Genomic DNA, 72,089 nt, shown 5'->3' with positions numbered 1-72,089 from the left:
CTGGCTGAGTTTTCTCCTTCTCCGTTGGTGTCGATAAACGTTGAGTCTCCCTTTCGTCCTATGACGTCTGGCTGAGTTTTCTCCTTCTCCGTTGGTGTCGATAAACGTTGAGTCTCCCTTTCGTCCTATGACGTTTGGTTGAGTTTTCTCCTTCTCCGTTGGTGTCGATAAACGTTGAGTCTCCCTTTCGTCCGTTGGCGTCTGGTTGAGTTTCCTCCTTCTCCGTTGGTGTCGATAAACGTCAAGCTTCTCCCTTTCGTCCTATGACGTCTGGTCGAGTCTTCCCATTCATCCTATGATGTCTGGTTACCTCTCCGTTGGTCTTGGTAAACGTTGAGTCTTTCCCATTTCGTCCGCTGACGTATGGTTGTATCACTATCCTTCCAGTCATTCATTAATGATTGGTTACCTCTCCGTTGGTCTTGGTAAACGTTGAGTTTTTCCCATTACGTCCGCTGACGTATGGTTATATCCTTTCCTGGTTATCCCCAGTAGAGTTGAGTTACCTCTCCGTTGGTTTTGGTAAACGTTGAGTGTTTCCTAGTTGTCCGTTGGCATCTAGTTGAGATGATTTCTGTTCCCATTCATCGTGTGTCGATGTCTGGATGTGCTTGTACCTCTGAAAGAAAAAAACAACAAAAACAAGAAAGACAAATCCCAGCAGTGTGCAAATTTCTACGGTTCTTGGTATTCAATCCCTGTTTACCCTAAAGGTCTGACAGCCGTTGCTCTCATCCATTCGGGTTCCCAGTTGATTGAATAGGGGCAGCTGTAGCACCTCAAATTTGCACCCTACCATTTTGTACATTCATTTCATATTAGGTCATAACATAACAATGTCCACTGCATAACATTGCATTGTCCATTTGCCCAAGTGCAAGCTCAACTGACAAATTAGGTCAAACTGATCAGGAGAATCAGTCAATCAAGCAAGCAAGTGCCATTTTTATTGAGACAAAGCCCTAGGGTTGATTTATCAAGCTCATATGGTCTAAGGATTATTTTGAAGTGATTTGGCCAAAGATTGGATGCTCAGAAGTCATCAGTCATTGTTCAGTCAACCAGAAACCCTATAAAGTCAGTTGTGATCAACTGTGCCTGATTTTATGGATTGGAAGGTGTGAGATGGTTTGAAAGGCCTTATTCATGTCCATATAAGTCTCATTTGGCATACCAAAGACCAAGGTTGAAGATTTGGAGGCCAGACAAAAAGTTTCCAAAAATAGCAGGTGACCTGTAATTTCAGCTGCCCAAAATGGAAAGTTTTTCTCCTCAAAATAACTTCATCATAAGAGCTTCAAATGGAATTTTGTCCAACATGAAAGTTGAAGATCTTGATCTCACCATTCCAAAAAGTCCAAGAACTTGAAATTCCCATGTGTGGTTAGCAAGATATGGTCCAGTCATTTTCCAGAAACACCCGAATTCGAAGTGGCATAACTCTCACATGGAGTGGCCAAATTGGATGGTTTTTCTTTGAGCAAATCACATTTGATGTGTACTTTCATAATCCATCACCACATTTTGCCAAAAGCATTCACACAAAAAGGCCATTTTTCAAGTGCACTAATTAAAATCCAAGGGCAAAATGGTCCAACTTTCAAAATATTTGGAATTTTGGCATGGGACTTTTTGCAACAATTTCTAAATGTCATTTGTGACCTGTTGAAACCAAGTTTGGACAGAAAAATCAGCTGCATTAACCAAGGGCATTTTGGCCACACTTGAAAATTGCACATTAACACTAATCATGTACATTTTGCTAATCTTAATTAATTTGTGATTAAGCATTGGTATAAATAGATAATTGCAACTGTATTCATTAAGCACTAATCATTTTTCAAGATCCAAACAGAAAATCACAAAAAACTCTCTCAATTCTCTCACTTTTTTTACTTTGAACTTTCACTTTTTTTCAAAATTCATCAATAATTCATCAATTTTCTTGCAAATTCGTGGTGTAGTTCTCATTTGCAGGTGTTAATCAAGAGCTGTTTGCATCAATTGGAGCTCAAAACCATCAAAAACTCCAACTGTCCAAGATTGTTCATCAATGGCAAATCAAGAATCCAAACGTTTGGAGTGTTGTTGAGCTACCAAAGCTGTGCCAATCATCTTCCTAATCACCATACTTCATCTGTTTTCGTGAATCGAAGCAAAACGAGCACAAATTCCGCGACTGCCATCGAACAAGGTTGGATTTCGAATCTCACCGTTTGCCAAATTGAGATAGGGCATTTGTAGATCTTTCATTGTAGAGTAGCATAGAGCTTGTATCATGCGTTTTCATCAATTATTGAGAGAGATATCTTGGATTAAAGTTTAGATGCACAAACTTCATTCGATCGATTCGCAGTGTACATGAATTTCTGGACTATTCGTAGTGATATTTGTGATCTACGTGCTTAGACCTTTCCAACGGTATATCATTTGTGTGTTTTCGTTGAGATTTGATCGAAACCGTAGCTGAAGGTGATGAACATGAACCGCGATGAAGAACGACGAGAATCTGGATATTTTTCTCGTTTGATCCATTCCCGTGCATGCCATTTTCAAATCTTGTTTACCACCAAAACCGGCCAACCAGGAGCTGCCACGCAATAAATGCTACAGTACCACGTTTTGGATTAATTACGGAAACGCCATTGTAGCTTAATTAATTCGTATTACACTTAAATAAATATCTCATAATATTACAAATCTTTAAAAAATCATAGAAAATTCAATATTAGTCCAAATTAGGTGGGATTTTTTTTGTTAGTTTCCAAATTTTATCTACTTTTTTTTAGGCATAGTAGTGTAAGTTGTGCCTGGTAAAATTTTGGAATGGTACATTGATCTTTGACATGTGTGACATAATTGTATGTTTTTCCATTTTAATCACCAAATACTCATACATTATCCAAAATTAATGAAATTTCATATGGTGATTCTTGACACATTCCTGGAGATTTTCATGTATCATTTGTGATTTTTGGACCTCTGGATTGGTAGATATGATTTATTCAATTTGAGTGTGACAATATGTGTCACACTATGCCATGCTGAGTTCATGAATTAATTTACCATGCTTCCATTAGGCCTATGGCTCTGATTTTTTGCATGAGATACAATATGTATGTTAACTTTCAACATGATTTTTTGTGGATTTAATTGGTCCATTTTCTAATTGATTTGGATTTTTGATTGCTGTTTAGCATCTTTGGGTTGTTTCTTGTGTAACAAACTTTACATGTGTTGTTGAATGCTCATACTATATCATATGAATGTGAAATTTGATGGAGTGATTCATAACATGTTTAGGTGTAGTTTGGCTTTGGTCCCATAAATTTCTTAGTTGTTTTCACTGTTTGGCATGTGATTGAAGTTAATGCTCATTTTGTTACCATGTGTTGGCTTGCATAATTGTGTCTGGATTTCTTGATTTTCATTGACCTAATTTCCTTTTGTCCAATTGAGATGAAAATTGACATGCTATACATTGAATGTGTCCTGTTCAGGTGTGAATTTTTGTGGAATTAATTGAATGGTTTTGGTATGCTTTTGAGTGAGATAGTTCTGTTTGGTCAATTGAAGTTGTAAATTGCATGATTGATGTTAAATGATGCATAAAATGAATATGGTGAATGATATGAGCATGGGATCAATTGCATTTGCTTTTGAATTGTTTTAATGTGATTTTGGGTGAATATTACTTGCTGTTTAGAATTTTTTATCCCTTTTGGACCCTAGGCTTGGCCTAGTGGTCTAGTTTCTCACATTTGGTTTGGATTTTCAGGTTAAAAGTGCAAAAGGCTTAAGGAGAGAAATGGAAATTGAAAATTGAATTTGTTTGATGTTGTCCATTAACATGTCTTTGTTTTGTAGGGATTGATGCTTGAGCTTGAGCTTATAGCTTGCACTTGTGTGCATTAACTTGTGTTGCTTTGTGCAGATTAACTGATTAACAATTTGCTGTTTACTGTTGGTTTGTCTGAGTACTGATGATACTTGATTGATTTCAGGTACATTTAGTTGCTTACAATTCTTTAAGAACTTGCTTGCTGCTGCTTGGTTTTTAAACCATTTGAGGTAGGACTTCTATTCTTCATGTAGTCTGGAAGACCTGGCCTGTTACTTGGCCAGGCAACTGTCTGAAGTCCTCCTTAAGAGGCGATGTTTGTGGTTGTTTACATTTGTGCCCAAGCAGGTGAAGACCTCTATGAGGCAATTGGCGGAACCCAAGGGATATGCAATCTATCCCCCGCTATTCTGTTGAGTCGTCCCTTTGCTCACACGGCTGTGTGTTGATGCATTGGGACACAAACCCAAGATCTTGTGCTGTTGCACAATCGAGTCAGAGTCTTGAGCGTAGAAGGGTCCCCCCATTCTGGACCCACGCTCCTTTGTCTGAAGCTCTCCCTGGTCAGGGATAAGAGTTGTGAAGTCTAATCTTCACTCACCTTTCATCAGCTTCACCTTAGCCCCTCAATGGCAAGGTTAAGAGCTAACCTTACCCCGATACAGAGGCTTGTTTGTTGAGGTTGATATGACCCCTCGACTAAAGCCTAGCCTTGATGTTTGAGCCCCTTGTTGGTGTGTTTATTTCATGCTGTATATGTTTGTGTGGTGTGATTGTATCCCGTAGGTTTGCTAGACTCCGCGTAGTCTCGTTTGCATGTCAATTAAGGTAGCACGGTTCCTTCGTATAGGACTTCCTTTCTTGCTTGAGCTTTCCTAAAACACGAACAAACATTATCCCCTCTTAAGGATACGACAACTCCTTCTACTACAGGTGAGTAAGTCTCCAAAGGTCGAGCATCAGGTAGATTGCGTAGTGACGTCGTCCACTTAAAAAAACACAAACCAACAAGAATAGTTTAGCCGAACTACGACAACTCTGATTCTCATGTCCAGATGAGATACGTAGGCACGAGATGCGATGTCTTGTCGAGTTTGACTAACAACTAACACTAATTCTTTTCTCTCGCCCTCGTTGCGATTGAGACCTTCCCCTTCTCTTGCCCTAGTTGCAATCGAGACCCTTCTTCTTCCTGTGTTTTGGTTCGGATGCTGATGTAAGTCCAGTGATTGGCATTCAGGCTCCACGTTCGCCTTTCGTGTGTGTTTTGGTTCGGATGCTGATGTAAGGCCAGTGATTGGCATTCAGGCTCCACGTTTGCTTTTGCCTGTGTTTGTTTGTGTGCGTGTTAGCCGAGCTACGAATGCTCTGATTCTCCTTCGTCCAAAGGAGATACGTATGCATAGGATGCGATATCCTAGTGAGCATGTGTCGTTTCCCCAGTCCGAACTACTTAGACTCTGATGTCTATGCCTGATAGACTAAGTAGGCCCAGGACGCGATGTCCTGCCGAGTCAGTCTTGTCTGTAATCCTGTGTCTCTTTCAGCCTGTATAGATGTTTGTTTGAGCAGTGTTTTAGCAACCATTTTCCTCCCTATTGTGCGTGGATCCCGTCGAGTACGACGGATGCGTAGGGGTGCTAATACCTTCCCTTCGCATAACCGACTCCCGATCCCATTCTCTTTGGTCGCGAGACCATGCTTTTTCCAGGTTTACTCTGAGCGTTTCCTTTCCCTCTTTTGGGATAAATAACGCACGGTGGCGGCTCTGTTGTTCTTGTTTTCCCGCCGGTTTTTCGCGTAATGCGACAATAACATTAATACAAAAGGGTGAAACCTAACAAGTTAAAACCAACTAGGTAAGAATATTAAAACTCTTCGATCAGATCGAAGTGATGAGTATTGAATCCTAGAGTTTGATGACCATCTGAAAGAGTGTGGGATCCTATCCCAACTTACTCCTCCTAAAACATCCCAATGGAAGGGTGTATCTGAGAGAAGAAATCGAACCCTGTTGGACATGGTCCGATCCATGATGAGTCACACCAATCTTCCAAACTCCTTTTGAGGACATACACCATTGACATCAGCTTACACACTTAACCGTGTTCCATCCAAAAGGTTGAAAAGACACCATATGAGATATGAAGTGGTAAGAGACCACATATGTCTTACATGAAGATTTGGGGTTGCGAAGTTTATGTGAAACGACAAATTTCAACTAAGCTTAAGCCTAAATCTGACCAATGCTTATTTGTGAGGGTATCCTAAAGAAACAAGAGGATATTACTTCTACAATCCTTCGGAGGGCAAAGTGTTTGTCGCTCGAACTGGAGTTTTCCTAGAAAAGGATTTTAATTCCAAAGGAACCAGTGGGAGGAAAGTAAAGCTTGAAGAAATTCAAGAATCACAAAGCATCGATACACCTATGGAGGAATTAGAGCAGGAAACACAAGTAGTTGTGTAGGAGCAACCTGCTCAAGTAGAACAAGACCAGCGTAGGTCAGGCAGGATACGTCACCTACCTGAGATATATGGATATCTGATCAAGGTGATATATTACTCATGGATCAAGATGAGCCTGTGACCTACTCATGGAATCTTCGTTTTGATGAAACAGTAAAACTGTATGGATTCATCAAGAACGAAGATGAGACTTGTGTCTACAAGAAGGTTAGTGGGAGCATGATCGTATTCCTGGTATTTTATGTAGATGACATATTACTCATTGGAATCGATATCCCTACCCTGCAACAAGTAAAGTCTTGGTATGGGAAATGCTTTTCTATGAAGGACCTAGGTGAAGCAGCCTATATATTAGGAATCAGAATCTATAGAGATAGATCACAAAACTGCTTGGCCTAAATCAGAGTACATACATAGACAAAGTGCTGAGACGCTTTAATATGAATGATTCCAATCTGGTTATGTGTTTTGCTTAAATGGTGGCACTGTGAGCTTGAAACGTTCAACGCAAGATGCAGTTGCTGATTCTATAACTGAGGTCGAGTATATTGCTGCCTTAAGTGCAGCAGAGGAAGCTGTTTGGATCAATAAACATGGCATAGTCCCTAACATTGTGGATCCCATTGATCTCTATTATGATAACAATGGTGTTATCGCACAAGCTAAGGAGGCTAGATCTCACCAACGATCCAAACACATACTTAGACGTTGTGTGAAAATATGTAAAGTACCTACACTTGACAATGTTGCTAGCCCACTGACAAAGCCTCTTGCGCAGCAGAAGCATGATGGCCATACTAGATCAATGGGCATACGGGGTATGCCTGATTGGCTCTAGTGCTAGTGGGAGATTGTTGGTGTAAGCCCTAGAGGCCAATACTTTTGGTACTTGTATCGAATTATTTAAAGGCATTTTCTTTATTATGGTTGATTAATAAAGTCGCTAGAATAGATAGTCCGTTTAATGTATTAAGTGTGACTTAATCATGAGAACACATTAAACATAAGGACACTATTCTTAAAGTATCCGTAGTCGAGCTTTAGTGTGAAGTGGGATAACATTAAAGCATTAAGACTATTATGTTTGTAGAATGATGATCACATCTCATGGATCATGGATAAAGAGTTATCAAGTCTTAAACATAGGTATGAATATTAGGAGTAATATTTATACCGGATTGACCCGCTATGAGAATACTATATAGAAAGTTATGCAAAGTGTCATAAGTTATTCTCATGGTGATAATAGTGTATACCACTCTTCGACCTGAAACCACTATGGATCCTAGATGTAGAGTCGAGTGCTTTGTTGCTGATCTAACGTTGTCCGTAACTTGATAACCATAAAGATAGTTGATGGGTACTCCACGAAGCATGCTGAGGGACATGAGTGTCCTAGATGGAATTTGCCAATCCTGCGTAACAGGATAAATGTCTATGGGCCCAATATTGAACTGGACAAGGGTGACACGGTCTATACCTTGTGTTCAATATAGACATAAGGGCAAAGGGGTAATTATACACATAATTATAATCACAGGAGGTTTTGTCAGATCACATGACATTTTCGTGACCTGGGAAGCAGTGATGTGTTGCTAGATACCGCTCACTGTTTATTATGTTAAATGCGTGATTTAATATAATTGCCAACGCCGCGAAAACCTATAGGGTCACACACAAAGGACGGATTGATGAGAGATAGAATAATTAAGGAACATCGTAAGGTACGGTGTACTTAAGTAGAATACGAAATATGGTAAGGTACCAAATACTTAAGTGATTTTGGCATTTTATGAGATATGGGCCAAAATGCACTTAAGTGGGCTTTTTGGCTTGAAGCCCACACAAGTGGTTCTATAAATAGAACCCCTTGGGTAGAAGCATTGTAACTCTCACTGAGACAGAAAACACAACTGAAGAGTTGGAATTTCGTATCTCTCTCTCACTCAAAGCCTTCATTCATAACAGCTAGCACTGCGATTGAAGGAATCCGTTCGTGTGGACTGAGTAGAGACGTTGTCATCGTTCAACGTTCGTGATCGCCCCGTGAATCTGTATCAAAGGTTTTAATCATTATCAGAGATCTGCACCAAAGGTTTGAATCGCCACAAGAGGTAACGATTCTATCACTGATCATGCCCATTCTTAAGGATCATTAAATGGAGAAATTTTTAAATTCCGCTGCGCCTTGGATGGCAATTCTCCATCACAAGGTCCCTGACTTTGAAAAGTACAAGGGAAATACTTGCCCTCTCAGCCACCTGGTCATGGATGCCACGAAAATGTCGACTCAGACCGACAATGACCAACTACTCATCCACTACTTTCAGGACAGTTTGTCCGGTGCTGCCCTACGCTGGTATATGGGCTTGGACAGTGCGAACATCCGATCCTTCAATGACCTTGGCGAGGCCTTCTTCAAGCAATACAAATACAATGTGGATATGGCTCCCGATAGGGATCAATTGAGGGCCATGTCCTAGAAGGACAAGGAAACATTCAAAGAGTACGCCCAGAGGTGGCGAGAGCTTGCAACACAGATTGTGCCCCCGCTAGAAGAGAAAGAAATGACCAAGATCTTTTTGAAGACCTTGAGTTCTTTTTATTATGAGCGGATGATTGCCAGCGCTCCTTCTGACTTCACCGAGATGGTGAACATGGGGATGCGACTGGAAGAAGGGGTCAGGGAAGGGCGCTTGACCAGAGAAGAAGGCTCTTCTGCCAAACGGTATGGGATGTTTGGGAAGAAGAAAGATGGAGAGGCACATGTTGTGACCTCCCATGTGAAACCTAGAAGACCCTCTGTAAGGAGGAAGACCGTGCGTCCTGCCGGTAAACAGCACCAGGTGGCTCATATAGCACCTGTTTTCAGAGATAATCAACAGTTTCAGCATCATAACAGTAATCAGCAACAATAACATCCCTAATACCAACAACAACAACACCGTCCTCATCAGCAGGCTTACCAGCCTCAAAACAGTAATCAAACCAGCACAAGTTATGAGAGGAAGAGGGTCACCTTCGATCCTATTCCGATGACGTATGCAGAATTATATCCCTCTTTGATAGAGAGGAAGTTGATTACTCCACGAGACCCACCGGCTATACCTACTAACCCCTAGTGGTATAAGCCCGAATTACACTGTGCCTATCATTCCGGTGCTCCCGGACATGACGTGGAAAATTGCTACCCTTTGAAGACCAAGGTTCAAGACCTTGTGAGATGTGGCATTCTATGTTTCGAGGACGTAGGTCCTAACGTGAAGAAGAACCCATTGCCCGAGCATGGGAAATCTGTCAACATGGTCCAGGGCTGCCCTGGCAAGTACAAAGTTAAATACGTCAGTCATATTCGACAATCTCTGGTCGAGATGCATCGTTTGCTGTGTGATTATAGTCATTTACGAGCACGACCACGATAGATGCCGAGTCTGTTCTGTTAATCAAAGAGGTTGTCGCCAGGTGCGTAAAGATGTTCAAGAAATACTGGATGAGGGAGTCATTGAGATCCTTCAAAACAGAAATGTTGACGAAGATGCTGATGAAGTCAACGTAATTTCTCTAGTATTCTGAATCCCCGAGCCTGTTATCATCAAGTATGATGGTAGCAAGCAGAAGGTTTCTCCTGCTTTGACCATTAAGCCAGTCGGCCCTGTACCTTATTCTTCTGAGAAAGCGGTCCCTTATCGCTACAATGTTGTAGCATTGGAGAATGGGAAAGAGGTGCCCCTGCCCTCTTCATCTATTGTTAATATTGCCGACGTTAGCGGCCTGACTCGTAGCGACCGTGTTTTCTCGGCTCCGCCAAAGCCGCAAGCTGATGCTCGAAGGAATAATACTGCTGATTATGCTGAACGCCCGATTGGGAATGCTGACAATGCTCCGAATCCGGCACCTGTTGTTAAACCTACCTCTATGTTGAAAACTTCCATCTCTGTTGGCCCGAGCGACAATGCGAAAGAAGACTGTGATGAGATGCTAAGGCTCATCAAGAGAAGTGAGTACAACGTGGTAGATCAACTTCTCCAGACGCCATCCAAAATCTTTGTATTATCCTTGCTGATGAATTCAGAACCACACCGAGAAGCTCTGCAGAAGGTGTTGGATGTGGCGTATGTGGATCACGACGTCACAATAGAACAATTCGACATCATTGTTGCAAACATTACCGCTTGTAACAATTTAAGTTTTTGTGATGCTGATCTCCCCGAGGAGGGAACAGACCACAACCTGGCATTACACATATCTATGAGTTGCAAAGACGACGCCATGTCCAATGTGCTGGTGGACACTGGGTCATCATTGAATGTATTGCCAAAATCCACTCTTGCAAAGTTATCATATCAGGGGCCTCCCATGAGGCAGAGTGGGGTAGTTGTGAAAGCTTTCGATGGGTCTCGCAAAAATGTGATTGGAGAGGTTGATCTCCCAGTCAAAATCGGACCAAGTGATTTCCAGATTACCTTCCAGGTTATGGACATTCACCCATCGTATAGTTGTCTCTTAGGCAGACCATGGATTCACGAGGCAGGCGCCGTGACATCCACCCTACACCAGAAACTGAAGTTTGTAAAGAATAAGAAACTGGTGGTGGTAGGGGGAGAGAAGGCTCTCCTGGTTAGCCATTTGTCTTCCTTCTCTTATATAGATGCTGAGGATGAAGTTGGAACACCGTTCCAAGCTTTATCTATTGCTAAACCTATTAAGAAGGGAACTCCTTCATTTGCTTCCTATAAAGATGCTAAGTTGGCCATTGAGCATGGTGCAACTGCTGGATTGGGGCAAATGATTGAGTTAGAGGACAACAAATCCCGGGCTGGCATAGGCTATTCTTCTGGTGTCTTCAACAAGCAAGGGTTGTTCAAGAGTGGAGGTTTCATCCACACTGGTCAAGACGAAGAGGCTGTTGCCATTCTGGAAAAAGATGAAGAGGATTTTGGCAACTTCATCATCCCTGGAGGGATCTGCAATAATTGGGTCGCTGTTGATATTCCGACAGTTATCCATAAGTCAAAGTAATGTTCATTGTATTTGAAAACCCTTCTCCCATGCCAAAAGGAGAAGTGATGACATTGTTGGCGCATAAATACAATGATATTTTCATTCAATAAATCCATGTTAAATGTTTGTTTTTCCAATTATTTCCCTTTTCTCTTTTGCATGAAATTGGTGATCACAAAAAACCCTAAAAATAAGAATAAAATCAATCTTTTCATCTGCATAATGATTTGCCTTGTTTGAATTCTAAAATCTTTTATATCCAAAATCATTATGCAGGTTGATCAAACCCATTGAACATAATGATCCAACACCATCTCCCAACTTTGAATTCCCTGTATTTGAGGCGGAAGAGGATGATGTTGAAGAGATTTCTGACGAGATTACCCGTCTACTTGAGCATGAAGAGAAGATCATTCAGCCGCATCTTGAGAATCTGGAAACAGTCAACTTGGGGTCTGAAGGTTGTGTGCGAGAAGTAAAGATTGGGGCACTCCTGGAAAAATCTGTTAAGAAGGGGTTGATTGAGTTGCTACGAGAATATGTCGACGTCTTTGCCTGGTCATATGAAGACATGCCTGATCTAGATACATATATTGTGCAACATTTCCTGTCTTTGAAGCCTGAGTGCGTGCCTGTGAAGCAGAAGCTCAGAAGAACTCATCCTGATATGGCAGTGAAGATCAAAGAGGAAGTTCAGAAGCAAATTGATGCGGGGTTTCTGGTGACTTCTACATATCCTCAATGGGTGGCCAATATTGTGCCTATGCCTAAGAAAGATGGAAAAGTCCGAATGTGTGTGGACTATAGAGACTTGAATAAAGCTAGTCTGAAAGATGATTTCCCTCTACCACATATTGATATGTTGGTAGATAATACAGCTAAATTCAATGTCTTCTCATTTATGGATGGATTTTCCGGATATAATCAGATCAAAATGGCACCCGAGGATATGGAGAAGACAACATTCATCACACCTTGGGGAGCATTCTGTTATCGATTGATGCCCTTCGGTTGGAAGAACGCCGGAGCCACGTATCAACGAGCTATGACTACCTTGTTTCATGATATGATGCACAAGGAGATCGAAGTGTATGTTGATAATATGATTGCAAAGTCAAGAACGGAGGTTGAACATGTAGAGCATTTGTTGAAGCTTTTTCAGCATTTGAGGAGGTATAAGCTTCGTCTGAATCCTAACAAGTGTACATTTGGAGTCTGTTCCGGCAAGTTATTGGGTTTCATTGTCAGCGAAAGAGGTATTGAGGTTGATCCGGCAAAGGTCAAAGCAATACAAGAGATGCCTGCGCCCAAAACTGAGAAGCAAGTCTGAGGTTTTCTTGGCCGCTTGAATTATATTTCCAGATTCATATCCCACATGACTGCCACATGTGCACCGATATTCAAGCTCCTCCGGAAAGATCAGTCTCATGATTGGACCAAGGATTGCCAAAAGGCCTTCGACAGTATCAAATAGTATTTCTCTGAGCCTCCGATTCTGTCTCCGCCTGTGGAAGGAAGACCGTTGATTATGTATCTGACAGTTCTTGAAGACTCAATGGGTTGTGTTCTTGGTTAGCAAGATGAATCAGGAAAGAAGGAATATGCTATCTACTACCTGAGTAAGAAGTTCACTGATTGTGAGTCTCGATACTCAATGCTTGAAAAAACATGTTGTGCTTTGGCTTGGGCCGCTAAGCGCTTACGCCAGTATATGTTGAATCATACGACTTGGTTGATATCCAAAATGGATCCAATCAAGTATATCTTTGAGAAGCCTGCTCTAACTGGGAGGATTTCCCGGTGGCAGATGTTGTTATCTGAGTATGATATTGAGTATCGAGCTTAGAAGGCGATTAAAGGTAGTATCTTGGCTGACCACTTGGCACATCAACCAATTAAGGATTATCAGTCAGTTCAGTATGACTTCCCAGATGAGGAGATTCTGTATTTGAAAATGAAAGATTGCGATGAGCCTACGCTCGATGAAGGGCCAGAACCTGGTTCCAGATGGAGTATGGTGTTTGATGGCGCTGTTAATCAGTATGGAAATGGTATTGGGGCAGTGATTATTACTCCTCAGGGCACACGTCTTCCTTTTACAACAAGGCTAACTTTCAAATGCACGAATAATATGACTGAGTATGAGGCCTGTATTATGGCATTTGAAGAATGTATTGATCTTAGGATCAGGCATCTTGATGTTTATGGTGATTCGGCCCTTGTTGTTAATCAGATTAAGGGTGAATGGGAGACGAATCAGCCTGGCCTCATTCCATATAGAGATTATGCGAGGAGAATTTCAACTTTCTTTACTGAGGTTAACTTCCATCATATTCCTCGAGATGAGAATCGGATGGCAGATGCTCTTGCTACGCTTGCTTCAATAATTATGGTTAGACTATGGAATGAAGTGCCCAATATCACTGTGATGCGCCTGGATAGACCAGCTCATGTATTTGCAGTAGAGGAGGTGCAAGATGATAAGCCATGGTATTATGATATCAAGTGTTTTCTTCAGAGCCAGATTTACCCATCTGGGGCATCTGTGAAAGATAGGAAGACCTTGAGGAGATTGTCAGGCAGTTTCTACCTCAATGGCGATGTGCTTTACAAGAGGAACTTTGACATGGTTCTGCTCAGATGCGTGGATAGATACGAAGCAGACCTGTTAATGACTGAGGTCCATGAGGGTTCATTTGGTACTCATTCCAATGGACATGCCATGGCTAGAAAGATGTTGAGAGCAGGCTACTATTGGCTGACAATGGAGTTTGACTGCTGCAAATATGTGAAGAAATGCCACAAGTGTCAGATTTATGCGGATAAGATTCATATTCCCCCGACACTTCTGAATGTGATTTCATCACCATGGCCCTTCTCCATGTGGGGAATTGACATGATTGGCATGATAGAGCTGAAAGCGTCCAATGGTCACAGATTTATTCTCGTAGCAATTGATTACTTCACTAAGTGGGTTGAAGCGGCATCATATGCAAATGTGACCAGGCAGGTGGTCGTGAAATTTATCAAGAATCAACTCATATGTCGTTATGGTGTGCCAGATAAGATCATTACTGATAATGGATCTAACTTGAACAACAAGATGATGAAAGAGCTGTGTAGTGAGTTCAAGATAGCACATCATAATTCTTCTCCTTACAGACCCAAGATGAATGGGGTTGTTGAAGCTGCTAATAAGAATATCAAGAAGATTATCCAGAAGATGGTTGTTACGTACAAAGATTGGCATGAGATGCTGCCATTTGCTTTGCATGGATATCGTACATCTGCCCGCACTTCAACAGGGGCAACCCCTTTCTCTCTTGTTTACGGCATGGAGGCTGTACTCCCAGTAGAGGTGGAGATCCCATCAATGAGAGTCTTGATGGAAGCCAAGTTGACTGATGCCGAATGGATTCAGAGTCGTTACGACCAATTTTATTTGATAGAAGAGAAGAGATTAACTGCCATGTGCCATGGTCAGTTATATCAGCAAAGGATGAAGAAAGCCTTTGATAAGAAGGTCAAGCCTCGTGTGTTCCGAGAAGGTGATCTTGTGCTCAAAAAAGTCTTGTCTTTCGTGTCCGATTCCAGGGGCAAGTGGACTCCAAACTATGAAGGTCCATATGTTGTTAAGAGAGCCTTTTCAGGAGGTGCTGTAATACTTACAACTATGGATGGGGAGGATTTCACTCGTCCTGTGAATTCAGATGCAGTCAAGAAATACTTCGCCTAAAAATAAAAACAAAATAGCTCGCTAATTTGAAAACCCGAAAGGGCGGCTTAGGCAAAAATGAGCGTCTCGGTGGATTGAAAACCCGAAAGGGCGATTCAGGCAAAAATTAGAGACATAAAAAACGAATATGTATCCCGCTAGATTGAATACCTCACCCTGGGGCAATCTAGGCAAAATTAGGGATTTGCCAAGTAACTGCATCCTAACAAGACTTTGTTCTCCAAATTATCATCTGTTAGAGATTCTCGCTCAGTCATCGTCAACTGAAGCTTCAAATACATCGGATTCAGAGTTGGTGGAGAAATGGTCATTATGTTCAATGTAGCCTTTTTCCAATATATATCACCAATTTCAAATTTGTAAAGATCTATGGAGTCTTGCCATTTGCAGACTACCATTCCATCAAATAAATTTGAGCCTTTATCCAATTATTTGCACTCTATTTGTTTTTTTTTTCAACAAATATTTTGCATGTTTTAATTGAGAAATATCATTGTTTTAAATAATTAAATTTTTCATAACTTATTTTTAAACAAAGTGAACATTCACAATGATAAAAAGGATATTGGGGATGTCTTCAGTGCTCTCCCAAAGATGGTATGATTCCCAACAGAGTGAGACATTTGTTCATATTCCTGGCACACTTGTATCCTCTTTCTCTGGAGCCTCTTGTGCTTTTTCTCCCGAGCAAAGTGTTTGGTAAAGATATTCATCCCTCCTTCCTTCAGCAAAGTAGTGATCCTTCCTCCTCAGCAGATGTGATCTCTTTGGTGGGGCAGTATTTGGTGATCTTTGGAAGCTTCTGATTGATGGTTGTTCCACAGAGATCCATCCTCCCCTTTGATAATTTCCCCAGTAGAGTTGCTTCTACGGCGGAGTTCATTTGTGCGATGATCCTATCCCTAGCTGGAATGGCTGATGTATCCTCTGCAGAGATGTTTGTTTCCTGGTATCTCTTGCCCCTCATCGGATTGGATGTTTTCCACTGGGCCTGGCTTTCTCTCTTGAGATGTAGTATCGAATGTTTGTTCATCATTTGTTGGACCTGTTTGTGTTAGACATGTCTGTTTTGTCAGCACTCATCATACATAAACCACGCATATATGCATAATTTTAACATTTCGATATCCATGTTGCATTCTTTGCCATATATCTTTGTTTGTTATCTCCTGCTAGTTGGTAATTTGCTTCCCCAAGCAAATGTTTGTGTTTGATCTCCCTATGTAGAGTCAGCCGTATAAGCAGAAAATGTTTATCCTTTCTTCCATATTCCCCACCGAGTTATGTCCTCGTGGATGATGTTTGTTTCTGTTTCCTCCCAACACATATATTGGGATGGAATTCCCCATTGAGTTATATCCTCATAGGGACAAGTCTTGTTTCATCGTGCCTCTCTAGTTTGTTCCTAGATTGGCTTTCTGCATTTTTCCTTGCGCTTCCCCGTGGTTTAGATGAATGATTGCTCAGTAACCAGTAATTACCCATCTTTTCCCCGGCGGAGTCTGTGGTTTTCTACCCTCATACCGGTAGCTGTAAACCCTATTTTTATCCCCTTGCAGAGTTAACCTTATTTTTGTTCATCCTAACCGATGACGGTTACTCTTCCGTGGTTTTCTACCCAGTATCTGGTAGATGTAATCCCCTCCATGACGGTTATCTTTATCCAATATTCAGTATTGATAGTCCTTCACCCTTTTTGAGTATATCTCCCAGTAGCCGATGATATATCTCTCGGATCATTGCCTTTGTCAATGTATCCCCAGCGAGTCATCTTTCATTTGCCTTTGTCGACAATGATCGTTTCTCTCTTTGATTGGTCATCATTTTATACCTAGTTTTTGGTATCCTGATGCCCCTTTTCTTTTCGGTCGATTTATCCTTTATTAACCCAGTAACCGGTTGTGGATAATCTTCCATGCGTGTGTGTTATCTACGTTCTGACGGTAATAGATGATATATCTCATGCGCTCTTTGGTCGAAGTCTTTTGTTCTTCCCCAGTCGAGTAAGATTCGTATTCCTTTTTGCGGAGTCGAATGTCCATCCTGTATTTGAGTTTGCTTTTCAGCCCTCTTTTGGATGATGAGTGTCTTGGAAACATTCCCCAATTCACGCCTTGGTCGGTCACCTATTATATGCCCAGTAACCGGTATCCCTGGTGTTCCTTCCTCTCTGGTCCCTACTATGACTTTTTTTGTCCCTTGTGGAGTCATATTTTCCTGAGTTGAAATATACCTTTTTAGGTTTTCTTCAGATGATTTTGGATGTTTGATATCTCTCACCCTCATACCGATCTTAGATACTTATTCTCCCCGAGCATGTTGTTCTTTCACCCTCATACCGGTGCCTTGATCACATCTCTCCTCGAGCTTATTACCCAGTAACCGGTAATACCTTGCCCTGGTGTTTCCCCCGAGGAGTCCTATTTGGACTTTCTCCGGCGAAGTCCCTCAGTGGATTTTTCCCCCCATCTGAGTCCGGATTTTCATCTGAAGTATCCTCTGTGGATAATTTTTGCTGTATTGGCATATTCCCTAATACATGCCTCTTTGAGTCAGCTCGAGTCGTTCCATCGATTTATATTCATGGAATCTCTCTCGTGTCTCAGCAAATCTCAAGTCGTGACCTGCTCACGCAATTTATATCCTTTCTTATCCCCATAAGAGTCCCATAGTCTCTGTCCCATGGAGTGAATTACTCATATGGATTGTCGGTTTCTTCGGATTTCTTTTCTTCTTTGTGGACACATATCCCCACAGAGTATTACCTTTTGCATACATACATTTACATCATGAGGTCTCTTAGGGACCAAAATTCATCTTTTTGTTATTATTTAAGCTCATTCTACCTCGTCGAGACGCAGATTTTTAACCTTCACTTCTCCGGCTAGAATGACCTTAAATAGGGGCATCTGTAAGACCCCAATTTTGACCCTAAGATCCCTCATGGCATCATAACATTTCATTTGTATAGCCTCAAGGATCATAAGCATTTTGGCTCCTTCCCTTTTGGTGGGATCTCTCTTGTGAGTGGTTTGAGATCACCAAGCATGCTTGAATTGTATATTAGTGCTTTTCTCATTTTATTTACTAACCTAAAGCACAAAAATATGTCACTAACATCTTTTGTTTGTAGCTTGAGCAGTCACATAGTCCAAAGCTTCTAGGAGATCCTATGTGCCTTGATGTGGTCAAGAGAAGATGAAAGCAAGCATGGTAATGGTTCTCAAAGCTATCATCCATCAAATATGCCTCCCAAGTATCTCAATTCATCATTTTGATCAAAGCCAGTCAAAGGGTTTGAGGTTTGTTTCCCAAGGAAACCCTAATTCATTTGATCATCAACTGTGTCTTGTTCACGAAGCAACCTCAGCCCATGGTCAAATACAATCAAGGGAAGTTCTTTAATTCATCATTTGAGGCATATTTGAACTTATTTTAGTGTCCTCAATCATCAATTCATCAAGATATGGGATTTGTGTTGGTTTAAGCCCTAAAGGCCAATACTTTTGGTACTTGTATCGAATTATTTAAAGGCATTTTCTTTATTATGGTTGATTAATAAAGTCCCTGGAATAGATAGTCCGTTTAATGTATTAAGTGTGACTTAATCATGAGAACACATTAAACATAAGGACACTATTCTTAAAGTATCCGTAGTCGAGCTTTAGTGTGAAGTGGGATAACATTAAAGCATTAAGACTATTATGTTTGTAGACTGATGATCACATCTCATGGATCATGGATAAAGAGTTATCAAGTCTTAAACATAGGTATGAATATTAGGAGTAATATTTATACCGGATTGACCCGCTATGAGAATACTATATAGAAAGTTATGCAAAGTGTCATAAGTTATTCTCATGGTGATAATAGTGTATACCACTCTTCGACCTGAAACCACTATGGATCCTAGATGTAGAGTCGAGTGCTTTATTGCTGATCCAACGTTGTCTGTAACTGGATAACCATAAAGACAGTTGATGGGTACTCCACAAAGCATGCTGAGGGACATGAGTGTCCTAGATGGAATTTGCCCATCCTGCGTAACAGGATAAATGTCTATGGGCCCAATATTGAACTGGACAAGGATGACACGATCTATACCTTGTGTTCAATATAGACATAAGGGCAAAGGGGTAATTATACACATAATTATTATCACAGGAGGTTTTGTCAGATCCATGACATTTTCGTGACTTAGGTAGCAGTGATGTGTTGCTAGATACCGCTCACTGTTTATTATGTTAAATGCGTGATTTAATATAATTGCCAACGCCGCGAAAACCTATAGGATCACACACAGAGGACGAATTGATGAGAGATAGAATAATTAAGGAACATCGTAAGGTACGGTGCACTTAAGTGGAAACGAAATATGGTAAGGTACCAAATACTTAAGTGATTTTGGCATATTATGAGATATGGGCAAAATACACTTAAGTGGGCTTTTTGGCTTGAAGCCCACACAAGTGGTTCTATAAATAGAACCCCTTGGGTAGAAGCATTGTCACTCCACTCCAATCCACTCAGACATAAATTCAAGTAGAGACTTGGAACCGTGGATCTGTATCAAAGGTTTTGATCATTATCAGAGATCTGCACCAAAGGTTTGAATCGCCACAAGAGGTAACGATTCTATCACTGATCATGCCCATTCGTAAGGATCACTAAATGGAGAAATTTTTAAATTCCGCTGCGCCTTGGATGGCAATTCTCCTTCAATTTGTACTTGAGAAGTTGATCAGTCAATTCATCTAACTATTTTGAAATACACTGAGACCTAACGTTTTATGTGTTTGGAAAATGGAGATGACCCCAAGAGAAAAAGTGTTCTTAGGAACAATATGAACAACTTTCATGTTCATCAAAAATTGATTTGAAGCTTGGAAGATCATCATTCATTCCAAGACATTATAGGTCATTTTGACTGAAATCCTAATTTTAGGTCAACTTCCCAAGAACATAACTCATTCATTTTTCATGATTATGAGGTGAGACTTAATGAATTGGAAAGCTTATTGTGTCTATTTCAAATGTTATGTTGAGCAAAATTGCAAAATCTCAAACGAAATACATGTGATCATGCAAAACATTATAGGTCACTTTGGACCAAATGCATTGAAATGTGAAAAAGTCCAACTTCAAGTGCCCATAACTTCTTCATCAAAAATCCAAATGATGCACGATTTAAGTCCAAATTGATTTTCTTGAAACGATCTACAACTTTCATGTTGAAGATTTTATCATTTGGAGCTTGCATCATTGAGACAGAGGGGCTTGAACATTGGCTAAATTTGGAAACTTCACATATGCATGTTTTGCACCCTACACTTCAAGCTCAAAATAGCATTTGTTCCTTATGCAACAAGCTTTCTAACCATTACTCATAAGGTTGCATTTGGAGTTTGGAAGCACCATTTTCGAAGACATGAAGAATTAGGTGCATTTTTGAAAACATGATTCAATTGCCATGCATGAGCTGATTACATCTATTTTGCACGCCCATTTCATTCAATCATGATCTCAGCTTGCCAAGCCATGTGGAATTGGGCCTCCATGCGCCTGTACAGGCCCATGCATGGAGGCCCTTTCCATTCATGCAAATTTGAAGTCACACATTCAGCATTGCTTACAGCTCTCTCCATCTATAAATACCATGCCATAGCTTCACAATTCTTCAACCTAATGACGCCTAAATCCCTGCTGAATTGAATCCCCACCCATACCAAAGGAACAAATATCATTTTTCTCTAAAAACTTCAGATCTGAAATTCAATTGCATTTGATTGATTTTTGAGATCCAAAGTTCCTAGACCTCTTCACCTTGATCCATTGAAGCTTCTGTTTGCAAAAGGAATCAAAGATCGTGACTCAATTCTTCACAATCCAAAGGTTTTGCTCAACTGCATTTTGCTTCGAATCTCCTCATACATTGCTCCATTTGCCTTGATTTTGTGTTGTCTGAAGTCCTCTACATAGAGGCATCATCATTGTGTTCTTAATTGTTGAAATCAAGCAAGTTCAGTTGAACACCACCAAAGTTCCATCTTTGATTTCTCTCTTAATAGGGATTTAGAGTGGAATTGAATGGCATAGGAGTGATGTACATTACTTCACCTTTCGAACGGTACCTAGATTGTGCGTTTTGATGCACATTTGAATCCTGCAATTTTTGGCCTTCGCCAGAGCTAGCCGGAGAAGACGGTGGCGCTGGCCACCGTCTGGTCTCCAGATTGGATCTGAGCCGTCCATCTCAGTTTCCAGATCTAATCTCTTCCACACATTGTTATGACTTTTCTTTAATGTCCATGTGGTTGCATTGACTTTGGAACACGTCGGGCGCGCGCTTGTGGATGCTTGGATTTGTCAGCTCAATTAATGAGCTCAGATCCAAGGGCTCACGCTTTTTCCATTTTTTAATTCTGATTTTAATTTCTATTTCATTTTTTTAATTCCATTTCATTTTCTAAAATCCACATCTCTTTCATTATTGATCCAAAAATTATGGGACCAATTGCATTATTTCTCTTTTATTTTCTACTTTCTAAAAATGATTTTTAATATTTTTTATTTTATCATTTTCTATTTTTTAATAATTTTCTCTTTTCTGGTTATTTTTAGTTCATTTTAAATAGTTTTTGATATTCAAAAAATACAAAAATATTTTCTCAACCTCTTTGAATGATGATAGATCTATGAAAAATATTCTCATCAATTTATTAATTGATTTGAGATTTATTTGAGATTTTAGTTCAATTGGGTTATTTTTATGCATTTTTAATTGATTTAAAATAGTTTCTGACTTTTAAAAATGCTGAAATTTTTTGTCAAACTTTGTTTGACCTTGTTGAACTTGGGATAATTCACTTGGACTTTTCAAAGTTGATTTGAAGTAATTTTGAAGTTTGACCTTCCTTTAATATTTTAATTCAAGTTTTATTTTAAATATTAAAAATGCCAAAAATATTTTGTTTATTTCTTGACTTCCAATCTTCATTTTGCTTCTGTTTTCTATTGTTTGACCTTGATCTTCCCTATCTTTGGTCAACATTTGTTGATTGGTACATTCCATTTCATTTAATGCACTTTATTTCTCCATTTCATTCTTCTTCTTCTTCTTCTTCTTCTTTTCTTTTTTGATCAATGAGTTAAAGGTTGATGGTTAGCATTGATTAGGGAGGTTTAATCTTCCTTGATTCAAATCTAATTCATCTTGATCAAATGATCAAGTGAATGGCTTTGCATTAAGGATAGATTGCTTTCTAAATCATGCAAGGGACTTAAACCAATACAAGATCATTTCTCATCTTCTTTTTGGCATGGCAAGTTGTTGGAGTTTGATTCACTAATCAAGACCTCTAACTTGTGTTGTTGCCTACATTATTATTGACCGGCCTCAGATAGTTGTGACTTCTACATAAGTCCAATTACGATTGCTTAACATAGCGCTAAATTTGCCTTATGGCACACCAACTACTAACAATAACCATTAACCATTAACATTTACTTTTTTCTCTTTACATTTATGCAATTTACTATTCTTGTACATATTATTCACTTGCTTTTCCCCTTTGCCCACTTGAGCACATGTTTATGCTAATGCAATTTGCCTTTTGCTCACTTGAGCACATAATTGTGTATATATTATTGTACTTGTGTTTTGTTTTGATTGTTGTGGACCAAATGCAAAGAAATGGACAAATGGACTTAGTTTCTAGGACTTTCCCTATGCAAATTGGAGTAAAAAGACCTTAATATTGAAGATGGACTAGAAGGACCAAACCTCTAAACCCACTCTTGTCCATTCTTGATTTACTTCATAAAACTCTTTGATGTGTGTGCTCTTGTGCTAGGAAATCCTATGAGAGCTCAAATTGAAGAACCATGGCCATGTTCATCCAAAGTGAAAGATACAAGATACATTGAGGATCTCCTAAGGAGCTTGTTTTGATTGTGTTGATTGCTTGAGATTACTATTATGTTGCTTGCATACTCCAAAGGATGGGAGTTACTTGGATCATCAATATGATCTCAAGAGAGGAACTCCATTTGTGGTCTTGTTTCTTATCCCTTATCTCTTGTATGATTAGGACCTTAGCCATTCTTCTTCTTCCCTCCACTCTAACCCAAGCCAAAACTTTTGTGCAAACATTTAACATTTTTTTAAACATTAGAAACCTAAGCCTTATGCTTTTGATTTTCAAACTTTCTTTTCATAACACTGATTTTGAATTGAACTTCTAAGTCAACTTTGACCATATTTTGTACATACTTTTCATTGGTAAATATAACTCATTCAAATACTTTTTGTGGTTTCAATGGCCACTTTCTTAATCAAATTTTTCATAACCTTTAGCTATTAGGTTTGAGTTATCATTGAGGTAGATGTAATACTCACCTATATCCTTAGTGATGGACAATGAGTCTTCCATGCTTATTATAGGGTTAACCCCTCACTAGCATGTTGAAGCTATCCTCACATGGTGGGTTTGTGGTTTTAGGTTGATTTTCTCCCTTTTGTAACAAAAGACCTTAAGGCTTTTGGACCAATCAATTCAACAACTCATTTTGAGATTTTTACCCCGAACTACGAGGTTTTGATCCTAATCTTTTTTTAAGATGGTACGTAGGCAATGGGTTTATCCATCCAAACACAAAATGTAAATAACTTGTATATTCTCTTATCATCTCTTCAATCATGTTTGCACAAACAAATTTTCACAAAATACCAACCTTACAACAAGTATGAAAAGGGCTCCCTAGGAGTACGTAGGATGTTTTGGGTGCTTAAAACCTTCCCATTGCATAACCAACCCCCTTACCCCGATCTCTGACATTTTTACTAGTTTTTGATTCAATAAAATGTTTAGGTTTTTATTCGCTTTCTAACCATTCCTTTGGATAAATAGAAGTGTGGTGGAGACTCGACTTGTATGGTTTACCTTGGATTTAGTCAATATCTCTAATGGTAACGAATACCCCGCTACACTCATGATATCCAATAAACTACTTAATCTCGGAGTGCATACCATTTACAAACTTCACACATTTGGAACATTCAGCATCCACACCATTATATTAAGGACAATACCTAGATAGTTCCTCAAATTTGGCTTCATAGTCAACCATATACATGTTACCTTGCTTTAACTCTAAGAATTCAATCTCCTTAGGGTTAGGAACATCAACTGGAAAATATTTATCCAAATAATCCTTCTAAAAATTAGTCCAAATAATAGTAGTGCTAACAACTTCCAATCGTTGAGGGGTATTCTCTCACCAGTGCTAAGCTTTTTCATACAACGTATAAGGTCTAAAAAAACCTTATGAGCATTAGTACATACCATGAACCTGAGAATTCTCAATCTCTTAAATCCAAGCATGTGCACAGTCAGGATCATGCCTTCCCGTAAACGTGAGAAGGTTATTCTTTTGGAATTTTCCCAGTCCTTGAAACTCATCAGTTTCCACATTTTGGTTCTAATTAGCTTGTTGATTTATCATAAAGGGCTCATTAGCTTGAGCCATCACATGAGTTATTGTCTCGATATAATTCTACCCATACACTTATTTTTAATCAAAATTCTATTTTACTACCCACTCACAAATTCCGTAAATTTCTACCAAATAATTAATTAAATAAATTCTATCAATTATACATTTTTATTTAAATTATAACTTAATACTAAAACTAGTATTATCTACTTCCATATAATTTAATTATTACAAATATAAATAAATTCTAGCCAAGAACTCATTAACCTATATAATATTAATTAAATACTCAACGACATGCTAAAATTAAATATTAATCATTATAATAATTAATAAGATATAATAATTAATAAAATATAATAATAAAAATCGGGATGTTACAAGGTTGTCTCAACTTGTCTCCTTTTTCTCTAGTGATACAGTCTTTAAAGTTCCATCACCCTTAAATAGAAAAATAAATTTTATATTTATTTTATTTATTCATTCTTACTAATTTCCTTTATTTTAATAAATCTAATTATTTTATCCTAAAATTTATAAATAACCACGACACTTTCTATTTATTATTATTATTAACATTTTAATTTTAATAAACCTTTATTTTATTTTATTAACATTTTAATTTTAATAACACATTAAATCATTAAGCATACCAAAAATTCTATAATAGTACATGCCATTTACCAAATTTTCGTCCTAAAAAATTTACTTGAGAAGGACTACTCTGGACAAGGCTCATTCATCTGGCTCTCTAGCTCCCACGTCGCACTGACCTACACCTGGTCTTGTCATTGGCTTTTGACCATAGGTGTCGATATGACCCTATCCACAATTGAAATATGTTGGAGTTGTATTCATGCACTTAGATCCACGATGACCTTGCTTTCCACACCTTCCAGGTCTCATAGGAATAGGAGCACCCCCCACCCCACCCACTATTTTTATACTCAGTTGCAACTTTTTGACTTTCTTTTCCACTTGGATCTGTATATGGTTTGGTATGATTCTAATTAGCAAATTTCTTCATATTCACACTCTTATAGTAAATAGATCTTACCCAAGTGTCTTTATCATAAATCCTGCACTTATTAACCAACATCGAGTAACGACAAATCTCCTGATATCCAATAAACTACTTAATCTCGGAGCGCATACCATTTACAAACTTCACACATTTGGAACATTCAGCATCCAGTGGCGGAACTGAGGGGGGACGTGGGAAGGCCACGGCCACCCCTCAACTTTTTTTTAATTCATATATATTAAATTACTAAAACATCCTTATTTTAAATTAAAATTAATTTTTATTTTTTCTTTTTCATTCAAAGTTAGGTTAAAATACAGATAAGGTAAAAAGCTCCTACCTTTGCTTTCTTTCTCATATGAGTTTGCTACCGGCACCGGAATCGGAACAGATTAAAGTGATCGGCATTTAACAGGTAAAAAACTTTATTCATTCTTCTTTTATAAAAAGTAACAAATTAAAGTGATTGCTTGATTTGTGTTTTTGAGATTTTTAGGGTTCTTCTTTCTTGATGTGTTAAAATAATCTATATGAGGTTTATTAAGCCAATTCATAACACTATAATTTACAAATATAGTTATACACTGTAATAAGGTTTATTTAATCATTGTTGCTGCTAATTTCTAATAGTGAAGTTACCGGTATTTAAAAACGGATTAAAGTTGATTAATTAAGTTTATTAATTTTTTTCTCTTTTAATTTTTATGTTCTCTAAATTGATTTTTGGATCTGATATGATATTATAGGAAGAGTAAAGATGAATAATAGGAAAATTGATTCTTTTTTCAAAAGGAAAACATGTGAAATTGAAAGAGAAGAGAGAGATGAAGAAATTATAATCCCGACATCCGAATCTGAAACAGTTCTTGAGAATCCAACAATTGAAGAGCATCATGGTTTTGAAAATTCTTTGGAACACGATCTTGGAAAGCGTCCTCCGATTTGGAAATATCCACCAAATCAAGTGGATGCAATACGAAGAGCTTATCTAAAATGGGGTCCATATCAAATTCATTTAGAAAACTATCCTTTGTCCGGTAACGAGGATCATCCGAGAAGGTTTCAACATACTTGGTTTAGCATATTTCCATCATGGTTAGAATATTCACCATCTGAAGATGCCGCATATTGCTTACCATGTTACCTTTTTAGCAAAAAACTAAGTGGACGTCCCAGATCACTTGTCTTTATTTCTATGGGTTTTAGAAATTGGAAGAAAGTTAGGAATGGAAAACATTGTTCCTTTCTTAAACACATAGGGAAGGATCCTTGCTCACCACACAACAATGCAATGAAAGCTTGTCAAGACTTGTTGAATCAAGATGGTCATATTAGAAATGTTATTCAAGTGCAAAGTTCAAGTCAAAGAATGAATAATTGGTTACGAGTCAAGACTTCAATTGACATTGTTCGTTGGTTAACACTACGAGCTTGTGCTTTTAGGGGTCACGACGAAAGTAGCAAATCAAGAAATCAAGGTAACTTTCTTGAGTTATTGAAACTTTTAGCATCCTACAATGATGAAGTTGCAAAAGTTGTGTTGGAAAATGCTCCACAAAATTGCAAGTATACTTCACATCAAATTCAAAAAGAGCTCTTGCAAATTCTTTCTAGTAGGGTGAAAAAGAGTATTCGTGAGGAAATTGGTGATTCCAAATTTTGTATCGTTGTTGATGAAGCTCGTGATGAGTCAAAAAAGGAACAAATGGCTCTTGCATTAAGATTTGTTGATAAAGTTGGTTTAATACAAGAGAGATTTTTTGATGTGGCACATGTTAAAGACACCACATCTTTAACTCTTAAGGAAGCAATATGTGATATACTTTCTCGACATAACCTTGACGTTTCTAACATTCGTGGCCAAGGGTATGATGGTGCTAGCAATATGAGAGGAGAATGGAATGGTTTACAAGCCCTCTTTATGAAGGATTGTCCTTATGCATACTATGTTCATTGTTTTGGTCATCGATTGCAACTTGCATTAGTTACATCATCAAGAGAAGTCAAACCTGTTCATAAATTTTTTGAGAAGCTGATCTTTGTTGTGAATGTTGTTTGTTCTTCTACAAAGCGTCATGATGAGTTACAAGCTGCCCAATTAGAAGAAATTGCTTATTTGTTAGAGATTGATGAGATTGTAACTGGTAAAGGTGCAAATCAAGTTGGTACATTGAAACGAGCTGGAGATACTCGTTGGGAATCACATTACGATTCAATTTTTAGCTTGATAAACATGTATGAAGCAACTTGTTTAGTTTTAAAAAAAATTGTAAAAGATAGAGGGAGTTATGCTACACGTGGGGATGCAGATAGTTGTTACAATTACTTGAAGGCATTTAATTTTATATTTATTTTGCACTTGATGAAAGAAATCACGGGAATAACAGATATGCTTTGTCAAGCCTTACAAAAAAAATCAAGATGTAGTTAATGCTATGAACTTGGTTCGTTCAACAAGACATCTTATTCAAGGTTTGAGAGAAAATGGTTGGGATATATTGTTTACTAAAGTGGTATCTTTTTGTTAAAAGCATGGTATTGAGATTCCTGATCTTAATGATGTTCATTCAACAACAAGATTTGGACGCTCCCGTCTTGAAGAGAATCAAGTCACAATTCAACATTACTTTAAAGTTGAAATCATTTTCACTACCATTGATAAACAATTATAAGAGTTGAATAGCAGATTCAGTGAGCATGCAATGGATTTGTTAACTCTTTCTTGTTCTTTATCTCCTAAGGATGGATATAAAGCTTTTAGCATTAATACTATTTGTTCTTTAGTTGAAAAATATTATCCTATGGGTTTTAGTGATCAAGAGAAGAATAATTTGCAATTTCAACTCCAACATTTTCTATTTGTTGCTCGTCAAGCATCAAACTTGAATAATTTATCAACTATTCAAGAACTACGTTCATGTTTGGTTGCATCTGGACAGGCTGAAACTTACTTCTTGATTGATAGACTACTTCGTCTTATCATGACTCTTCCCGTTTCTACGGCCACAACTGAGAGGTCTTTTTCAGCAATGAAAATTATTAAGACTAAGTTGAGAAACAAGATGGATGATGGGTTTCTTGGAGATAGCATGACAGTATATATTGAAAGGGAGATTAGTGCAAGCATTAGTTCGGAGTCAATTATTGACGATTTCAAGTCACTCGGAACGCGTAAAGCATTACTTTAAGGTAGTTTTAAGTCATGTAATTTAAATTTTTAGTAATTAACTTTGTATTTATTTTAACTTTAATTTTTTATTTAAAATACTATTTACATTTTATTTATAATCTTTATTTTACGTTAGCGGCCATCCCAAATTTTTTTATTTGGCTCCGCCACTGTCAGCATCCACACCATTATATTGAGGACAATACCTAGATAGTTCCTCAAATTTGGCTGCATAGTCAACCATATACATGATACCTTACTTTAACTCTAAGAATTCAATCTCCTTAGGGTTAGGAACATCAGCTGGAAAATATTTATCCAAAAAATCCTTCTTAAAATTAGTCAAAATAATAGTGGTCCCAACAACTTCCAATTGTTGAGGGGTATTCTCTCACCAGTGCAAAGTTTTTCATACAACATATAAGGTCTAAAAAAACCTTATGAGCATTAGTACATGCCATGAACCTGAGAATCTTCTTAATCTCATAAATCCAAGCATGTGCACCGTCAGGATCATGCCTTCCAATAAACGTGAGAGGGTTATTCTTTTGGAATTTTCCCAGTCCTCGAAACTCATCAGCTTCCCCATTTTGATTCTGATTAGCTTTTTGATTAACCAACAAGACCTCATTAGCTTAAGCCATCACACGAGTCATTGTCTCGATATAATTCTACCCACTTAGTTATTTTTAATCAAAATTCTATTTTATTATCCACTCACAAATTCCCTAAATTTCTACCAATTAATTAATTAAATAAATTCTATCAATTATCCATTTTTACTTAAATTATAATTTAATACTAAAACTAATATTCTCTACCTTCATATAATATAATTATTAAAAATATAAATAAATTCTAGCCAAGAACTTATGAACCCATATAATATTAATTAATTACTCAACGACATTCTAAAATTAAATATTAATCATTATAATAATTAATAAAATATAATAATAAAAATCGAGATGTTACGAGGTTGTCTCAACTTTTCTCCTTTTTCTCTCCTCACATACTCTTTAAAGTCCCCTCACCCTTAAATTGAAAAATAAATTTTATATTTATTTTATTTATTCATTCTTACTAATTTCCATTATTTTAGCCTATAATTTATAAGTAACCATGACACTTTCTATTTATTATTATTATTATTAACATTTTTATTTAAATAAGCTTTTATTTTATTTTATTAAAACTATAAATAATAACACATTAAATCATTAAGCATACCAAAAATTCTATTTAATTTCGGAGGTGTTACAACTTTCTCCATTTATAGAATTTCGTCCTCGAAAATTTACTGGAGAAGGACTACTGACAATAGGTGTCGATATGACCCTATCCACAATTGAAATATGTTGGAGTTGTATTCATGCACTTAGAGACACAATGACCTTGCTTTCCACACCTTTAATGCCTCAAAGGAATAAGAGCACCTCCCCCACTATTTTCATACTGAATTGCAACTTTTTGACTTTGTTTTCCACTTGGATCTGAATATGGTTTGATATGATTCTAATTAGCAAATTTCTTCACATTCACACTCTTATAGTAAATAGGTCTTACCCAAGGGTCTTTATCATAAATCTTGCACTTATTAACCAACACCGAGAAACGACGAATCTCCAGATATCCAATAAACTACTTAATCTCAGAGCGCATACCATTTACAAAATTCACACATTTGGAACATTCAACATCCATACCATTATATTGAGGACAATACAGTTCCTCAAATTTGGTTGCATAGTCAACCATATACATGTTACCTTGCATTAACTCTAAGAATTCAATCTCCTTAGGGTTAGGAACAATAGCTGGAAAATATTTATCCAAAAAATCCTTCTTAAAATTAGTCAAAATAATAGTAGTGCAAACAACTTCCAATCGTTTAGGGGTATTCTCTCACCAGTGCTAAGCATTTTTCATACAACGTATAAGGTCTAAAAAAAACTTATGAGCATTAGTACATGCCATGAACTTGAGAATCTTCTCAATCTCTTAAATCCAAGCATGTGCACCGTCATGGTCATGCCTTCCCTTAAACGTGAGAGGGTTATTCTTTTGGAATTTTCCCCGTCCTCGAAACTCGTCAGCTTCCCCACTTTGATTCTGATTAGCTTGTTGATTAACCAGCAAGGCCTCATTAACTTGAGCCGTCACATGAATCATTGTCTCGGTATAATTTTACCCACTTCCTTATTTTTAATCAAAAATTCTATTTTACTACCCACTCACAAATTTCTTAAATTTCAACCAATTAAGTAATTTAATAAATTCTATCAATTATCCATTTTTATTTAAATTATAATTTAATACTAAAACTAATATTCTCTACCTCCATATAATTTAATTATAAAAAATACAAATAAATTCTAGGCAAGAACTTACGAAGCCATAAAATATTAATTAATTACTCAACGACATTCTAAAATTAAATATTAATCATTATTATAAATAATAAAAATTAATAATAAAAATCAAGATGTTAGGAGGTTGTCTCAACTTTTCTCCTTTTTCTCTACTCACACACTCTTTAAGGTTCCCTCACCCTTAAATAGAAAATTAAATTTTGTATTTATTTTATTCATTCATTCTTACTAATTTCCTTTATTTTAATAAATCTCATTATTTTAGCCTATAATTTATAAGTAACCACGACACATTCTATTTATTATTATTATTAACACTTTAATTTAAATAAACTTTTATTTTATTTTATTTTATTAAAACTATAAAAATAACACATTAAATCATTAAGCACACAAAAATTTATAATTAAATTTCAGAGGTGTTACAACTTTCTCCATTTACAGAATTTCCATCCTCGAAAGTTTAATTGAGAAGGACTACCTTAGACAAGACTTATTCATCTGGCTCTCTAGCTTCTACGTCGCGTTGACCTACACCTGGTCTTGTCTTTGGCTTCTGACAATAGGTGTCGATATGACCCTATCCACAATTTAAATATGTTGGAGTTGTATTCATGCACTTAGAGACACGATGACCTTGCTTTCCACACCTTTCATGCCTCAAAGGAATAAGAGCACCTCCCCCACTATTTTCATACTCAGTTGCAACTTTCTGACTTTGCTTTCCACTTGGATCTGTATATGGTTTGATATGATTCTAATTAGCAAATTTCTTCACATTCACACTCTTATAGTAAATAGATCTTACCCAAGTGTCTTTATCCTAAATCTTGCACTTATTAACCAACACCGAGAAACGACGAATCTCCTGATATCTAATAAACTTCTTAATCTCGGAGCGCATACCATTTACAAAATTCACACATTTGGAACATTCAACATCCACACCATTATATTGAGGACAATACCTAGATAGTTCCTCAAATTTGGTTGCATAGTCAACCATATACATGTTACCTTGCTTTAACTCTAAGGATTCAATCTCCTTAAGGTTAGGAACATCAGCTGGAAAATATTTATACAAAAAATCCTTCTTAAAATTAGTCAAAATAATAATAGTGCCAACAACTTTCAATCGTTAAGGGGTATTCTCTCACCAGTGCTAAGCTTTTTCATACAACGTATAAGGTCTAAAAAAATCTTATGAGCATTAGTACATGCTATGAACCTGAGAATCTTCTCAATCTCTTAAATCCAAGCATGTGCACCGTCAGGATCATGCCTTCCCTTAAACATGAGAGGGTTATTCTTTTGGAATTTTCTTCGTCCTCGAAACTCATCAGCTTCCCCACTTTGATTCTGATTAGCTTCTTGATTAACCAGCAATGCCTCATTAGATTGAGCCATCACATGAGTCATTGTCTCGATATAATTCTACCCACTTACTTATTTTTAATCAAAATTCTATTCTACTACCCACTCACAAATTTCTTAAATTTCTACCAATTAAGTAATTAAATAAATTCTATCAATTATCCATTTTTATTTAAATTATAATTTAATACTAAAACTAATATTCTCTACCTCATATAAGTTAATCATTAAAAATATAAATGAATTCTAGCCAATAACTTATTAACCCATATAATATTTATTAATTACTTAACGACATTCTAAAATTAAATACTGATCATTATAATAATTAATAAAATATAATAACAAAAATCGGGATGTTACGAGGTTGTCTCAACTTTTCTCGTTTTTCTCTATTGACACACTCTTTAAACTTCCCTCACCCTTAGATAGAAAAATAAATTTTATATTTATTTTATTTATTCATTCTTACTAATTTCCTTTATTTTAATAAATCTCATTATTTTAGCCTATAATTATAAATAACCACGACAGTTTCTAGTTATTATTATTATTAACATTTTAGTTAAAATAAACTTTTATTTTACTTCATTAAAACTATAAATAAGAACACATTAAATCATTAAGCATACCAAAAATCCTGATTAAATTTCGGAGGTGTTACAACTTTCTCCATTTACAGAATTTTCGTCTCCAAAGTTTACTTAAGAAGGACTACTATGGACAAGACTCATTCATCTGGCTCTCTAGCTCCCACGTCACGCTGACCTACACTTGGTCATGTCTTTGGTTTCTGACAATAGGTGTCGATGTGACCCTATCCATAATTAAAATATGTTGGAGTTGTATTCATGGACTTAGACACACGATGACCTTGCTTTCCACACCTTCCATGCCTCAAAGGAATATGAGCACCTCCGCCAGTATTTTCATACTCGGTTGCAACTTTCTGACTTTCTTTTCCACTTGGATCTGTATATGGTTTGACAAGATTCTAATTAGCAAATTTCTTCACATTCACATTCTTATAGTAAATAGATCTTATCCTAAAGTCTTTATCATAAATCCTGCACTTATTAACCAACATCGAGAAACGAAGAATCTCCTGATATCCAATAAACTACTTAGTCTCGGAGCGCATACCATTTACAAACTTAACACATTTGGAACATTCAACATCCACACTATTATATTGAGGACAATACCTAGATAGTTCCTCAAATTTGGCTGCATAGTCAACCATAGACATGTTACCTTGCTTTAACTCTAAGAATTCAATCTCCTTAGGGTTAGGAACATCAGCTCGAAAATATTTATCCAAAAAATCCTTCTTAAAATTAGTCAAAATTATTGTAGTGCCAACAACTTCCAACCGTTGAGGGGTATTCTCTCACCAGTGCTAAGCTTCTTCATACAACGTATAGGTCTAAAAAAAACCTTATGAGCATTAGTACATGCCATGAACCTGAGAATCTTCTCAATCTTATAAATCCAAGCATGTGCACCGTCAGGAATATGCCTTCTCTTAAACGTCAGACGGTTATTCTTTTGGAATTTTCCCAGTCCTCGAAACTCATCAACTTCCCCATTATGATTCTGATTAGCTTGTTAATTAACCAACAAGGCCTCATTAACTTGAGTCGTCACATGAGTCATTGTCTCGAGATAATTCTACCCACTTACTTATTTTTAATCAAAATTCAATTTTACTACCCACTCACAAACTCCCTAAATTTCTACCAATTAACTAATTAAATAAATTCTATCAATTATCCATTTTTATTTAAATTATAATTTAATACTAAAACTAATATTCTCTACCTCCATATAATTTAATTATTAACCATATAAATGAATTCTAGCCAAGAACTTATGAACCCATATAATATTAATTAGTTACTCACCGACAATCTAAAATTAAATATTAATCATTATTATAATTAATAAAATATAATAATAAAAATCGAGATGTTACGAGGTTGTTTCAACTTTGCTCCTTTTTCTCTACTGACACACTCTTTAAAGTTCCTTCATCCTTAAATAGAAAATTAATTTTTATATTTATTTTATCTATTCATTCTTACTAATTTCCTTTATTTTAATAAATTTCGTCATTTTAGCCTATAATTTAAAAGTAACCACGACACTTTATATTTATTATTAATTTTAAGATTTTAATTTAAATAAACTTTTACTTTATTTTATTAAAACTATAAATAATAACACATTAAATCATTAAGCATACCAAAAATTCTAATTAAATTTCAGAGGTGTTACAACTTTCTCCATTTACAGAATTTTTGTCCTTGAAAGTTTACTTGAGAAGGACTACTTTGGACAAGACTCATTCATCTGACTCTCTAGCTCCCACATCGCGCTGACCTACACCTGGTCTTGTCTTTGGCTTCTGACAATAGGTGTCGATATGACCCTATCCACAATTGAAATATGTTGGAGTTGTATTCATGCACTTAGAGACACGATGACCTTGCTTCCCACACCTTTAATGCCAACAACTTCCAATCGTTGAGGGGTGTTCTTTCTCCAGTGCTAAGTTTTTTCATACAACGTATAAGGTCTAAAAAAACCTTATGAGCATTAGTACATGCCATGAACTTGAGAATCTTTTAAATCTCTTAAATCCATGTGCATTGTCTGGATCATGCCTTCCCTTAAACATGGGAGGGTTATTCTTTTGGAATTTTCCCAGTCCTCGAAATTCACAAGCTTCCCCATTTTAATTCTGATTAGCTTATTGATTAACCAGCCAGACCTCATTAGCTTGAGCCATCACATGCGTCATTGTCTCGATATAATTCTACCCACTTACTTATTTTTAGTCAAAATTCTATTTTACTATCCACTCACAAATTCCCTAAATGTCTACCAATTAATTAATTAAATAAATTCTATCAATTATCCATTTTTATTTAAATTATAATTTAATAATAAACTAAATTATCTACCTCCATATAATTTAATTATTATAAATATAAATAAATTCTAGCCAAGAACTTATTAACACATATAATATTAATTAATTACTCAACGACATTCTAAAATTAGATATTAATCATTATAATAATTAATAAAATATAAAAATAAAAATCGGGATGTTATGAGGTTGTCTAAACTTTTCTCCTTTTTCTCTATTGACACACTCTTTAAATTTCCCTCACCCTTAAATAGAAAAATAAATTTTATATTTATTTTATTTATTCATTCTTACTAATTTCCTTTATTTTAATAAATCTCATTATTTTAGCCTATAATTTATAAATAACCACGACAGTTTCTACTTATTATTATTATTAGCATTTTATTTTAAATAAATTTTAATTTTAATTTTATTAAAACTATAAATAATAACACATTAAATCATTAAGCATACCAAAATTCCTAATTAAATTTCGGACGTGTTAAAACTTTCTCCATTTACAGAATTTTCGTCCTCTGAAATTTACTTGAGAAGGACTACTCTAGACAAGACTCATTCATCTGGCTCTCTAGCTCCCACGTCGCGCTGACATACACCTGGTCTTGTCTTTGGCTTTTGACAATAGGTATCGATGTGACCCTATCCACGGTTGAAATATGTTGGAGTTGTGTTCATGCACTTAGAGACACGACGACCTTGCTTTCCACACCTTCCATGCCGCAAAGGAATAGGAGCACCTCCCCCACTATTTTCATACTCAATTGCAACTTTCTAACTCTCTTTTTCACTTGGATCTTTATATGGTTTGATATGATTCTAATTATTAAATTTCTTCACATTCACACTTTTATAGTAAATAGATCTTATCCAAGTGTCTTTATCATAAATCCTGCCCTTATTAACCATCACCAAGAAACGAAGAATCTCCTGATATCCAATAAACTACCTAATCTCGGAGCGCATACCATTTACAAACTTCACACATTTGGAACATTCAGCATCCATACCATTATATTGAGGATAATACCTAAATAGTTCCTCAAATTTGGCGGCATAGCCAACGATATACATGTTACCTTGCTTTAACTCTAAGAATTCAATCTCCTTAGGGTTAGGTACATCAGCTGGAAAATATTTATCCAATAAATCTTTCTTAAAATTAGTCAAAATAATAGAAGTGCCTAAAACTTCCAGTCGTTGAGGGGTATTCTCTCACAAGTGCTAAGGTTTTTCAAACAACGTATAAGGTCTAAAAAAACATTATGAGCATTAGTATAGACCATGAACCTCAGAATCTTCTCAATGTCTTAAATCCAATCATGTGCACCGTCAGGATCATGCCTTCCCATAAACGTGAGAGGGTTATTCTTTTGGAATTTTCCCAGTCCTTGATACTCATCAGCTTCCCCATTTTGATTCTGATTAGCTTGTTGATTAACCAGGAAAGCCTCATTAGCTTGAGCCGTCACATGAGTCATTGTCTCGCTATAATTCTACCCACTTATTTGTCTTTAATCAAAATTCTATTTTACTATCCATTCACAAATTCCTTAAATTTCTACCAATTAATTTATTAAATACATTCTATCAATTATCCATTTTTATTTAAACTATAATTTAATAATAAAACTAATATTCTCTACCTCCATATAATTTAATTATTAAAAATATAAATAAATTCAAGCCAAGAACTTATTAACCCATATAAAATCAATTAATTACTCAACGACATTCTAAAATTAAATATTTATCATTATAATAATTAATAAAATATAATAATAAAAAGCGGGATGTTACGAGGTTGTCTCAACTTTTCTCCTTTTTCTCTATTGACACACTCTTTAAAGTTCCCTCAACCTAAAATAGAAAAATATATTTTATATTTATTTTATTTATTCATTCTTACTAATTTCCTTTATTTTAATAAATCTCATTATTTTAGCCTATAATTTATAAATAAGCACGACAATTTCTACTTATTATTATTATTAACATTTTAACTTAAATAAACTTTTATTTTATTTTATTAAAACAATAAATAATAACACATGAAATCATTAATCATACGAAAAATCCTAATTAAATTTTGGAGGTGTTACAACTTTCTCCATTTTTAGAATTTTCGTCCTCGGAAATTTACTTGAGAAGGACTACTCTGGACAAGACTTATTCATCTGGCTCTTTAGCTCCAACGTCACGCAGACCTACACCTAGTCTTGTCTTTGACTTCTGACCATAGGTGTCGATGTGACCCTATCCACAATTGAAATATGTTGGAGTTGTCTTCATGCACTTAGAGACACGACGACCTTGCTTTCCACACCTTCCATGCCGCAAAGAAATAAGAGCACCTCCCCCACTATTTTCATACTCAATTGCAACTTTCTAACGTTCTTTCCACTTGGATATGTATATGGTTTGATATGATTCTAATTAGCAAATTTCTTCACATTCACACTCTTATAGTAAATAGATCTTATCCAAGTGTGTTTATCATAAATCTTGCACTTATTAACCATCACCGAGAAACGACGAATCTCCTGATATCCAATAAACTCCTTAATCTTGGAGCGCATACCATTTACCAACTTCACACATATGGAACATTCAACATCCACACAATTATATTGAGGACAATACCTAAATAGTTCCTCAAATTTGGCTGCATAGTCAACCATATACATATTACCTTGCTTTAACTTTAAGAATTCAATCTCCTTAGGGTTAGGAACATCAACTGGAAAATATTTATCCAAAAAATCCTTCTTAAAATTAGTCAAAATAATAGTAGTGCCAATAACTTCCAATCGTTGAGGGGTGTTCTTTCACTAGTGCTTAGGTTTTTCATACAACGTATAAGGTCTAAAAAAACCTTATGAGCATTAGTACATGCCATGAACCTGAGAATCTTTTCAATCTCTTAAACCCAAGCATGTACACCGTCAGGATGATGCCTTCCCTTAAACGTGAGAAAGTTATTCTTTTGGAATTTTCCCAGTCCTCGAAACTCATCAGCTTCCCCATTTTAATTCTGATTTGCTTGTTGACTAACCAACCATGCCTCATTAGCTTGAGCCATCATATGAGTCATTGTCTCGATATAATTTTACCCACTTACTTATTTTTAATCAAAATTCTATTTTACTATCCACTCACAAATACCCTAAATTTATACCACATAATTAATTAAATAAATTCTATCAATTATCCATTTTTATTTAAATTATAATTTAATAATAAAACTAATATTCTCTACCTCCATGTGATTTAATTATTAAATATATAAATAAATTCTAGCCAAGAACTTATTAACCCATATAATATTAATTAATTACTCAACGACATTCTAAAATTAAATAATAATCATTATAATAATTAATAAAATATAATAATAAAAATCGGGATGTTACGAGTTTGTCTAAACTTTTCTCCTTTTTCTCTATTGACACACTCTTTAAATTTCCCTCCCCCTTAACTAGAAAAATAAATTTTATATTTATTTTATTTATTCATTCTTACTAATTTCCTTTATTTAAATAAATCTCATTATTTAAGCCTATAATTTATAAATAACCACGACAGTTTCTACTTATTATTATTATTAGAATTTTATTTTAAATAAAATATTATTTTAATTTTATTAAAACTATAAATAATAACACATTAAATCATTAAACATACCAAAGATTCTAATTAAATTTCAGAGGTGTTACAACTTTCTCCATTTACAAAATTTTTGTGCTCGAAAATTTAGTTGAGAAGGACTACTCTAGACAAGACTCATTCATCTGGCTCTCTAGCTCCCACGTCGCGCTGACCTACACTTGGTCTTGTCTTTGGCTTCTGACAATAGGTGTTGATATGACCCTATCCACAATTGAAATATGTTGGAGATGTATTCATGCACTTAGACACAAGATGACCTTGCTTTCCACACCTTCCATGCCTCAAAGGAATAAGAGCACCTCCCCCACTATTTTCATACTCGGTTTCAACTTTCTGACTTTCTTTTCCACTTGGATCTGTATATAGTTTGACACGATTCTAATTATCAAAGTTCTTCACATTCACAATCTTATAGTGAATAGATCTTACCTAAGTGTCTTTATCATAAATCCCACACTTATTAACCAACACTGAGAAACGACGAATCTCCTGATATCCAATACACACATTTGGAGCGTTAAGCATCCACACCATTATATTGAGGACAATACCTAGATAATTCCTCAAATTTAGTTGCATGGTCATTCATATACATGTTACCTTGCTTTAACTCTAAGAATTCAATCTCCTTAGGGTTAGGAACATCAGCTGGAAAACATTTATCCAAAAAATCCTCCTTAAAACTAGTCCAAATATTAGTAGTGCCAACAATTTCCAATTGTTGATGGGTATTCTCTCACCAATGCTAAGCTTTTTTCATACAACGTATAAGGTCTAAAAAAATATTATGAGCATTAATACATTCCATGAACCTGATCATCTTCTCAACCTTTTAAATCCAAGCATGTGTATCGTCAGGATCATGCCTTCCCTTAAATGTGAAAGGGTTATACTTTTGGAATTTTCCCAGCCCTCGAAACTCATCAGCTTCCCCATTCTGATTCTGATTAGCTTGTTGATTAACCAACAAGGCCACATAAGCTTGTGCCATCACATGAGTCATTGTCTCGATATAATTCTACCAACTTACTTATTTTTAATCAAAATTCTATTTTACTACCCACTCACAAATTTCTTAAATTTCTACCAATTAAGTAATTAAATAAATTCTATCAATTATCCATTTTTATTTAAATTATAATTTAATACTAAAACTAATATTCTCTACCTCCATATAATTTAATTATTAAAAATATAAATAAATTCTAGCCAAGAACTCAACGACATTCTAAAATTAAATATTAATTATTATAATAATTAATAAAATTTAATAATAAAAATAGGGATGTTACGAGGTTGTGTCAATTTTCTCCTTTTTCTCTACTCACACACTCTTTAAAGTTCCCTCACACTTAAATAGAATTTTTTTTTTATATTTAGTTTATTTATTCATTCTTACTAATTTCCTTTATTTTAATAAATCACATTATTTTAGCTATAATTTATAAATAACCACGACTCTTTCTATTAATTATTATTATTAACATTTTATTTTAAATAAATTTTTTTAATTAAAACTATAAATAATAACACATTAAATCATTAATCATACCAAAAATTCTAATTAAATTTCGGAGGTGTTACAATTTTCTCCATTTACAAATTTTTCGTCCTCGAAAATTTACTTGAGAAGGACTACTCTAGACAAGACTCATTCATCTGGCTCTCTTGCTCCCACGTCGCGTTGAACTTCACCTGGTCTTGTCTTTGGCTTCTGACAATAGGTGTCGATGTGACCCTATCCACAATTGAAATATGTTGGAGTTGTATTCATGCACTTATAGACACAATGACCTTGCTTTCGAAACCTTCCATGCCTCAAAGGAATAGGAGCACCTCCCCCACTATTTTCATACTCGATTGCAACTTTCTGAATTTCTTTTCCACTTGGATCTGTATATAGTTTGACATGGTTCTAATTATCAAATTTATTCACATTCACACTCTTATAGTAAATAGATCTTACCCAAGTGTTTTTATCATAAATCCTGCACTTATTAACCAACACCGAGAAACGAAGAATTTCCTGATATCCAATAAGCTACTTAATGTCAAAGCTCATAACATATACAAACTTCACACATTTGGAACATTAAGCATCCACGCCAATATATTGAGGACAATACCTAGCTAATTCCTCAAAATTAGCTGCATAGTCAGCCATATACATGTTACCTTGCTTTAACTCTAAGAATTCAATCTCCTTAGGGTTAGGAACATCAGTTGGAAAATATTTATCCAAAAAATCCTTCTTAAAACTAGTTAAAATAATAGTAGTGCCAACAACTTCCAATTGTTGAGGGGTATTCTCTCACCAGTACTAAGCATTTTTCATACAACGTATAAGGTCTAAAAAACATTATGAGCATTAGTACATTCGATGAACCTGAAAATCTTCTCAATCTTTTATTTCCAAGCATGTGTACCGTCAAGATCATGCCTTCCCTTAAACGTGAGAGGGTTATACTTTTGGAATTTTCCTAGTCCTCGAAACTCATCAGCTTCCCCATTCTGATTTTGATTAGCTTGTTGATTCACCAGGAAGGCCTCATTAGCTTGAGCCATCAGACGAGTCATTGTCTCGATATAATTCTACCCACTTACTTATTTTTAATCTAAATTCTATTTTACTACCCACTCACAAAATCCCAAAATTTCTACCAATTAATTAATTAAATAAATTCTATCAATTATCCATTTTTATTTAAATTATAATTTAATACTAAAACTAATATTCTCTATCTTCATATAATTTAATTATTAAAAATACAAATAAATTCTATCCAAGAACTTATGAAGCCATATAATATTAATTAATTACTCAACGAAATTCTAAAATTAAATATTAATCATTATAATAAATAATAAAAAATATCAATGAAAATCGAGATGTTACGAGGTTGTCTCAACTTTTCTCCTTTTTCTCTACTCACACACTCTTTAAAGTTCCCTCACCCTTAAATAGAAAAATAAATTTTATATTTATTTTATTTATTCATTCTTACTAATATCCTTTATTTTAATAAATCCCATTATTTTAGCCTATAATTTATAAGTAACCACGACACTTTCTATTTATTATTATTATTAATATTTTAATTTAAATAAACTTTTATTTTATTTTATTAAAACTATAAATAATAATACATTAAATCATTAAGCAAACCAAAAGTTCTAATTAAATTTCGGAGGTGTTACAACTTTCTCCATTTACAGAATTTTTGTCCTCGAAAATTTACTTGAGAAGGACTACTCTAGACAAGACTCATTTATCTGGCACACTAGCTCCCACGTCGCGCTGACCTACACTTGGTCTTGTCTTTGGCTTCTGACAATAGGTGTTGATATGACCCTATCCACAATTGAAATATGTTGGAGCTGTATTCATGCACTTAGACATAAGATGACCTTGCTCTCCACACCTTCCATGCCTCAAAGGAATAAGAGCACCTCCCCCACTATTTTCCTACTCGGTTGCATCTTTCTGACTTTCTTTTCCACTTGGATCTGTATATGGTTTGACATGATTCTAATTATATAATTTCTTCACATTCACACTCATATAGTAAATAGATCTTACCCAAGTGTCTTTATCATAAATCCTGCACTTATTAACCAAAATCGAGAAACTACGAATCTCCTGATACCCAATAGACTACTTAATCTCGGAGCGTATACCATTTACAAACTTTACACATTTGGAACATTCAACATCCACACCATTATATTAAGGATAATACCTAGATAGTTCCTCATATTTGGCTGCATAGTCAACCATATACATGTCACCTTGCTTTAACTCTAAGAATTCAATCTCCTTAGCGTTAGGAACATCAGCTGGAAAATATTTATCCAAAAAATCCTTCTTAAGATTAGTCCAAATAATAGTAGTGCCAACAACTTTCAATCGTTGAGGGGTGTTCTAAAAAACCTTATGAGCATTAGTACATGCCATGACCCTGTGAATCTTCTTAATCTCTTAAATCTAAGAATGTGCACCGTCTGGATCATGCCTTCCCTTAAACCTGAGAGGGTTATACTTTTGGAATTTTCCCAGTCCTCAAAACTCATCAGCTTCCCCATTCTGATTCTGATTAGCTTGTTGATTAACCAGCCATGCCTCATTATCTTGAGCCATCACATGAGTCATTGTCTCGATATAATTCTACCCACTTACTCATTGTTAATCAAAATACGATTTTACTACCCATTCACAAATTCCCTAAATTTCTACCAATTAATTAATTAAATAAATTCTATCAATTATCCATTTTTATTTAAATTATAATTTAATACCAAAACTAATATTCTCTACCTCCATATAATTTAATTATTAAAAATATAAATAATTCTATCCAAGAACTCATTAACCCATATAATATTAAATAATTACTCAATGACATTCTAAAATTAAATTCTAATTTTATAATAATTAATAAAATATAATAATAATAATCGAAATGTTACGAGGTTGTCTCAACTTTTCTCGTTTTTCTCTACAGACACGCTCTTTAAAGTTCCCTCACCCTTAAATAGAAAAATATATTTTATATTTATTTTATTTATTCATTCTTACTAATTTCCTTTATTTTAATAAATCTCATTATTTTAGAATATAATTTATAAATAACCATGACTCTTTCTATTATTTATTATTATTAACATTTTATTTTAAATAAGCTTTTATTTTATTTTATTAAAACTATAAATAGTAACACATTAAATCATTAAGCATACAAAAAATTCTAATTAAATTTTGGAGGTGTTACAACTTTCTCCATTTAGAGAATTTTCGTCCTCGAAAATTTACTTGAGAAGGACTACTCTGGACAAGACTCATTCATCTGGCTCTCTTGCTCCCACGTCACGCTGACGTACACCTGGTCTTGTCTTTGGCTTCTGACAATAAGTGTCAATGCGACCCTATCCATAATTGAAATATGTTGGAGCTGTATTCATGCACTTAGAGACACGATGACCTTGCTTTCCACACCATCCATGCCTCAAAGGAATAGGAGCACCCCCCCACACTATTTTCCTACTCGTTTGCAACTCTTAAAGTAAATAGATCTTACCCAAGTGTCTTTATCATAAATCCTGCACTTATTAACCAACATAGAGAAACGACGAATCACCTGATATCCAATAAACTACTTAATCTCGGAGCGCATACCATATACAAACTTCACACCTTTGGAACATTAAGCATCCACACCATTATATTGAGGACAATACCAAGATAATTCCTCAAATTTAGCTGCATAGTCAACCATATACATGTTATCTTGCTTTAACTCTAAGAATTCAATCTTCTTAGGGTTAGGAGCATCTGCTGGAAAATGTTTATCCAAAAATTCCTTCTTAAAATTAGTCCAAATAATAGTAGTTCCAGCAACTTCCAATCATTTACGGGTATTCTCCCACCAGTGACAGCTTTTTCATACAACGTATAAGGTCTAAACAACATTTTAAGAGCATTAGTACATGCCATGACCCTAGAAATTTTCTCAATCACTTTAATCCAAGGATGTGCAGCGTTAGGATCATACCTTCCCTTAAATGTGAGAGGGTTATTCTTTTGGAATTTTTGCTGTCCTCTAAACTCATCATCTTCCCCATTCTGATTCTGATTAGCTTGTTGATTAACCAACAAGGCCTCATTAGCTTGAGCCATCACATGAGTCATTGTCTCGATATAATTCTATCCACTTACTTATTTTTAACCAAAATTCTATTTTACTACCCACTCACAAATTTCCTCAATTTCTAACAATTAATTAATTAAATAAATTCAACCAATTATCCATTTTTATTTAAATTATAGTTTAATACCAAAAGTAATATTCTCTGCTTCCATATATTTTAATTATTAAAAATATAAATAAATTCATGCCAACAAATCATTAAACTATATAATATTAATTAATTACTCAAAGACATTCTAAAATTAATGTATTAATTATTATAATAAAAATCGGGAAGTTACAAGGTTGTCTCAACTTCTCTCCTTTTTCTTTACTGACACCCTCTTTAAAGTTCCCTCACACTTAAATAGAAAAATAATTATTTATTTATTTATTCATTCTTACTTATTTCCTTTACTATAATAAATCTCATAATTTTAGCCTATAATTTATAAATAACCACGACTCTTTCTATTTATTATTATTATTAACATTTTATTTTAAATAAACTTTTATTTTATTTTATAATTTATTATTACTATAACTAGTAACACAATAAATCATTAAGCATACCAAAAATTCTAATTAAATTTTGGAGGTGTTACAATTTTCTCCATTTACAGAATTTTCGTCCTAGAAAATTTATTTAAGAAACACTACTCTGGAAAAGACTCATTCATCTGGCTCTCTGGCTCCCACGTAGCGTTGACATACTCATGGTCTTGTCTTTGGCTTCTGACAATAGGTGTCTATGTGACCCTATCCACAATTGAAACATGTTGGAGCTATATTCCTGAACTCATAGACACAATAACCTTGCTTTGCACACCTTCCACACCTCAAAGGAATAGGAGCCCCTCCGCCACTATTTTCATCCTAAATTGCATCATTCTGACATTCTTTTCCACATGGATCTTTATACAATTTGACATGATTCTAATTAGCAAATTTCTCCACATTTACACTCTTATACTAAATAGATCTTGCCCTAGTGTCTTTATCAGGAATCATGCACGTATTAATCAACACCGAGAAATGACAAATCTCCTGATATCCAATAAACAGCTTAATCTCGGAGCGCATACCATTTACAAACTTCGGACATTTGGAACATTCAAAATCCAAACCCTTATAGTGAGGATAATACCTGTATAGTTCCTCAAATTTGGCCGCATAGTCAACCATAGACATGTTACCTTGCTTCAACTTTAACAATTCAATCTCCGTAAGGTTAGAAACATCAGCTGGAAAATATTATCCAAAAAATCTTTCTTAGAATTAGTCCAAATAATATTAGTGCAAGCAACTTCCAATCGTTGACGGGTATTCTCTCACCAGTGCTCAGCTTTTTCATACAACGTATAAGATCTAAACAACACCTTATAAGCATTAGTACATGCCATGACCCTGAAAATCTTCTCAATCTCTTGAATCCAAGCATGTGCACCATCAGGATCATACCTTCCATTAAACGTGAAAGGATTATTATTTTGGGATTTTTCTAGTCCTTGAAACTCATCATCTTCCCCATTCTCATTCTGATTACCTTCTTGATTAACCAGCAAAGCCTCATTAGCTTGAGCCATCACATGAGTCATTGTCTCAATATAATTCTACCCACTTACTTATTTTTAATCAAAATTTTATTTTACTACCCACTCACAAATTCCCTCAATTTCTACCATTTAATTTATTAAATAAATTCTACCAATTATCCATTTTTATTTAAATTATAATTTAACACTAAAACTAATATTGTCTACTTCCATATAATTTAATTATTAAAAATATAAATAAATTCTAGCCAATAACTCATTAACCCATATAATATTAATTAATTACTCAAAGAGATTCTAAAATTAAATATTAATTATTATAATAATTAATATAATATTATAATAAAAATCGGGATGTTACAATGTCGTCTCAACTTTTCTCCTTTTTCTCTACCGACACACTTTAAAGTTCCCTCAACCTTAAATAGAAAAATAAATTTTTTATTTATTTTATTTATTCATTCTTACTAATTTCCTTCATTTTAATAAATCTCATAATGTTAGCCTATAATTTATAAATAACCACGACTCTTTCTATTTATTATTATTAACATTTTATTTTAAATAAACTTTTATTTTATTTTATTTTATTAAAACTATAAATACTAACACAATAAACCATTAAGCACGCCAAAAATTCTAATTAAACTTCGGAGGTGTTATAACTTTCTCCATTTACAGAGTTTTCGTCCTCGAAAATTTACTTGAGAAGGACTACTTTGGATAAGATTCATTCATTTGGCTCTCTAGCTCCCACGTAGCGCTGACCTACAACTGGTCTTGTCTTTGGCTTCTGACAATAGGTGTTAATGTGACTCTATCCACAATTGAAATATGTTGGACCTGTATTCCTGAACTCAGAGACACAATGATCGTGCTTTCCACAACTTTCATGCCTCAAAAGAATATGAGCACCTCCGCCACTATCTTCATCCTCAGTTACAACTTTCTGACTTTCTTTTTCACTTGGATCTGTATATGGTTTGACATGATTCTAATTAGCAAATTTCTTCACATTCACACTCTTATAGTAAATAGATCTCGCCCTAGTGTCTTTATCATAAATCATGCACTTATTAACCAATATCGAGAAACGACAAATCTCTTGATACCCAATAAACTGCTTAATCTCGGAGGGCATGCCATTTACAAACTTCACACATTTGGAACATTAAGCATCCACACCATTATATTAAGGACAATACTTGGATAGTTCCTCAAATTTGGTTGCATAGTTAATCATAAACATGTTACCTTGCTTTAACTCTAAGAATTCATTCTCCTTAGGGTTAGGAACATCAGCTGGAAAATATTTATCCAAAAAATCCTTCTTAAAATTAGTTAAAATAATAGTAGTGCCAGCAACTTCCAATCGTTGACGGGTATTCTCCCACCAGTGCTCAACTTTTTCATACATCATAAAACGTCTAAACATCACCTTATGAGCATTAGTACATGCCATGACCCTGGAAATCTTCTCAATCTCTTGAAACCAAGCATGTGGGTCGTCAGGATCGTACGTTCCCTTAAACGTGAGGGGGTTATTCTTTTGGAATTTTCCCAGTCCTCGAAACTCATCAGCTTCCCCATTCTAATTCTGATTAGCTTGTTGATTAACCACCAAGGCCTCATTAGCTTGAGTTATCACATGAGTCATTGGCTCGATATAGTTCTACCCATTTACTCATTTTTAATCAAAATTCTATTTTACTACCCACTCACAAATTCCCTCAATTTCTACCAATTAATTAATTAAATAAATTCTACCAAATATCCATTTTTATTTAAATTGTAATTTAATACTCAAACTAATATTCTCTACTTCCATATGATTTAATTATTAAAAATATAAATAAATTCTAGCCAACAACTCATTAACCCATATAATATTAATTAATTATTCAAAGACATTCTAAAATTAAATATTAATTATTATAATAATTAATAAAATATAATAATAAAAATCGGGATGTTACAAGGTTGTCTCAACTTTTCTCCTTTTTCTCTACCGACACACTCTTCAAAGTTCCCTCACCCTTAAATAGAAAAATAAATTTTATATTTATTTTATTTATTCATTCTTACTAATTTCCTTTGTTTTAATAAATATGATTATTTTAGCGTATAATTTATAAATAACCACGACTCTTTCTATTTATTATTGTTATTAACATTTTATTTTAAATGAATTTTTGTTTTATTTTATTAAAACTATAAATAATAACACAATAAATCATTAAGCACACCAAAAATTCGAATTAAATTTCGGAGGTGTTACAACTTTCTCCATTTACATAATTTTTGTCCTTGAAAATTTATTTGAGAAGGACTACTCTGGACAAAACTGATTCATCTGGCTCTCTAGCTCCCACGTCGTGCTGACCTATACCTGGTCTTGTCTTTGGCTTCTGACAATAGTTGTCAATGTGACCCTATCCACAATTGAAATATGTTGGAGTTGTATTCCTGCACTCAGAGACACAATGATCTTGCTTTCCACACCTTTTGCGCCTCAAAGGAATATGAGCACTTCCCCCATTATCTTCATCCTCCGTTGCACTTCTCCCACTGTACAGTTTGAGATGATTCTAATTAGAAAATTTCTTCATATTCACACTCTTATAGTAAATAGAGCTTGCCCTAGTGTCTTTATCATAAATCCTGCCCTTATTAACCATTACCGAGAAGACAAATTTCCTGATATCCAATAAACTGCTTAATCTCGAAGCGTATACCATTTACAAACTTCACACATTCGGAACATTCAGCACCCACACCATTATAGTGAGGATAATACCTGGATAGTTCCTAAAATTTGGTTGTATAGTCAACCATATACATGTTACCTTGCTTCAACTCTTAGAATTCAATCTCCTTAGGGTTAGGAACATCAGCTAGAAAATTTTTATCCAAAAAATCCTTCTTAAAATTAGTCCAAATAATAGTAGTGCCAACAACTTCTAATTGTTGACGGCTATTCTCTCACCAGTGCTCATCTTTTTCATACAATGTATAAGGTCTAAACAACACCTTATGAGCATTAGTACATGCCATGATCCGTAAAATCTTCCCAATCTCTTGAATCCAAGCATGTGCATTGTCAGGATCATACCTTCCCTTAAACGTGAGGGGGTTATTCTTTTGGAATTTTCCCAGTCCTCAAAACTCTTCAGCTTCCCCATTCTGATTCTGATTAGCTTGTTGATTAACCAGCAAGGCCTCATTAGCTTGAGCCATCACATGAGTCATTGTCTCGATAGCATCAACAATTGCATAATCGTTTATACCTACATTTCTTCTTGCACAACCAGCTAACGAGTTAATCTAATAGTAAAGCAAATAACGGCTACGGGAAAAACAACACTAACAATGTTAACACACATGTAGCATTTTAAGGGAAACATATAATCATAATTCCTAAGGCCAAGGGGACCGACCTGGATTTGATACCAAAGCTTGTAACACCCTAAACCCTAAGTGTAATTTATTAAACATTGCAGATAATATGAAGATAAAAATAAAGGTGTCACATTGATAAAACATTCAACGTTCATTCCAAAGGTGGAATTTTAATTCAGAACATAGCATAAGTAATTAGTAGAAAACAACTTAAAAGATGTAGAAAAGTATTCCGAACCTGATGTTACAATATTAGAGCTAACTCAGAAATAATACTAAAGGTCGACAAAATGTACAACGAACATAACGAATAAATAAAACAACTGAAGAGTCCAATTACACCATCATCCATAAAACAACAACTATTACTCCTCAGTCTCAATCTGGTAAATATCTACATAAATGTAGATAGGTAAAAACATAGAAATTGAAAGGGTGAGAATACATTCCATAAATTAAATGATGTATAAACTGTTATACGATAGACCAAGATCTAAGGGGGGGGGGGGGGGGGGGGATAGGTCACAAGTTAAAATTTGAACCAAAATTAGTTTTAAATTTTTTTATAGTACGGAAGCAAGTTTCAAAAATTTCCCAGATGAAAAATTGTCTAACCGAACCTACTATCAAAAAGCTTGGATATGCATAGAGGTGTCAATGCAATGATAATAATCCATAAGTCATTCAACAATAACTAATCACAACTAGTTGAATACAATAGGAAAAGTCTATCTCTAATGATCAAAACACATAAAAAGTTAGGTCAAGCAATTTGTCGAACACTTAGTGTGCGATCAACAATGTTTGGAATGTTATGTAGGGTCTGTTGTTCTTAGAAATCCAATCACAACCAAATGGTTTATGATCTACACAACAATACAAATTTCAAAATGCATTCAAAACTAAGACCCAAACAATATTGATCGAATGATCGATGCAATCGGCAATTTGCAAATTACAAAGTAAAACGAGAGAGAGAGAGAGAGAGAGAGGGTCACGAAGAAAAAGAGTGTCTTTATTTTTATCGTGTTATAGCCCAATTCAAATAAAAAATTAATATGAGTCTAATATAATCTATTTCAAGTAGCTAAAAAGGAAAGACTTTTTTTTATTACCTCGGCCAATGGTTTAGCTAGGGAGCTTCTCTGTTGACCTACCTCCTTCCTCTTGTTCGACGATTAACTCTTCCAGGCCTTGCTTGCCTCGTGTGAGAAAAGAGGGAAAATTCTAACATACTAACACCATTAATGGGTGAGAGATAGAGAGAGAGTACACAAAGATTTGATTAGGCAGTTCCCCAACCGACCTCGCTATGGGTACCTCTGCCCTCAATTCAAATTCGAATTGAGATATTATAATAAGTCTTAATTTGAAAAATATTTGTATACAAGAGATGGAGAAATCAAACTTCTATAAAACCTAAGTTTGATGTTGACTCTACCACCTCCAAAACCCTTGATCAAAGATTGATTAAGTAAGCAACACTGTCGCTTTAATTCACATGTTCTTATTACTTCCTTGCAAGGCTCTCCTTGTCTCAAGGCTTTCACCCGGTTGAATTAATCCAAAGCGCACACTTGTTGAAACCCAAGATTTTCCAACACGATCCACCATCTCACGATACTCCCTTGCAAGGCACCCCTTGTCTCAAGGCTTTCACTCGATTGGATCCTAATTCCACAATCTTGTCCAGAACCTTCAAACCCTAAACGACCTTGAAGGAAAACCCCAACTCAGTTTTCTAATTTGAATCCCTTAAAGTTGTCAACCCAATATTCTCGGTACAACAAACCTAATTGGACATTATCAACCCTAATCTAGACGGCACCCAATCAAAAAATGATTATGTGTAGTTTGATCGTGTGTATGCATAGATGGTGTTGAAGATTATAGGAATGCTTTAAAGTCCTGGATTCATGTAGGCTTTACTCAATCTAGAAACCTTACTAGAAAATGATGCATGTATGAAGTATTTATATGCATGGGTTATCTAGGGAAAAAAGGAATGCAAAGGACTTGAGAAAAATGTGAATTTTTGAAAAATTACATAGAATAAGTCAACCTATAAAAGTCATGTGTCGACCTGTTTGATACATAAGTTGACCTATCTAAAGTTATGTGTCGACCTATGACTGTTATGCGCTCCTTATGTGTCGAACTGAAGAGTTGGCACATGAGTCGGAAGCTACATGCTTTAATACTGTAGCATGTGTGTCGACCTATAGAATGCATGTGTCGACCTATAGCCAAGAAAATGTTTCCATAGGTCGACCTGTAATTGCATGTGTCGACCTACAATGGTGTTTTTTACACACAAAAAAAAGATTTTTCATGCATCTTTGATGTATGAGACCTTTTCCAAGTTGTTTCCAAATACTTTTATGCTTCCTAATGCTAAGATGCATATAGAGAATAAGAGGATACCGCTCAATATACATTGACGCTAAAGTATCCTAGTTTTGACATCATACAAAACACATCTAACAGAAGTTGCATATCTAACTGAAGTTGCACATCTAACAGAAGTTGCACTCACATACTCCCCCTTTTTGATGATGGAAAAAATTGAGACAATGCATTTTCAATTAAAATCTCCCCCTGAATATATGCATCCCAACTTCTTCTCGCTTCTCCCCCTTTGACAACATAAAAAAGAAACGAAGCAATCCATGAGAAATAACTTAAATCACACATAAACCAATGTAACACACATAGGCGGTTTGCAAAGATAAGAGCATCAATACGATAACACTCACATATAGTGATTTGCATATTGAAAAAATGAGAAGTATCTTAAATTACGCATAAACCAATATAACACACAGAGGTAGTTTGCAAAGATAAGAGCATCAATATGATAGCACTCACATATAATGATTTGCATATTGAAAAAAAATGCTTAAACTTAAATAAACGACAATAATGCAACAATATAACATAATTGTCACAACTTAGGCCAAATAACACAACACAAACATGAAAAATGAAGGATACAATGTGATAAAAAAACTCTTGAGTTGCTATAAAAGCGACATGATTACGTGACATATGTCTTTGGTGCTCCCGAAATGTTGCACACATATGTGCTCTAGCAAGGCGATAAAACACTATATCACCACTCAAACCAAAAACATAGATGAAACCATAACAATGACACACAACAAGTATTTCGCTAACACTATAACATGTTCAACCACAATTCATGAGACAATAGATAACAAGCCAATGCACCAACTATATATTTCAAGCATTAAGAAGATAAACATAAAGTCACTATAAGCATATAAATTGACATACATCAGTTAGACATTTTTGGAAGTGAAATTTCATGAACTATCTTATACGTCAAGAATATCAATCATTCGGAACATAATAACACGTAAAAGGAAAAGCTTACACATAAAAGGGAAAATGGAATGATAGTACCTTGCTTATGAATTGATGAAGAATGCACTCTTATATAATATAACTTCCAAAGAAGGTTAGGTAAACAACATATATGTATAGAATGCATGCGAAAAATCATATTTAGACAAGATTTAAGATGTCAAGAATCCCCAATTCCTTTCTAATGTTGAAAAATGGTTCGGTCACAAGTGGTTTTGTAAAAATATCTACAAGTTGATTTTTACTATCAACATGCTCATATACGATGCCGCCTTTCTCAACATGATCGTGTAGGAAGTGATGACAAATCTCAATATGCTTAATGTAAGAATGTAACACCGGGTTTTTTGTTAGATTAATGACACTAGTGTTTTCGCACATAATAGGAACGTTGTAGTTTAATATAAAAATCAAGTAGTTGTTGCTTAAGCCATAAAATGTGAGCACAACAATTATCGGCTTCTATGTATTCCTCCTTGGCATTTGACAAAGAAATGAAAACTTGTTTCTTGCTATGCCAACTAATTAAGGAATTTGAAAACATATGGCAAGTTCCACTAGTACTCTTTCTATCTGATTTGTAACCAGCAAAATTGGAATCAGTATAACCAACCAAATTATAATCACTTCCCTTGGAATGACAAAGCCCGTACTTAGAAGTACCATAAAGATACCTAAGAATGCATTTAATGGCTTTTAAATGTGATTCCTTAGGAGCCAGTTGATAACATGTACATATACAGACGCTAAACATAATATCCGACTTAGATGCAGTGAGATATAAAAGAGAACCAATCATACCTCTATACTTTTTCACATTAACATCCTTACCAATTTCATTCCTTTTCAAGTTACCATTTATAGGCATCGGAGTGTCAATCAATTTTGTATCTTCCATGCCAAATCTCTTTAGCAAGTCATTGCAATACTTGGTTTAACAAACGAATGTTCCTTCATCGAGTTGCTTGATTCAAATACCTAGGAAGTAATTCAACTCCCCCATTAGGATCATCTCGAACTCACCATGCATAAGCTTATAAAAATCTTTGACAAGTTGCATATTAGTTGATCCAAAAATGATATCATCGACATATACTTGAACAAGAAGAGTATCATTTCCATGGCACTTAATAAAAAGAGTAGTATAACCTTTCCCTCTTGAGTATTGTTGACTAATTAAAAACTTATTAAGTCTCTCATACCAAGCCCTAGGTGCTTGTTTGAGACCATACAAAGCGCATTTTAATTTGAAAACATGATTGAAAACTGGGAGGTTGAGCTACATAAACCCCTTCATTAATATAACCATTTAAAAACACACTTTTCACGTCCATTTGAAATAAATTGAAATTTTTGGAGCAAGCATAGGCTAGTAGAAGGAGTATAGCCTCGAGGCGAGCTACCGGGGCATAAGTCTCCTCATAGTCAATGCCCTCTTCTTGGTTATAACCTTGAGCAACTAGATGGGCTTTATTTCGGGTTAGCACTCCATTTTCGTCAAGCTTGTTTCTAAAAACCCATCTTGTGCCAATTACTTGATGATGTTTTGGATGAGGGACAAGGTCTCAAATGTCACTCCTTTTAAATTGGTTTAGTTCATCTCGCATGGCCATAAGATAATACTCATTAAGTAACGCACTTTAGCATTTTAGCGTCAACCTGTGAAATGAACGCAAAGTGATAACAAAAGTTACTTATCTTGGAGCGTGTTGTCATGCCTTTGGTGATGTCTCCAAGGATGTTATCAATAGGATGATCTTTGGATGTTCTCCAAGTCAAAGGAATTTCATCCATTATATCTGGACTTTCCACCTTCTCCTCTTCATAGTCGTCATCTTTAACTCTCTTATTTCCCACCATTTTAGGTTGATTAATTCTATCACCGGGTTCCTTGAGAGTATCTTGTGAAGATGCATCTACATCGTGAAAAGAAACATCTTTCCCAACATTTTTTTGGAAAAGACTCATCAAATGTAACATGAATCGACTCTTCAATAATAAGTAGCCTTTTGTTATAAACCATATAAGCTTTACTAGATTATGAGTATCCGAAGAAGATACCCTCATCAGCCTTCGAATCGAATTTGCTAAGATTATCCTTTCCATTGTTCAAAATGAAACATTTACGTCCAAAAACATGAAGATGAGAAACATTACATTTTCTACCTCTAAGTAGTTCATATGGTGTTTTATCTAGATTTTCTACCTCTATGCCATAACCAAGAGTTTTCACTCATGGTAGCAAGACACGTAGTTCCAACCAAGAATACATCATCTAAGTTAAGCATATAAGTATTATTAACCCCCAAGCCTTTAAACATAAAATCATTCTTCTCATTATGTTCAAATAAGCAACAAGTGTTTGCAAAAGTAACTTTAAATCCCTTTTCACAAAATTGACTAATGCTAAGAAGGTTATGTTTAATACCATTAACTAGCATAACATCGGAGATAATAGTAGATGAGGGATTACCTATATTACCTTTTCCAAGTATAGATCCATTGTTATTATCTCCATAAGTTACAAACCCATTCTTCTTTGGCATAAAGTCAATGAATAGAGATATGACACCCGTCATATGTCTCGAACATCCACTATCAAGATACCCCATCTTTTCCGTAGAGTCAAGACATTCAACCTGTAGAATTAAACAAAGGAAATAGGTACCCAATTTTCATTGGGTCCTTGGGAGTGAGTGAAATCAAGGTTGCATTTAGGAAACCATTAACAAGCTCCTTTAGGAACAAACACTTTCCTAAATTTACACTTTTCAATGGTATGACCCTTCTTGCAACAATAATGACAAGATAGGTTATGATGAGATGTGCTTTTTTCCATTTAAACCTTTTTGAATTTTTTTATGATTTTTATGTGAATGGCTCAAATACCTTTCAAACATAGATGAATCAATGGAAAGTGCAATCTTTGGTTGTAAGGAATTATCTAATTTGACTCAAAGAACATTTATTTCTTCTTCCCAATCATGACAAGATTCACAACCAAACCTAGAAGGTTTGTCATCCTCAATCTTGTCCTTTGAACATCTAGCATAGATAGCTTAATTGCTTCCAATTTCTTTTCTGATTCTAAGACCTTAGCTTCTAATTGTAAAAATATTTTTTCATGTGAAGCTAACTTCTTAAAAGCATTTAATACCTCTCTATGAAGATTATCAAAAGCATCTTGTAATTGAGAAGAAGATAAATCACTAGTAAGCTCATGTTTAGAAGGACTTACATTTTTCTTCTTCCTTCCATTTGCCATAAGAAAATTTTGGTCCGATTCTACACTCCAAGTAGAGCTTTCATCGCTTGAGGATTCACTTGCACTCTCACAAAAAACATATGCTCTTCTAGACTTATTGTAATGCCCTTTCTCCTTGTCTTTCTTAATCATGGAACATTCTGATCTATAGTGACCAACTTAACCATAATTATAAAAAGAGCTTCTAAATTTACCTTTTCTATTCTTATCATATTTTGAGGACTTGGGTTCCTTTCTAAATTTGGGTAAGTTCCTTTTGGAGTGCTTGACTCGGTTCTTCCTTATATACCTTTGGTATTTCTTAACAAATAACCCAAAATCATCATTATCATAGTTCTTGTCATTCCTTTCTTCACAATCACTGTGTTCATCTTTTGAGTGCTTTGAGCTTGAAGTCTTTAGTGCAATAGGCTTCCTTACTTCCTCCTTGTCTTTACCTTTCTCCTTCTTCATCTTCTCTTCATACTCTTTTTCATATTTTTCCAATCAAGTGAGTTCTTTCTCATGTTCTTTCAATTTTCAATATAGTGAGATCAAGTACTTTAATATCATTTGCCTCTTTAATATCGGTGACCTTGGGTTGTCATTCCCTATTAAGACATCTCAAAATCTTATTAGTAGAAATGTCATTTGAAATAGGCTTACCTAGAGCATTCAACTAGTTAATAAGATGTTTGAATCTCTTTTTGCATGTCAGCAATGGTTTCACCACACTTCATTTGAAAGAGTTCAAACTCTTGATTAAATGTGTTGATTCTAGATTGTTTGACCTCATTAGTTCCCTCACGGGCAACTTCTAATGCGCCCCATATAGCTTTGTAAGTTTCAAAATGAGAAACACAATAATACTCATCAACACCTAAAGCGAATATGAGAATATTTTGTGCCTTCCAATCTTATGACCACAAATTTCTATCATTATCATTCCATTGGCCTTCTGGTTTTGGTACAATGACACCTTCACCATTGGTTATTATTATTTCGTTAGGACCAATGATGATGGCGTCCCATACACCCTTATCAACCGAGTTGATATTGATACACATACAAGCTTTTCAATAGCCATAATTCTCACCGGTAAAAATAGGTGCTATATTATACGCCCCTTTAGGTTCAGTAGCCATTATATAATAAGAAAATATTAAGCACGGAATAAACTGGAACTCGTGATACCACTTGTTAGATGATATGCTAAGATATAGTGGAGGGGTGAATAAATCACAAGTTAAAATTTGAACCAAAATTGGTTTTGAAAAAGTTTATAGCACAGAAGAAAGTTTCAAAAATTTCTCGGATTAAAAATCGTCTAACCGAACTTACTATCAAAAAGCTCGGATATGCCTAGAGGTGGCAATGCAATGATAATAATCCATAAGTCAATCAACAACAACTAATCACAACTAGTTGAATACAATATAATAGGAAAATTCTATCTCCAATGATCAAAACACACAAAAACTTAGGTCATTGAATTTGTCGAACACTTAGTGTGCGATGAACAATGTTTGGAATGTTATGTAGAGTTTGTTGTTCTTAGAAATCCAATCACGCCCAAATGGTTTGTGATCTACACAACAACACAAATTTCAAAATGCATTCAAACCTATGATCCAAATAATATTGATCAAATATCGATGCAATCGATAATTTGCAAACTACAAAGTAAAATAAGAGAGAGAGAGAGAGAGAGAGAGAGAGAGAGAGTACACAAGGATTTTTTTAGGAAATTCCCCAATTGATATCACTATGGGTATGTCTGCCCTTATTTCAAATTCGAATTGAGATATTATAATAAATCTTACTTTGCAAAATGTATGTATAAAAGAGATGAAGAAATTGAACTTCTACAAACCCTTAGTTTGATGTTGACTCTACCACCTCTAAGACCCTTGATCAAAGATTGATTAAGTAACCAATAATTTCGCTTCAATTCACATGTTCTTGCTACTTCCTTGCAAGGTTGTCCTTGTCTTAAGGCTTTAACCCAGTTGAATTAATCCCAAGCACACACTTGTTCAAACCTAAGATTTGCCATCACGGTCCACCGTCTCATGTTACTCCCTTGCAAGGCACCCTTTATCCCAAGGCTTTCACTCAATCGAATCTGAATTGCACAATCTTATCCAAAACCTTCAAACCCTAAACGATCTTGAAGGAAAACCCCAACTCAATTTTCTGATTTGAATCCCTCAAAATTCTCAACCCAATATTCTTGGTACAATAAACCTAATTGGATGTTATCGACCCTAATCTAGATGACACCCAATCAAAAAATGATTATGTATAGTTTGATTGTGTGTATGCATAGATGGAGTTGAAGATGATGAGAATGATTTCAAATCCTGGATTCATGTAGGTTTTACTTTGTAGAAACCTTACGAGAAAATGATGCATGTATGAAGTATTTATATGCAGGGGTGATCTAGGGACAAAGGAATGCAAAGGTCTGGAGAAAAATATGAATTTTTGAAAAATTATATTTGATAGGTCAACCAATAAAAGTCATGTGTCGACCTGTTCGATGCATTGGTCTACCTATCTAAATTCATGTGTCGACCTATGATTGTTATTTGATCCCTATGTGTCGACCTGAAGAGTCGGCACATGAGTCAGAAGCTACTGGCTTTAATACTGCAGCATACGTTTCGACATATAGAATGCATGTGTTGACCTCTATCCAAGAAAATTTTTCTGTAGGTCGACCTGTAATTGCATGTGTCGACCTGTAATGTCGTTTTTCATAAATAAAAAATGTTTTTTCATGCATGTTTGATGCATGACACCTTTTCCAAGTTGTTTCCAAATACTTTTATGCTTCCTAATGCTACGATGCACATAGAGAATACCATCCAATATACATTAAAGCTAAAGTATCCTAGTATTGACATCATACAAAACACATCTAACAGAAGTTGCACTCACATAAACAACAAGGATAGCACATAACAAGCACATTCAATCAACACAGATGTACAATATATAATTTCATTATGCAATGCTTATTTCCTCTACTACCATGCATGTGGTACCGAGTCCTATCACTGGATATTAGAGTTATTTTACTAAGTGATCCTCAACATTGGATCGACGTCCTAAACACTGAACCAAAGTCTTGGATATTAGATTTATTTTATTAAGTGATCCTCAACACTGGACCGAAGTCCTAAATACTGAACCAAAGTCTTAAGCTAATCTCCAATATACATGGATGTATGATGCTACAAACAGATGCAAGTAATCTCTATCTCAACCTCCTACGCCAATTATTAACACTCTCGGTTAAGGCTAACACTAGTTCTTACGAACCTAAGCATATCAACATTGTCGGTTAAATCTAACACTAGTTCTTGCAAACCTAAACATATTAACACCGCCGGTTAAGGCTAACACTAGTTATTTCAAACCTAAACATAACCAACACTGGTTCTTGTTGAACCTATAACATAATAGAACAATGGTTCTTACCAAACCTTTAATATGATCAAACATTATTTCTTATCGAACTTAAGGGTATTCACACAGTCATTCATAGTTCACCAATTTTATCTCTTCAACATTGGACTTGTGTCCTAAAACATCAACAACTTAGTTCACATAACATCTTATCAAAACAGCCCCAAAATCATGTTTTCTATTATGTCATGCCCTAAATTTGTCCTACCGTCCTTTAAACTATTTTGCATATGTATTTTTTGAATTTTTAGGTCTAGATCCAGTTGGTACTTAGGTGCCATCTGACAAGGTATCATCTTGCATAACATTATGTCATTTTATTTAAATTCAGTGCAGTGTCCATATTGCATTGACTTTTGTTTGTTATTGTCTAGTCAAATCGGAAGGTGGAGTTCATTAGGGCTAATGTTCTTTTTTTTATAAAGCTTGTATATGGTCAATGATTGGTGGGTTTGATTCGTGGTTTCATTCATTCCATCATGTCATTCATTTTACATGTTTAATAACTTTGTCTTACTTTACATACCTCATGTTTTATAAGCTTTCCATGTGATGTAACATATAGAGTCTATTTTGAAGTCACAATTATTGAGATAGTTTTTTTTTTCAATTTGCAAAGTAAGTGTTGTGTTATAATTTGATGAAATTGCATTGCATATAACCTTAAATAAAATTTCATAGTTTATTTTATTGCATAATCCGTTACACAATTTTTAGATAAGATACAAAAATAGAAAAATAAAATAAAAAAGAGAGTGAATTTTACATTGTTTGCTACATATATTTTTTTCTTACAATAGAGTACAATAAGTGAAATATACAAAAGAGAAAAAAGATTCCAATATTGTTGGAGGCCCACACAAGCTCCATGCCACACTGCCTTGGTCCATTTATATTAGCTCTCTCCATCACCATTCTCATGCCCTTAGTTTCACATTCACTTCATCACTTTTGCATCTCACCATGCCCTCCATCAACATAACATTATCACAAAAACGAACATGTCATGGCCCTGCAACAACACAAATCAAGTGAAAATTAAAATAAAAACCAAGGGAATATACAAGTTTTTTGCAGTCATTCTATCATATGTACACCATATCATCATCCCAAAAAAAACAGTATAAATTTTAATACGTACAAGCATCAAACATCCCACATGATTCACATACATGCACAATACATCCATCCCAATTGAATTAATCAAAAATGGGAAAAAAATATTAACAATTTCACTCCAATGAATAAATCAAGTAAATAGAAAAAGCAAGAAGGAATTTGTTTTAAGAATCAAATTTTCATAGCAGTAAAAATCAAAATCAATGTGACACAAATTCATTCACATTTCCTGCACATGGCCACTCATAATTTTCCTCTCCACTCTGTAAAACCCCAATTTTGACCCTAAGATCCCTCACGCAATTTCATCATATGCATTAGCATTGGGATCACACCTTGGCATTCTCCTTACCCCTCTTTCATTGGGTTTATTTTGGGAGAGATCATCAAGCACTATGTGATTGTATCATACTTGTATATTATCATTTTACTAACCAAAATACCAAAAATGTGTCTTTGCATTTGCCTAACTCTTTTGTAGGTAGGGCATGATCATCATTGACCTATCAAGTTCATATCTAGGGTTTAAGACCCTCATGGCTAAAAGTACAATCAAGGATTGAGCCACAATGTCTCAAAGCATCATATATGAGTCCCCAGTATCTTCATATGTTACTTTGATCAAGTATTCTTCAAGAGTTTGGAGGTAGTTTGCCTTGGAAACCCTAGTTTGTCTGGGTATCTTGAGTAACTTCTTCAACAAGCTATCTCACCAATTGATCAAATTTCTCAAGGGACACTTCAAAATTAATTATCTTATGCATATATGATCTACCATGAGCCTATAAAGTCAAGAGAATTGAAGGTTAGCAAGTTGGTTAATGGTGGTTGGCCGGATGAATTCATCTGATCAACACTAGGTCTCCCTAGACCCTATCTCCTACAATTTTCACCATATGAAAATAATTTCAAGATAAAAGTTACTCTAAATGACATCCCAAACAACTTTCATGTTGATACCTATATCTAGTTTTGCTTGGAAAATCATTTCCTATGTTGAAACATTATAGGTCATTTTGTCTAAACCCTAATTTGAAAGTCAACTTCACAAGGCAATAACTTGCTCAATTTATATGTGATGAAAGATTTCCAAGTTTCACCATCAAATTCAAATGTTTACTTAAACTTTGATGTTTGGAGTGAGATATAAATCAACTTTTATGAGCATTTGATATGAGGATACATTATAGGTCATTTTTGACCTATACCATTGAACAAGTGATTTTCCTCAACTTCAAAAATGCATAACTCTACCATTCTATATCCAAATAACATTAACTTTGTGACCATTTTTAAGGCCTCTGAAAGAGCTACAACTTTGATGAAGACACATTTCTTATTTGGAGCTCACATAAAAAGTTAAGTAAGGTGGAATATTGAGATATATGACTTAACACTTAGAAAAAATTTCAACATGTTGAAATTTCCAAACTTCCACCTCAAAATTAACCATGATCCAAGTTCCAAATGAAAAAGTGTCCAACATAAAAGTTGTTCCGCTTGATCTAATCTTTCCAAAGAGTCATATTTCATGCATTTTGGATGAGGTTTGCTAGGGCTGCGCATGGTCTTAACAGGTCTGCATCATTGGAGAAAATCAAATGTCCAAAACTCCATTTCACTTTGCCTTGCCATTCAAGCATGATTTGAACTTTAGTACAGTTTCAATTGGATCATAATGAATTTCTTCATGGGCTTGTACACGCCTATGCAAGCTTATGCATCACCCTTTCCATTTTTAGCAATTTTTCAAGTGTGCAATTGTCAATCCCAAATGCTATAAATACAAGGCCTCTGAGCTCATTTCAAACACACTTTGCGCGCCAGCTTTGTCCCCCAATTGAAACCCTCACAATCCAAAGGAAAAACCTGAGAATTTTCAACTTGAAAATTGAGTTTGAATCTCACTGTTTGGAGATTCAAAAACTCCAGGATCCAAAGCTTTGTACCATTGCCAAACCACTTCTGCAAGCTCCTCGAGTGTGATCAAGTTAAGTTTGAAGCAAGCAAGATCCATTTCTGCACAACATTGAAGGTAATTTTTAGAAATCTTCTTCTCTTTGATTCTCACTCAATTCTCATCAATTCTCTTGGATCTTTGATTGTCTGAAGTCCTACCAATGTAGGTAAGAAGATTGAGTTGCTTTGAGGTCAAATCGAAGCAACTCAGTTGACACACCTCAAAATTCAACTTCTTATATCTTTCTATATATTTGGAGTTAGTTGAAATTGAGGTCAGATTCGTGCTCTACGCCATTTTTTCTTTCAGATCATGCCCTCTTTTTTCATTTTAGTGTTGGTGATGAGTGAACCAGTCCGGTGGACCTCACCTGAGAAGGTGACCGGAGGTCCAACGCCGGTGGTGTACTGGATAGGTTCTGAGCCATTGATCTCATTTGAAATGTTTTAACCCTGAGCGCCCAAAGTAATTACCACACATGTGGAACGGTTGACCGAGTGTATGGTGGAACGCGCGCTCATGCCCACTTGATCTGCCACCTCAATTAATGAGGGAGATCAAGTGGTCCACGTCTTTTCGATTTTCTAATTTTCATTTTATTTCATTTGATTTTCATTAATTCATATTAATTTTAATATTGATCCAAAAAATATGAGAGTTTCACCAAAAAAATTTAAATAAATTCTTCTTTCAAATTCTAAATTAAAATTATTTTTTGGATCATTATTAATATTTTTCATGATTTAATTGATTTTGTGAATATTTTTAATTGTTTAAAAATACTTTTAAGTCTTCAAAAATGCTGAAGTTTTTTCTCTAAGGTCCTTTGACCTTGTTTGACCTATGATAAATCTCATGGCCATTTCTTTGGTGTTTTGATGAGATTTTAGGAATTTGACAAACCATATTTAATTTAATGCATTATTTTTAGTATTTTTAAATTGAATAAATGCCAAATAATTGTGTTGAGCTATCTTGATGATTTGTATAAGTTTGACTTGTGTTGTTGGGCATTGGTCAATGTTGAATTGACTTTGTTAGGTTAAGATCATTGGATTTAGGGGATTGATGGAATGTACATTCCATCTCCCAAAATGAATGAATGATCTTAATTTGGTAAAATTCCTCCTTTGACCAATTTGAGTTTTGATTTATTCCCCTCTCTCTTCATCTAATTCCCATTCTTTATGCATCCATTTCATTTGGCCTATGATATCTCAAGGTCCTAAGGCTAGTTGATTGAAAAATCAACATAAGTATGGATGAGATTAGGTCGCCTCTTTTGCATATTCTTTTTGTGTGTGGTATGTTTCATGAGCATAGTCCATTATACTATGTCTCTAACATGTATTAACACCCAAATTCTATGCCCGGCGTCAAGTAGTTACGACTTCTACATAAGTCCAATTACGATTGCTTAACATAGCGCTAAATTTTTGACACAAAAAAGGCATAGCATTCTAGTTAGTGAGATTGTAAGTCTCCTCTCTTTCATGGTATTGTGTGGAAACTTGGCCTTTTTTCCTTCCTCTGGAAGATGTCTTGGTTCAAGGATCCATGCTTGTGATAAGTGGATTGAGTGCTCTCCAAAGAATGACTTAAAATGAAAAGCAAAATAAAAAACAATACTAACTTCTAATTCATTAACAACTAACATTTTATTTCAAGCCATTTACTTTTAATGCACTTTAATTTTTAAGCTCTATTCATTTACCATTATTCACACCATTTTAACTGTTTATATTAATGCCTTTTCACTTTGTCCACTTGGACCATATTGTGTGATATATCTTGTTTGTGTATATTTTGTTTGTTTGTTTGGTCTTTCACCATTAATGTACATAATAAGAAACAAAAAACCCTAAAAAACTATTGTGTGGACTGTTGGTTTGATCTTGGGCAATTGGACTTAGAATCTAGGCAACATCCCTATGCAAAAGGACTTGGCCAATGCCAACTTTCATGTAACCAAGTGCTTGCAATTTGAAACTTCATATGATACATCATTGAAGATCCATCTGAGTTTATCTGCAACATGATCACTGTGAAGTTGTTATTTTGAACCTGTGACCTGTGGAATTCATCTGTTACATGGGCAAATTTGAAGAAGATCATGAAGTGGCTAAAGCTTGGATGTGGCTATCTTTGTTTGATGCCTTTCTCTTCAAGTTAATATTGTATGCATTGTTTGTTGCTTGATTCTAATATCCAAGGGAATTTGGGGTTTCTATATGACATTCTTGTCTATTGGATTGCAACTCATTGGTCAGATCTTTTCAACTCTTAACTTTTAAATTTATGCTTAGGATTAGTCTTTCCATCTCCTCCCCACTTCTTTAATTTCAAAATCTCTCCCTCCTTTTAAAAAAACTTATTTGCTTGTGCTTGTCTTTTTTAACTTAGACCCTTTGCAAATTAGAAACTTTGGCCTTATGCCATTGCATTTTTAAACTTCTTTTCTTAAATCAAACTTGTAAATAAACTTAACTATATTTGACTTAAAATTTTCAAAAGCCAAAAAGAACTAACTCATTCAAACCATTTTCTAGGCCCTTGTGCCTTTCAAACATAATTTTTGATTAAAAGTAATGCATCCACTTTGAAATTTGTATCACGAACTACGAGGTTTTGATCCCTCATTTTTATGTTGGCACGTAGGCACAAGTACGAAGGTCTTGTCAAACACAAAAATATAATTAATAAATTATTTTCTCATCCCCCCATTCTATTTGTTTGTAAAAATCACTTTATACAAAATACATATGCACACAAGAAAGGGCTCCCTAGGAGTTGTCATACCCCAAAATTCACCCTACCCCGATACAATTTTCATCTGATCCATGGCCCTACTGCACATGCATGCATTCATTATTTCATCATCATAATTTCATTGAACTTTCATAACCAAATACATATTACACGGAATCAAGGCATGGTGTTTACACTCGGGGAAAACTGGGGTTATCCGGTTAAAGTTCTGGAGAAGAAAACAACAAAATAAGGGGAAAATCAATTTTTGGATTGTGTAATCGATTACCCTAATCATGGTAATTGATTACACAGACAAAAAATTGATTTCCATGCCATTTTGGACTGTGTAATCGATTACCCTAATCATGGTAATCGATTACACAGACAAAAAATTGATTTCCATGCCATTTTGGATGGTGTAATCGATTACCCTAATCATGGTAATCGATTACACAGACAAGAAATTGATTTCCAGGCTATTTTGGATGGTGTAATCGGTTACCCCAATCTTGGTAATTGATTACACCTGCGAGGACAACAGCAGTAGCTATGTTTTTTACACATAGTACTTTTTGGGTCACCCCCTTTTCCACTTACTTTCCCTATAAATAGAGGTACTATTTCCCCTTATTTTTCAATCTTTAAAGCCACAAAACCTCTGCCCAAATCACATTCAAGCTAACTCTTTTCAACCTAAACCCTAACTCACCCAAACCCTCTTTTCTTCTTTGAACCACCCAACCACCATGTAAAAAATCCACCATCTCCACACAACAACAATAGCAAACTTGTAACCTTCACTTACATAATCATTCACCACCACCACATAAACATACAACTTTCTTCCCTTCCATTTTTCTACCACAACAACCATAGCCACCCTCTTCCAAGCTTTTTGCTTCATTCTCAAACCCAAACACAACAACAACCTGGTTTTGACACCACAATCTTGGTAATATTTTGGACTCAAACTCCTTGACATTTTTTGTTTTGTTTTGTGTTTTGAAATGAGTTTTTACTCTTGGGTTATGTTTTGAGAGAGATTTGAGTCAACTTTGAGACAAGTGGGTTTTGTTAGGTTTACACCCTTTTGGAGATTTTTTGCTCTTACTACTTTTTATCCACCATTTTCAATCAAACCTTGTTTCTTGTTATCATTTAATATTTATTGTTGACTTGTTGTTACATTTATTTGGTTGATGAGTTCTATTAGATCATGGCCATGGTTGTTTAGAGTTGATTAAATCTTCAATGTCTCAAACCTATTAATGGTTGATCAATAGATCATTCATGATACTTTGAGGCATTGATAGATTGTCTCTATTCCAACCATATTTGAGTCATTTGATACATATATGAAACCATTTTCTTTACATTTAACTTGTTATTCTATTTGCTTATTGTTATTCTACTAACCACTAACTACTAACTCCTAACATTTACATTATTTCACTTTACTTCCTTGCAATTTATTTTATTGTTCACTTTATTTCAAGTACTTTATGTTTATGTTTATGTTTATGTTTATTGTTATCTAACCATACCATTTACATTATGCTAATTTATTTACTCTCTTACTATCTTGCTAAATAAAAGAGGAGTAAAAACAAAAATAAAGAGAATAAATCATAATATTGATAGATGGACTTAGGGTTGCATAACTTTCTTTGTTACAAATCTATTGTTAGTTAATTTTTCAATCATCTTCAATAATTTGCATCAATGATAAGCTATCCCTTAATGTGTCATATTTTGAGTCTTTTTGACCTTTGAAAAATAGTCCTCAAGATGTTCATTTTGTACATATTACTAACCACTAATTATACTTCACTAACTCTTTTTATCATTAACCTTTGTTATTGCGATTTTGTTACCATTAACTTGTGGTTTATTTTGTGTCATTTACATTCACTAACCATTATTATTGTGATATTATCATTCTTTATCTTGCGATTTACTTTTATGTCATTACCTTGTAATTTACATTCAAGTACTCATTATCATCATCATTGTACAAACTCATCATGCATGTTTATTTACTTGTTATTTATTTTATTTTCATCATACATTAAAAATAACAAAAACATGATAAAATGGTAAGACCAAAAATATTCACTCCACTCTTAATCAACTTGGACTTAGAGGATTTCATCTTAGGACCTTTGCTTGGAAGTCTTCCTTTACTCTTTGTGAGACTTTGTAAACACTTGGATTTTCATCCGTAACTTACATGCATGTTATAAGAATGGCATCATGGCACCACCTTAGGGGGACATGTTTGTAAGACCATTATCCTTTGTTTAGCTTAGGTCACTTTTGCACACAAAAGGCTTTCTCTTGGGCTACCTTACAATCACACTCTTTAATTTCTTGTTGGTTATTTTGCATTCATGTTGCATAAGCCAAATTTTATAATCAAAATAAAATAAACCCTTGATTCAACGTCAAGTGGCATTTTCTTAGCCAAATTCAAAAATACTTAATAATTACAATTATTATTGCATGCCATGAGCCTTAAATGGTGGAGAATGAGTGAGAATGGAGCATTCCTACCCTTACTCTGATTATTTTGGACGCAAGACGCTTGGCTTGTTGTCTATAATAGTCACCTCTGCCCATAGACTTTAGTACAATATAATCACATACACTCATTTCATAAAACCCTTATTCAAGGTAAACATAATACAACTCTTCAAACTCATTTTTTGTGCCTTAGGGCATCATCCCGAAAACCCCTTTTTTCAAAGGTAAAATCAACCAACACACAAACATTTTCTACTCCGAACTACGGAGCTCTGATTCCTCATCCCCGAATGAGTGATACGTAGGCACAAGGGCCCCAATCCTTGGCGAGCACTATAATAACAAAAACACCCCCTTCTTTTCACACATTCTTTTGAAAATAAAACAATAATAGATAAATCTCATGTATGTAAAACAACCCAAATGGTTCCCATGGACGTAAGGGGTGTTAATACCTTCCCCTTACGTAACCGACTTCCGAACCCAAATCTCGGTCGCAAGACAGATTCCTTATTTTCTTTTAGCGCTTCCCGTGTGCGTCTCTTTTCTGAGGGTTTTATCGACTATTTCCCCTCTCCTCTCCGATAGAGGTAAACTAAATAAAATTCGGTGGCGACTCTTCTAACTTTGCCTCTCTTTGGCATCTCTTTAGTCCCGGTTCCGTTATCGTGAAATTCCAGTAGCGACAGGAGTACCTAGGACACTTTGGGTGCTAACACCTTCCCTCTGTGTAACCAACCCCCTTACCTGTAATCTATGGCATTTTATTAGTTTTGATTTAAAAACTTCTTATTTGTGGGTTTTGTTCGTACTTTTCCCTTTTCCCTTGGAAACAATAAAAGCACGGTGGCGACTCTTGTTATTTGATGTCTTGCTTATCCATAGCTTGATGATCATGAATTTATCGCTACAGAAATTAAGTGGCGACTCTGCTAGGGAATAGTCTCCAGTGGGTTTAGCCTACTTTTGTGTGTATATAATTGTATATATGTGATGTATGTATATTTGTGTGATATAATCTGCTTGTTGTGCTTGGTGATTTCTGAGTGGTGAGATAAGTTCTAACCCAAACTTGAGTGTAATTAAGATAGGAGGATGGTATAGTCATGTTCGACTTGTGTGGAGTAGTCCTTAACAACTTGGCTTGAGATTCATCTGCTCAGTGGAGACCCTTTTAGATTTGGAAATGTCACACAAGTATTTGTGGTTAGGCACTACTATCTCTAATTTGGGTCCGAGAAGCTGAGGACCGTAGAAAATTTAACCCCCCTTGACCTATTTAGGACGTAGTGCAGAGACTGTTCAAGTGTAGACTTGATAACAGTTGTTACATGATACTACACTCAGACGAGTTTCTCTTGAGAATATTATGGGTCGATGAGTTAGTCATCTTAACCTGTAATATCTGATGGATGGAATTAAGACTCTGGGAACTTTTTAGAGCATGATCTACAGGTTTTATCCTTAGTTCACTCCTTTGGGATGGTTCTTACCCAGACTCCATGCTCGTGACTCACAACAGACCTTTGATTCTTAGTTGATCCAATCAAGTCTTGTCAATATCAATGGAACTTGGGTGTTGATAAGGTGAGAACCATAATCCACCAAAATGGATGATTGATCTTGACAATGACTTAATTCATCCCTTGACCTTTGTTTTCTTGCCTTGTGTGTGATCCCTTATTTGTGATTGTTTTATTCATGCATTCATACGCATCATAACATTCATCACACAAAAATTTCAAGGAACTGAGGTATTATTTGAAAATATTTTCAGACCATGGATTGTGGACGAAGGAACACTAAGAAGTACAATTTCAGATGTCCCGACTTGAAAGAGTTAAGGAAGATAGCATCTTTTGTATTAGATCCCTTGGACTTCAAACAACGCTATGGGAAGCTTCTGTCTATCTTGTCTGCTGATGTAGTTGAAGGACTTTTGAGTGTGTTAGTGCAGTTCTATGATCCTCTCTACAGTTGCTTCACCTTTCTGGATTATCAGCTTGTGCCTACGTTAGAGGAGTATGCCTATCTCTTGGGAATACTTGTTTCTAGCAAGGTACCTTTTAGTGGGTTGGAAGAGATTCCCATATCTCATCTTATTGCTGAAGCTCTTCACTTGAAGAAGTCTGAGATAGAGGCTCATTGGGTGAAGAAAGGAGGATTGTTTGGGTTTCCATCTGATTTCCTCATCAAGGAAGCTACTTCCTTTGCTCAAGCCGGTAGTGTGGACGCTTTTGAAGCTATCTTTGTGTTGCCCATTTATGGATTAGCTTTGTTCCCTAACATTGACAGTTTTGTTGATGTTAACGCCATTAGAATTTTCTTGATTGAGAATCATGTGCCTACATTGTTGGGTGATATGAATTTCTCTTTGCATCTAAGGAACTCTAAAGGTGGTGGAACTATTGTCTGTTGCATTCCTTGTCTGTACAAGTGGTTTATTTCGCACTTGCCTCAGACACCTGCTTTTATGGAGAACAAACAATGTCTACGGTGGTCTCAGAGACTTATGTCTCTCACTAATGATGATATAGTTTGGTATGATCCATCTTTGATAAATTTGGAGATTATTGATTGTTGTGGTGAACTCTCTAATGTGCCTCTCATTGGTACACATGGAGGAATCAACTACAACGTTGCTTTGGCTCGTCGTCAACTTGGGTTCCCCTTGAGAGACAAACCTAATAACACTTTGTTAGAAGGTCTTTTCTATCAAGAGGGTAAAGGTCCCCAACATTTGAAGCAGAAGACTGTGCATGCTTGGCATAATGTGCATAGGAAGGGAAGATATGAGCTTGGTCCACGCAATTGTGTAGCTTTGGGAGCTTACACTCTTTGGGTGAAGAAAAGAGCTTGGGAGTTGAAGATGCCTTATCCTTGTGAAAGACCTATATCTATGGTTTTTGGTTGAGCCATTAACTCTCCCTAACCAAGATGTAGAGGAGTTGGAAGACGCACTTGTTAAGATGAAGCAAGAGAAGGATATGCGGGAAGAGCATTTTCGTGCTTTGAGCAAGAGGCATGAGGAGTTGCAATTAGAGTCTAAGGACAAAGATGCACTCATTGAGCTATTTGAAGACCGAGTGACGAAGAGACAGAGAGAGCTGGAGGTCCCATCTTCCTCTAGCATTCCTCAACCTTCCGTTGCTTGGAAGAAGATTGTTGATCAGCTTGTCCTCGAGAAAACTCAGATGAAGGCTTCTTTCGAGACCGAGATTTGACGTATTCGAAGGAAGTACTCGCCTACAGCCAGATCTTCTGACATTATTGTTAGGGATCCTTAGGATGACTAGTCTCTTTTACTCTTGTACTTTCCATTTTAGTTTCTGAAATTGTACTCAGTGTAATCCTTCCAATTATAAATGAAAAGAGATTTTTGGTCATATCAAATTGTTGTAATTGTTGTTATATATATATATATATATATATATATATATATATATATATATATATATATATATATATATATATATATATATATATATATATATATATATATATATATATATATATATATATATATATATATATATATATATATATATATATATATATATATATATATATATATATATATATATATATATATATATATATATATATATATATATATTCGCAAATAATATAGTAAGTTCCTTGAAAAATAAAAATAAAAATAAAAATAAACAAGCATTGCATTTCATGCATCATTTGCATAAGCAGGTTTCTCTTTCGCCAGATGTCTCATTGGTGTTTCTTCTGTGCTTTAGCCAAGCTGACTCATCGGTACAACACTCATGCCAATGACTCCAGAATCATGGAACATCTTGAGCAAGAGAATAGAGAACTAAAGCACGAGATCGCCCGCCTGATTGCCATGATGGAGTCAGTTCTAGCTGCACAGAGCCAGTCTTCTCCAACACCCGTA

The 72,089-nt window shown here is 35.1% G+C and overlaps 5 protein-coding genes across 5 annotated transcripts; all 5 read right to left on the bottom strand.

The window, feature by feature from the left end:
- Nucleotides 1-33,056: 33,056 nt before the first annotated feature.
- On the bottom strand, nucleotides 33,057-36,894 carry LOC127101169 (uncharacterized). Its single transcript, XM_051038507.1, has 6 exons — nucleotides 36,744-36,894; nucleotides 36,363-36,540; nucleotides 34,383-34,389; nucleotides 33,622-33,805; nucleotides 33,366-33,450; nucleotides 33,057-33,075 (listed from the first exon to the last, which is right to left on the bottom strand). The coding sequence occupies exons 1-6, from the start codon at nucleotides 36,892-36,894 to the stop codon at nucleotides 33,057-33,059; spliced, it is 624 nt and encodes a 207-aa protein (XP_050894464.1).
- Nucleotides 36,895-37,845: 951 nt separating this feature from the next.
- Nucleotides 37,846-41,659, bottom strand: LOC127101162 (uncharacterized). Its single transcript, XM_051038493.1, has 3 exons — nucleotides 41,509-41,659; nucleotides 40,877-40,975; nucleotides 37,846-38,153 (listed from the first exon to the last, which is right to left on the bottom strand). The coding sequence occupies exons 1-3, from the start codon at nucleotides 41,657-41,659 to the stop codon at nucleotides 37,846-37,848; spliced, it is 558 nt and encodes a 185-aa protein (XP_050894450.1).
- Nucleotides 41,660-44,283: 2,624 nt separating this feature from the next.
- On the bottom strand, nucleotides 44,284-44,768 carry LOC127101152 (uncharacterized). Its single transcript, XM_051038482.1, has 2 exons — nucleotides 44,493-44,768; nucleotides 44,284-44,439 (listed from the first exon to the last, which is right to left on the bottom strand). The coding sequence occupies exons 1-2, from the start codon at nucleotides 44,766-44,768 to the stop codon at nucleotides 44,284-44,286; spliced, it is 432 nt and encodes a 143-aa protein (XP_050894439.1).
- A 970-nt stretch (nucleotides 44,769-45,738) lies between these two features.
- Nucleotides 45,739-46,364, bottom strand: LOC127101139 (uncharacterized). Its single transcript, XM_051038475.1, has 2 exons — nucleotides 46,163-46,364; nucleotides 45,739-46,010 (listed from the first exon to the last, which is right to left on the bottom strand). The coding sequence occupies exons 1-2, from the start codon at nucleotides 46,362-46,364 to the stop codon at nucleotides 45,739-45,741; spliced, it is 474 nt and encodes a 157-aa protein (XP_050894432.1).
- Nucleotides 46,365-53,472: 7,108 nt separating this feature from the next.
- On the bottom strand, nucleotides 53,473-54,006 carry LOC127101128 (secreted RxLR effector protein 161-like). The gene has a single exon (XM_051038468.1). It carries the CDS (start codon nucleotides 54,004-54,006, stop codon nucleotides 53,473-53,475), a length of 534 nt encoding a protein of 177 aa, XP_050894425.1.
- Between the last annotated feature and the right edge of the window lie 18,083 nt (nucleotides 54,007-72,089).

Source organism: Lathyrus oleraceus, chromosome 1 (assembly GCF_024323335.1).
Source record: "Lathyrus oleraceus cultivar Zhongwan6 chromosome 1, CAAS_Psat_ZW6_1.0, whole genome shotgun sequence".
NCBI lineage: Eukaryota > Viridiplantae > Streptophyta > Magnoliopsida > Fabales > Fabaceae > Lathyrus > Lathyrus oleraceus.
Note: the sequence above shows the minus strand (reverse complement) of the source record. Positions and strands in the feature narration are given on the sequence as shown.

Excerpts from the sequence above, each read along its gene's own strand:
- LOC127101169 (XM_051038507.1), bottom strand. The coding sequence starts at position 36,894 with ATGACTCATGTGACGGCTCAAGCTAATGAGGCTTTCCTGGTTAATCAA. Across the intron at positions 36,541-36,743 it reads GGGAAGGCATGATCCTGACG|CTGATGTACCTAACCCTAAG; the intron begins GTGCACATGATT and ends AATATTTTCCAG. Across the intron at positions 33,451-33,621 it reads ATGTGTTAAGTTTGTAAATG|ATCCAAGTGGAAAAGAAAGT; the intron begins GTATGCGCTCCG and ends AACCATATACAG.
- LOC127101162 (XM_051038493.1), bottom strand. The coding sequence starts at position 41,659 with ATGACTCGTCTGATGGCTCAAGCTAATGAGGCCTTCCTGGTGAATCAA. Across the intron at positions 40,976-41,508 it reads GGGAAGGCATGATCTTGACG|ATCCAAGTGGAAAAGAAATT; the intron begins GTACACATGCTT and ends AACTATATACAG. Across the intron at positions 38,154-40,876 it reads TGGAAGGTTTCGAAAGCAAG|TTGATGTTCCTAACCCTAAG; the intron begins GTCATTGTGTCT and ends AATATTTTCCAG.
- LOC127101152 (XM_051038482.1), bottom strand. The coding sequence starts at position 44,768 with ATGACTCATGTGATGGCTCAAGCTAATGAGGCCTTGTTGGTTAATCAA. Across the intron at positions 44,440-44,492 it reads TCACTGGTGGGAGAATACCC|GAATTTTTGGATAAACATTT; the intron begins GTAAATGATTGG and ends AATTTTAAGAAG.
- LOC127101139 (XM_051038475.1), bottom strand. The coding sequence starts at position 46,364 with ATGACTCATGTGATGGCTCAAGCTAATGAGGCTTTGCTGGTTAATCAA. Across the intron at positions 46,011-46,162 it reads GATTTTCAGGGTCATGGCAT|CTGATGTTTCTAACCTTACG; the intron begins GTACTAATGCTT and ends AATATTTTCCAG.
- LOC127101128 (XM_051038468.1), bottom strand. The coding sequence starts at position 54,006 with ATGGAAGATACAAAATTGATTGACACTCCGATGCCTATAAATGGTAAC.